This window comes from Electrona antarctica (assembly GCF_951216825.1).
Source record: "Electrona antarctica genome assembly, contig: scaffold_112, whole genome shotgun sequence".
Taxonomy (NCBI): Eukaryota; Metazoa; Chordata; class Actinopteri; order Myctophiformes; family Myctophidae; genus Electrona; species Electrona antarctica.
Window position 1 is genome coordinate 1 of NW_027637690.1, and position 65,000 is coordinate 65,000.

The 65,000-nt window shown below is 42.3% G+C and overlaps 3 protein-coding genes across 5 annotated transcripts in view; 2 read left to right on the forward strand and 1 right to left on the reverse strand.

Moving 5' to 3' along the window:
• Window positions 1-9,869: 9,869 nt before the first annotated feature.
• Window positions 9,870-31,641, forward strand: LOC306918227 (NLR family CARD domain-containing protein 3-like). Of its 3 annotated transcripts, none has more exons than XR_013789308.1 (9): window positions 9,870-10,191; window positions 14,470-14,519; window positions 19,513-21,394; window positions 23,800-23,973; window positions 24,330-24,503; window positions 25,531-25,686; window positions 27,001-27,050; window positions 29,555-30,382; window positions 30,719-31,641. XR_013789308.1 is itself a non-coding variant. In XM_079531099.1 (8 exons), exons 1-8 carry the CDS (start codon window positions 10,133-10,135, stop codon window positions 30,163-30,165), a joined length of 3,156 nt encoding a protein of 1,051 aa, XP_079387225.1. In that variant the 5' UTR covers window positions 9,870-10,132; the 3' UTR covers window positions 30,166-31,641. The 3 variants fall into 3 exon arrangements, 1 of the variants encoding a protein (XP_079387225.1); XR_013789309.1 differs by having other exon boundaries at window positions 29,555-30,338; XM_079531099.1 differs by having other exon boundaries at window positions 29,555-31,641.
• Window positions 31,642-34,223: 2,582 nt separating this feature from the next.
• Window positions 34,224-45,428, reverse strand: coa3a (cytochrome C oxidase assembly factor 3a). Its single transcript, XM_079531105.1, has 2 exons — window positions 44,967-45,428; window positions 34,224-36,179 (listed from the first exon to the last, which is right to left on the reverse strand). The coding sequence occupies exons 1-2, from the start codon at window positions 45,199-45,201 to the stop codon at window positions 36,076-36,078; spliced, it is 339 nt and encodes a 112-aa protein (XP_079387231.1). The 5' UTR covers window positions 45,202-45,428; the 3' UTR covers window positions 34,224-36,075.
• Window positions 45,429-58,468: 13,040 nt separating this feature from the next.
• LOC306918228 (GTPase IMAP family member 8-like) overlaps window positions 58,469-65,000 on the forward strand; it is a gene marked incomplete at both ends in the record, with an annotated part of 34,399 nt that continues 27,867 nt past the window's right edge. The window contains 6 exons of the mRNA XM_079531100.1: window positions 58,469-58,559; window positions 58,925-58,981; window positions 59,204-59,632; window positions 61,978-62,661; window positions 63,330-63,448; window positions 64,157-64,643. Coding sequence (XP_079387226.1) covers window positions 58,469-58,559; window positions 58,925-58,981; window positions 59,204-59,632; window positions 61,978-62,661; window positions 63,330-63,448; window positions 64,157-64,643 — 1,867 coding nt within the window. The remainder of the gene's footprint in view (window positions 58,560-58,924; window positions 58,982-59,203; window positions 59,633-61,977; window positions 62,662-63,329; window positions 63,449-64,156; window positions 64,644-65,000) is intronic.

Below are 65,000 nucleotides of genomic sequence, written 5' to 3' on the forward strand. Positions count from 1 at the left end.
GGTTGGGTTATTTGTATGTTGTTTCTTATGTCTTTGTCTCCTGCCCCCCTTCCCCAAAAGGAACAGGGTCAGGGCAAAATACAAGTGGTATTTTGTTTTTGTCTGTTGTGTTACTCTCCATGTTTGTCCCCTTTCCCCAAAAGGAACAGGGTCTGTTGTGTTACTCCCCATGTTGTGTTACTCCCCATGCTGTGTTACTCCCCATGTTTGTTTTGTTACTCTCCATGTTTGTCTGTTGTGTTACTCTCCATGTTGTGTTACTCCCCATGTTGTGTTACTCCCCATGTTTGTTGTGTTACTCCCCATGTCCCCATGTCCTCCATGTTTGTCCCCTTTCTGTCTGTGTTGTTACTCCCCATGTCCCCATGTTCTCCATGTTTGTCCCCTTTCCCCAAAAGGAACAGGGTCTGTTGTGTTACTCCCCATGTTGTGTTACTCTCCATGTTTGTCCCCTTTCTGTCTGTTGTGTTACTCCCCATGTTTGTCCCCTTTCTGTCTGTGTTGTTACTCCCCATGTCCCCATGTCCTCCATGTTTGTCCCCTTTCTGTCTGTGTTGTTACTCCCCATGTCCCCATGTCCTCCATGTTTGTCCCCTTTCTGTCTGTGTTGTTACTCCCCATGTCCCCATGTCCTCCATGTTTGTCCCCTTTCTGTCTGTGTTGTTACTCCCCATGTCCCCATGTCCTCCATGTTTGTCCCCTTTCTGTCTGTTGTGTTACTCCCCATGTCCCCATGTTCTCCATGTTTGTCCCCTTTCTGTCTGTGTTGTTACTCCCCATGTCCCCATGTCCTCCATGTTTGTCGCCTTTCCCCAAAAGGACCACAACGGAAACAAGCCTGACGGCTTTCTTGTGTCTGTATCCTTTTGAATTAATTTTCAATAAAGTTTCCAATCAATCAATCAAAGGTTCACTAACGACTGGAACAACAATCTCTTTGTTGTTTTGCTAGAGGGTTTGACTGGATTGCTGAATTCCTACAATGACCATAATGCTTTGCTGCACTGACTACATCACCTAATCAACATGAGTTATTAGCGCCCTTCACTTCACACGGGTGTGATTTTTAAAACAAACATGAACTAAAAAGGGGCTGGGTGGTGGTTCTGATAGGCTGGGTGGTGTCTGGTTCTGATAGGCTGGGTGGTGAGTGGTTCTGATAGGCTGGGTGGTGAGTGGTTCTGATAGGCTGGGTGGTGAGTGGTTCTGATAGGCTGGGTGGTGTCTGGTTCTGATAGGCTGGGTGGTGAGTGGTTCTGATAGGCTGGGTGGTGTCTGGTTCTGATAGGCTGGGTGGTGAGTGGTTCTGATAGGCTGGGTGGTGTCTGGTTCTGATAGGATGGGTGGTGAGTGGTTCTGATAGGCTGGGTGGTGGTTCTGATAGGCTGGGTGGTGGTTCTGATAGGCTGGGTGGTGAGTGGTTCTGATAGGCTGGGTGGTGTCTGGTTCTGATAGGCTGGGTGGTGAGTGGTTCTGATAGGCTGGGTGGTGTCTGGTTCTGATAGGATGGGTGGTGAGTGGTTCTGATAGGCTGGGTGGTGGTTCTGATAGGCTGGGTGGTGGTTCTGATAGGCTGGGTGGTGAGTGGTTCTGATAGGCTGGGTGGTGAGTGGTTCTGATAGGCTGGGTGGTGAGTGGTTCTGATAGGCTGGGTGGTGAGTGGTTCTGATAGGCTGGGTGGTGAGTGGTTCTGATAGGCTGGGTGGTGAGTGGTTCTGATAGGCTGGGTGGTGGTTCTGATAGGCTGGGTGGTGAGTGGTTCTGATAGGCTGGGTGGTGAGTGGTTCTGATAGGCTGGGTGGTGAGTGGTTCTGATAGGCTGGGTGGTGAGTGGTTCTGATAGGCTGGGTGGTGAGTGGTTCTGATAGGCTGGGTGGTGAGTGGTTCTGATAGGCTGGGTGGTGGTTCTGATAGGCTGGGTGGTGTGTGGTTCTGATAGGCTGGGTGGTGGTTCTGATAGGCTGGGTGGTGAGTGGTTCTGATAGGCTGGGTGGTGAGTGGTTCTGATAGGCTGGGTGGTGAGTGGTTCTGATAGGCTGGGTGGTGAGTGGTTCTGATAGGCTGGGTGGTGTGTGGTTCTGACAGACTGGTAGTGGTAGTGTGGTTCTGGGTGGTGTCTGGTTCTGACAGACTGGTAGTGGTAGTGTGGTTCTGGGTGGTGTCTGGTTCTGACAGACTGGTAGTGGTAGTGTGGTTCTGGGTGGTGTCTGGTTCTGACAGACTGGTAGTGGTAGTGTGGTTCTGGGTGGTGTGTGGTTCTGACAGACTGGTAGTGGTAGTGTGGTTCTGGGTGGTGTCTGGTTCTGACAGACTGGTAGTGGTAGTGTGGTTCTGGGTGGTGTGTGGTTCTGACAGACTGGTAGTGGTAGTGTGGTTCTGGGTGGTGTCTGGTTCTGACAGACTGGTAGTGGTAGTGTGGTTCTGGGTGGTGTGTGGTTCTGACAGACTGGTAGTGGTAGTGTGGTTCTGGGTGGTGTGTGGTTCTGACAGACTGGTAGTGGTAGTGTGGTTCTGGGTGGTGTGTGGTTCTGACAGACTGGTAGTGGTAGTGTGGTTCTGGGTGGTGTGTGGTTCTGACAGACTGGTAGTGGTAGTGTGGTTCTGGGTGGTGTCTGGTTCTGACAGACTGGTAGTGGTAGTGTGGTTCTGGGTGGTGTCTGGTTCTGACAGACTGGTAGTGGTAGTGTGGTTCTGGGTGGTGTCTGGTTCTGACAGACTGGTAGTGGTAGTGTGGTTCTGGGTGGTGTGTGGTTCTGACAGACTGGTAGTGGTAGTGTGGTTCTGGGTGGTGTGTGGTTCTGACAGACTGGTAGTGGTAGTGTGGTTCTGGGTGGTGTCTGATAATCCAGTTGAAGTATTCCTTCGGTACGGCGACTGCGGCGGCGGGCCCGGGAGAACAATAACGCCACACGAGACAGTATCACGCTAAAGGTTTTATTACACAAACAGGAACATATTATAGTGCTGGATCATAATGACGTGACAACAAGATATGAGACGTTGAAACGTGACATGATACTGACTAATGCAGCAAGGCTGACCTTACGCTGAGATGTCCCTCGTAGCCTATCCATAAAGTATGCTACAGTACAGGCAGTACACAAACACAATACAGTACACTGTATCTCAAGTTCCAGTACACAGACACAGACTTAGATGTACTGTACATGGGCAACTTATAACATAACAGGTAACAAGAACAGCACATATCAAGACGCTTTATAAGGTTAACAAGAATCATACAAACTTGAATTCATTTTAACCATGAATCAGATTAGAGCTATATCAACATTGAATTCTAGTTCACTTTATCAATATTTAATTTTAGATTAGCCTACCTAGAGCCATGCACGGGCGAATTAAATACCTAGAGCCATGCACGGGCGAATTAAATACCTAGAGCCATGCACGGGTGAATTCCAGTTCAATGTTCAGTTTACACCTTTGAGCAATAGGAAAGCAGTACAGTATATTGACATTAATTTAGCTTTAATCAGCATATTTCCCCAAGTATTTGAGCTGCCTATGCATGACTTGAGATCAAAATATTAAAATAAAAATCACACCTGTGTGAAGTGAGGGGTGAGGGGTGAGGGGTGAGGGGTATCATCGGGAATTCGGTATAGCTTGGAGCAGCTATAAATGTTGCTATGATCAGGTGATGTAATGATGATGTAAAACAAACATTAAATTATCTTTATTACTTGCGCAAGCAGAGCGCGCAAGTCTGTCCGGTGCTCCGATGCGTATGTCCGTGGCTGCGTATGACGTAATGATTAATTTGTGCTTGATATGGTATATTGGTTTCAGATTACATACATGTATACATAGGGGCATTACCTTTAATCCACCCGACACTGAAACATATCATTATTACGTCACCATCGAGTGCCAGTTATACCCTGGCATTGGTACATATCTTCATACGCAGCTACGGACATACGCATCAAACGACCCAAGTAACCACAGTATACTGCTAATCAACTTACAAATTACATATACATACATACAATTTACATATACATACATGTATATATGTAATCTGAAACCTATCTTTATAACGTCACCATTGCGAGCCAGAGATTTTAAAGTTCGTAGCGGTCGACAGTACCTGCGCGCTCTGCTTGCGCACTAGTAGGTCATTTATGGCCTACTATAGTGTGCACTGGACAGACTGCAGGTCTAGTTGTTAATGGGATTTCATGTTTGTGTTTAGGGACAAAACAAACATTAATTTCTCTTGTCAATGGCGTTTTTTAAAACAAACATTAAACCTGGTGCAGTTTCTGTCAGGCTAGTTATACATCCATATAAGGCCAGCTTGGTGAGCTTACATCTTTGGTTGACAGCAGTATAGCCTATTTCAATGTTTTGCATTCACTTAATTGGCATAACAAAAAAAAAACCTTTATACCACTTTAAAATGTAATTGACTTAAAGTTAGTTTCTCTGTTTATATGAACAGTATTTATATGTACCGAGGTCATTTGAACAGTATTTATTTGTACCAAGGTCATATGAACAGTATTTATATGTACCGAGGTCATTTGAACAGTATTTATATGTACCGAGGTCATTTGAACAGTATTTATATGTACCGAGGTCATATGAACAGTATTTATATGTACCGAGGTCATTTGAACAGTATTTATATGTACCGAGGTCATTTGAACAGTATTTATATGTACTGAGGTCATTTGAACAGTATTTATATGTACCGAGGTCATTTGAACAGTATTTATATGTACCGAGGTCATTTGAACAGTATTTATATGTACCGAGGTCATTTGAACAGTATTTATATGTACCGAGGTCATTTGCTGTAACAAAAAAAACTAAAAAGAGCAGGGATACACACAATGATTTGTAGTCCTTAAGGTGGTTTGCACCATTCGGCTTGTTTTGTTTCCATTGGGGTCCTCATGTAGGCCTACTCAATTCATCAAAGAATTGAGTAAGAATCGAGGTTGTATTATTACTGTTGTACTTCACCCAACAGATAGGGGGAGTTTTTTGTCATTATAATCATGTTTTCAAACTCTCCTTGAGTGACTCTCTCTCTCCCTCCCCCTCCCTCCCTCTCTCTCTCCCTCTCCCTCCCTCCCCCTCCCCTCTCCCTCCCCCTCCCTCTCTCTCTCCCTCTCCCTCCCTCCCCCCTCCCTCTCTCTCCCCTCTCCCTCCCCTCCCTCTCTCTCGATCCCTCCCCCTCCCTCCCTCCCTCCCTCCCTCCCTCTCTCTCTCTCTCCCCTCCCCCTCCCTCCCTCCCTCCCTCTCTCTCTCCCCTCCCCCTCTCTCTCTCTCTCTCTCTCCCCTCCCCCTCCCTCCCTCCATCCCTCTCTCTCTCGCTCTCTCTCTCCCCTCCCCCTCCCTCTCTCTCTCTCCCTCCCTCCCTCCCTCACTCTCTCTCCCCTCCCCCTCCCTCCCTCTCTCCCTCTCTCTCTCCCCTCCCCCTCCCTCTCTCTCTCCCCCCTCCCTCCCCCTCCCTCTCTCTCTCCCCCCCTCTCTCTCGATCCCCCTCTCTCTCTCTACCCCCTTTTTGATGAATTGAACAAGGTGGACCCTCTTGTAAACAAGTGTAATGCTTTATGGTGTCGTCCACTCACAGTTAACAGTCGTTGTATTGAGTTGTGCTGTACTGTAATTCTGCAAACTGTTAATAAATCAATCAATCAATCAAAAAAAAAAAAAAAAAAAACTCTCTCTCTAGAGAGACCTTGCCCTGGGAGTGTTTTAACCGTCGCACGCACGGCAGCCAGCCAGCCAGGCAGCAGATCTACAAGCTCACAGCGCGGCGCGATGCGACGCGCTGTGAGCTTGTAGATCTGCTCTTCTAGTGTGGGAGGAATGAGGAAGTGTCTCGTTCCCTTCCCCCTCCTCTCCCCAAACAGTCAGAAGATCATTTGGGCGATCTGTTTTTCCTCTCCTCTGCTCTGCTCAACACGGTACGGTAGGCTGTAGAAAAGATACTTTTATTGCCGTTAGTATGTTGTGTTTACACTTACCCTGTGCTTAACAATAGGCCTACTGTGTACATGTATCTCTGAATATTCAATACTTGACTTTCTCTAATACTAAACTAAGCTACATTATAGCCTATCCTTAAATATGTTTTTTCATAGGCTTACAAACGTAACAGACCACATGAAAATGTTATATGAAAGTACGTCCGAACAATTAAAGGCCTTAATTCGTCCAGTTGTCACCAACGTGTCCGTAACGTAGGCTATACAAGGACACAATGTGGAAAATACTTCTTGTCCGTTATTGTCTCCACCAGGCCGAAGGCATGGGGAGAGAGTATGTTTAGTTGTCTCCACCAGGCCGAAGGCATGGAGACTCGGGAGAGAGTATGTTTAGTTGTCTCCACCAGGCCGAAGGCATGGGGACTCGGGAGAGAGTATGTTTAGTTGTCTCCACCAGGCCGAAGGCATGGGAAGAGAGTATGTTTAGTTGTCTCCACCAGGCCGAAGGCATGGGAAGAGAGTATGTTTAGTTGTCTCCACCAGGCCGAAGGCATGGGAAGAGAGTATGTTTAGTTGTCTCCACCAGGCCGAAGGCATGGGGACTCGGGAGAGAGTATGTTTAGTTGTCTCCACCAGGCCGAAGGCATGGGGACTCGGGAGAGAGTATGTTTAGTTGTCTCCACCAGGCCGAAGGCATGGGGACTCGGGAGAGAGTATGTTTAGTTGTCTCCACCAGGCCGAAGGCATGGGAAGAGAGTATGTTTAGTTGTCTCCACCAGGCCGAAGGCATGGGAAGAGAGTATGTTTAGTTGTCTCCACCAGGCCGAAGGCATGGGGAGAGAGTATGTTTTATTGGGTGACTCTCTCTCTTTTTTTTCCCTCAAATCGTTACACACTCTCTCTATAGTCATGTGTTCAAGACGGATTTGTCCGATATTTCATATTCCATCCTAATTGGCTAACATTGGCTTTGCAGGATTGGCCCGTTTTGAACAAAAAGCCTCAAATCAGGAACGCAGCGTGCAATTCACGTGAAATCTTTCACAGACATTCCTACTAAGCTGAGGAATATATCCCACCCTTTTCACATTGGCCTGTTATAGCGCCACCAACAGGTGGATTTTGCAAAACCCATACCCAACCCCAAATTATAAAAAAAAAAAAACGAAACTATTTTTTTTGCAACTGACTGGAAAATGGAAAATAAGAGTTTACATAGTTTATTTATTGAAATTTATTGAAATGTATTGAAAAGATTTCCAGCACAGGATAAAATCCTCTACGCCAGACTCATGACAGACATAAATACATATTATTTATGTCATATACATATACATATTATTCACAAGTACATACATACATACATTCGTATTTCTTTTTCTTTTTTTCTTACACTTTAAAATAAACAAAGTTTATGTGGACCCGCCCTCTTCTTCTATCTATACATAATACAGTTTCAAAGTCCTGTATTTACCTTGTATGACCTTAAGCAATAACAAAAAGCATGGCATACATCACATATATAAAAAGTAGTTATCATGAATCATGCGTAAACTAAGAACGTAACAGTGGAGTATCTATGTAAACTATACATACTATACTATATAATATATTATACAGGTGTACTATAAAGTGCTATGACTACATAAAGTGCAATTCTAGAGCTGTCTACGTAACAAGCTATAAGTCTGTTTAAAACATAATGTCTACATAATGTGCTATCTAAGGGGATAGGCTAGGGCAAGTGGATACCTTAACTATTATTCAAATACAAATTCTAAAGTCTAGGATACCTTAACTATTATTAAAATACAAATTATGAAGTCTAGGATTAACTATTATTAAAATACAAATTCTAAAGTCTAGGATACCTTAACTATTATTAAAAGTTAAAGATGGAACTATCGTGAGCTAAGCTGTGTGATGTTAAATATCAACGACCAACCTGACAATGCTCCAAGTGCAGGAGAAAAAAAGAGAGCAATATTGTGCTTCCCCCACTGAGGACGGCCACGTCTAGTCAGTCAGATTTCTCATACACCTCCATTTCCAACTGTCTTTAAGTGCCTTCCTGACTTTGTGCCCCCAACAACCTGGCCTAGCAGAGACCTGTCTACTTTAATGTGTTTTAAATTCAGAGTGCTATAATATAAGAGATGTGTGACCAGTGGCTGTAGATTCAACATGGATTATAATGATTCACTAAATAATGTTCATCCTCTCTTTTCTACCAGGAGTCATCAGGAGATGAGCAACACCGCATGGAGCCAGAAGAGAATGTCCCATTCATTTAGCTTCATAGATAGATAGACAGACAGACAGACAGACAGACAGACAGACAGACAGACAGACAGATTCATAGATAGATAGACAGACAGACAGATAGATTCATAGAATCATAGATAGATAGATAGTACTTTATTGGCAATTTAAAACAAATCACAACAAGTTGTGATCCATTAGGAAAACACCAACATGGACTATACACTAAAAAGCCGTAGTTTGTTTCCATTGTGGTCCACCTTTGAGACATAGAACAACACGCAACATACTGCACAAACATTTAAAAAAAAATCCTTATATTAAGAGTTTGAAGGCTGGAATCAAGCCAACCAGCGACAAATTAACTCCCAACACCTTTGATTCCACTCACAAGAATCGGAAAACACAAAAAAAGCTACAAGACGGTTTAAATGACCATAATATTGAAGGAACTACACAACACAGCCAATACTTTAAAACCTTTACTCAATAAAAGGTTGAATACGGTGTTTTACTTTACTTTTACTAACGGAGGACTTTGTCCACCACTGATTTCCTGCATACAGACAGTGTGGGTTCTACAGAAGCATCAAGCATAGCTTTACAAGACAGTCAAAAGTGCTAAGTCTACTCAGTCCTAAGTCTACTCAGTCCTAAGTCTACTCAGTGCTAAGTCTACTCAGTCCTAAGTCTACTCAGTCCTAAGTCTACTCAGTCCTAAGTCTACTCCTAAGTCTACTCAGTCCTAAGTCTACTCAGTCCTAAGTCTACTCAGTGCTAAGTCTACTCAGTCCTAAGTCTACTCAGTCCTAAGTCTACTCAGTCCTAAGTCTACTCAGTCCTAAGTCTACTCAGTCCTAAGTCTACTCAGTCCTAAGTCTACTCAGTGCTAAGTCTACTCAGTCCTAAGTCTACTCCTAAGTCTACTCAGTGCTAAGTCTACTCAGTCCTAAGTCTACTCAGTCCTAAGTCTACTCAGTCCTAAGTCTACTCAGTCCTAAGTCTACTCAGTCCTAAGTCTACTCAGTGCTAAGTCTACTCAGTCCTAAGTCTACTCAGTCCTAAGTCTACTCAGTCCTAAGTCTACTCAGTCCTAAGTCTACTCAGTCCTAAGTCTACTCAGTGCTAAGTCTACTCAGTCCTAAGTCTACTCAGTCCTAAGTCTACTCAGTCCTAAGTCTACTCAGTCCTAAGTCTACTCCTAAGTCTACTCAGTCCTAAGTCTACTCAGTCCTAAGTCTACTCAGTCCTAAGTCTACTCAGTGCTAAGTCTACTCAGTCCTAAGTCTACTCCTAAGTCTACTCAGTGCTAAGTCTACTCCTAAGTCTACTCAGTCCTAAGTCTACTCAGTCCTAAGTCTACTCAGTCCTAAGTCTACTCCTAAGTCTACTCAGTCCTAAGTCTACTCAGTCCTAAGTCTACTCAGTCCTAAGTCTACTCAGTCCTAAGTCTACTCAGTCCTAAGTCTACTCAGTCCTAAGTCTACTCCTAAGTCTACTCAGTCCTAAGTCTACTCAGTCCTAAGTCTACTCAGTCCTAAGTCTACTCAGTCCTAAGTCTACTCCTAAGTCTACTCAGTCCTAAGTCTACTCAGTCCTAAGTCTACTCAGTGCTAAGTCTACTCAGTCCTAAGTCTACTCAGTCCTAAGTCTACTCAGTCCTAAGTCTACTCAGTCCTAAGTCTACTCAGTCCTAAGTCTACTGACTACTAAGTCTACTGACTACTAAGTCTACTGACTACTAAGTCTACTGTATATAGATTGAGGAGCTGTTCAATGGAGTCCAATTGACAGGAGGCACGTCATCTTGACAGGCTTTGTAATTACTGTCAATGGGGTCTCTTTCTAAATACTGGATTGTTATGACATTTTACTGTAACTGATGATACAATATCTCTCTGAAGAAAATGGGGATTTCTGCTTCTGGCATGAGCTCTAGTGACGGAGACGACCCTACTGATCAAAGGTTTGAATTTACTCATTTCTCGTGCGCGTTTACAGATGCGTGCGTGTCGTTACCGATCTAGCGCGACGCTGCTTTCAACCACCTTATCGCAGACGCACCGCTCTGTTCCTGCATTACACACAGTGTCCTGAAGCATAATGAATCTACCGCTCTGTTCTGTCACATGTTCTCCCCGTGTCCCCTAGGGTGGGTACCCTCACATGTTCTCCCTGTGTCCCCTAGGGTGGGTACCCTCACATGTTCTCCCCGTGTCCCCTAGGGTGGGTACCCTCACATGTTCTCCCTGTGTCCCCTAGGGTAGGTACCCTCACATGTTCTCTCCGTGTCCCCTAGGGTAGGTACCCTCACATGTTCTCTCCGTGTCCCCTAGTGTAGGTACCCTCACATGTTCTCCTCGTGTCCCCTAGGGTGGGTACCCTCACATGTTCTCCCCGTGTCCCCTAGGGTGGGTACCCTCACATGTTCTCCCCGTGTCCCCTAGGGTGGGTACCCTCACATGTTCTCCCCGTGTCCCCTAGGGTGGGTACCCTCACATGTTCTCCCCGTGTCCCCTAGGGTGGGTACCCTCACATGTTCTCCCCATGTCCCCTAGGGTGGGTACCCTCACATGTTCTCCCCGTGTCCCCTAGGGTGGGTACTCTCACATGTTCTCCCCGTGTCCCCTAGGGTGGGTACTCTCACATGTTCTCCCCGTGTCCCCTAGGGTAGGTACCCTCACATGTTCTCCCCGTAGGTACCCTCACATGTTCTCCCCGTGTCCCCTAGGGTAGGTACCCTCACATGTTCTCCCCGTGTCCCCTAGGGTAGGTACCCTCACATGTTCTCCCAGTGTCCCCTAGGGTGGGTACCCTCACATGTTCTCCCCGTGTCCCCTAGGGTGGGTACCCTCACATGTTCTCCCCGTGTCCCCTAGGGTGGGTACCCTCACATGTTCTCCCCGTGTCCCCTAGGGTGGGTACCCTCACATGTTCTCCCTGTGTCCCCTAGGGTGGGTACCCTCACATGTTCTCCCCGTGTCCCCTAGGGTGGGTACCCTCACATGTTCTCCCCGTGTCCCCTAGGGTAGGTACCCTCACATGTTCTCTCCGTGTCCCCTAGGGTAGGTACCCTCACATGTTCTCTCCGTGTCCTCTAGGGTAGGTACCCTCACATGTTCTCCCCGTGTACACTATGCCACCAAAATGTGGAACGCCCTACCAACAGCCATTAAAACATGCGAATCCCTTGACTCCTTCCAAACCGCTCTCAAAGGGCACCTACGGACGGCTGCAATTCGAAACTGCCCCCCGTACAGTAAAATGTGAATCCCCGCCGCCCCCTTTCCCCTCACTGTATGTTTCCTTTCCCTTTTTACCTCACATGATTTCCTTTTTTTTATATAGAAGTCTATATTTGTACCATATTTGTATCAATACCCACCAAGTACGCATTCGTACCAGCACATCCACAATACTTAAAGGACCACTTCACCACTTTTCAACCTATCTTCATATAATGGGTCCTCACTAATAATCATGATAAAATGTCACGATTTTTTTCTACTCAGTCTGTGTCTCATAGGAGGGCTGTGGGCAGTTTAGAAACCGTCTTCCAGTGACATCATCATTAGGCAGATTATTTTTTAAACAAGATTTTTTTACAAAAATGTTTAGATTTTCATTATTGTGATTATTAAATTTCGCCATTTTTTTCATGATTATTTGTGAGGACCTACTATATGAAGATAGGTTGAAAAGTGGTGAAGTGGTCCTTTAATGACATGGCAGCAGCATGCAGTAGGAAAATAGCCACATATGTAAATAAATGTATTTATGAATATAGTCGGGTAGTCATAATAATATCTCTATCTCTAATGAATATAGTCAGGTAGTCATAATAATATCTCTATCTCTAATGAATATAGTCAGGTAGTCATAATAATATCTATCTCTAATGAATATAGTCGGGTAGTCATAATAATATCTCTATCTCTAATGAATATAGTCGGGTAGTCATAATAATATCTCTCTCTAATGAATATAGTCAGGTAGTCATAATAATATCTCTCTCTAATGAATATAGTCAGGTAGTCATAATAATATCTCTCTCTAATGAATATAGTCAGGTAGTCATAATAATATCTCTATCTCTAATGAATATAGTCAGGTAGTCATAATAATATCTCTCTCTAATGAATATAGTCAGGTAGTCATAATAATATCTCTATCTCTAATGAATATAGTCAGGTAGTCATAATAATATCTCTCTCTCTAATGAATATAGTCAGGTAGTCATAATAATATCTCTATCTCTAATGAATATAGTCAGGTAGTCATAATAATATCTCTCTCTCTAATGAATATAGTCAGGTAGTCATAATAATATCTATCTCTAATGAATATAGTCAGGTAGTCATAATAATATCTCTCTCTCTAATGAATATAGTCAGGTAGTCATAATAATATCTCTATCTCTAATGAATATAGTCAGGTAGTCATAATAATATCTCTATCTCTAATGAATATAGTCAGGTAGTCATAATAATATCTCTCTCTAATGAATATAGTCAGGTAGTCATAATAATATCTCTCTCTAATGAATATAGTCAGGTAGTCATAATAATATCTCTATCTCTAATGAATATAGTCAGGTAGTCATAATAATATCTCTCTCTAATGAATATAGTCAGGTAGTCATAATAATATCTATCTCTAATGAATATAGTCGGGTAGTCATAATAATATCTCTCTCTAATGAATATAGTCAGGTAGTCATAATAATATCTATCTCTAATGAATATAGTCAGGTAGTCATAATAATATCTCTCTCTAATGAATATAGTCAGGTAGTCATAATAATATCTCTATCTCTAATGAATATAGTCAGGTAGTCATAATAATATCTCTCTCTAATGAATATAGTCAGGTAGTCATAATAATATCTATCTCTAATGAATATAGTCAGGTAGTCATAATAATATCTCTCTCTAATGAATATAGTCAGGTAGTCATAATAATATCTCTATCTCTAATGAATATAGTCAGGTAGTCATAATAATATCTCTATCTAATGAATATAGTCAGGTAGTCATAATAATATCTCTATCTCTAATGAATATAGTCAGGTAGTCATAATAATATCTCTATCTCTAATGAATATAGTCAGGTAGTCATAATAATATCTCTATCTCTAATGAATATAGTCAGGTAGTCATAATAATATCTCTCTCTAATGAATATAGTCAGGTAGTCATAATAATATCTCTATCTCTAATGAATATAGTCAGGTAGTCATAATAATATCTCTATCTCTAATGAATATAGTCAGGTAGTCATAATAATATCTCTATCTAATGAATATAGTCAGGTAGTCATAATAATATCTCTATCTCTAATGAATATAGTCAGGTAGTCATAATAATATCTCTATCTCTAATGAATATAGTCAGGTAGTCATAATAATATCTGTCTCTAATGAATATAGTCAGGTAGTCATAATAATATCTCTATCTCTAATGAATATAGTCAGGTAGTCATAATAATATCTCTATCTCTAATGAATATAGTCAGGTAGTCATAATAATATCTCTATCTCTAATGAATATAGTCAGGTAGTCATAATAATATCTCTCTCTAATGAATATAGTCAGGTAGTCATAATAATATCTATCTCTAATGAATATAGTCAGGTAGTCATAATAATATCTCTATCTAATGAATATAGTCAGGTAGTCATAATAATATCTCTATCTCTAATGAATATAGTCAGGTAGTCATAATAATATCTCTATCTCTAATGAATATAGTCAGGTAGTCATAATAATATCTCTATCTCTAATGAATATAGTCAGGTAGTCATAATAATATCTCTATCTCTAATGAATATAGTCAGGTAGTCGTAATAATATCTCTATCTCTAATGAATATAGTCAGGTAGTCATAATAATATCTATCTCTAATGAATATAGTCAGGTAGTCATAATAATATCTCTATCTCTAATGAATAGTCAGGTAGTCATAATAATATCTCTATCTCTAATGAATATAGTCAGGTAGTCATAATAATATCTTTATCTCTAATGAATAGTCAGGTAGTCATAATAATATCTCTATCTCTAATGAATAGTCAGGTAGTCATAATAATATCTCTATCTCTAATGAATATAGTCAGGTAGTCATAATAATATCTCTAATGAATATAGTCAGGTAGTCATAATAATATCTCTATCTCTAATGAATATAGTCAGGTAGTCATAATAATATCTCTATCTCTAATAATAAATTGCTTTCATCCCCACAGAGAGAAGACATGGGGACCGAAGACACCCAGTCAAACTACTAGCGGACGAAGTAAGACTGGATAAATCACCTTAGCTCCTTAGCTAAGGTGATAAATCACCTTAGCTCCTTAGCTAGGTGTTTGTCTGATTGGGCCTTTTGGCTCAAAGGCTTTCTTTCAGGAAGAAACCAAAAATCACACCCATGTGAAGTGAGGGGCGCTAATATATTAAAGTCTAACTCGTGTTGCTATAGAGCACCGAAGTCCTGACGTCACTGTCAGTAGAGGGCGTCAATCCACAGGTTCGTGTACTTTTTATTTGCATTGTAATCTCCATTTTAGATCGCCTCCTATAAGAACTGTGTTTGAAAAATAAACCGATCACCCCGGCCTTTTCACTCATATGGATATGAAGCATCGACTGAAGGTGGAAATGTACAAATATACCCAAAGAGTAACAAAATAAGCGGTATAAACGAGCCAAACAACCCAGAGACTACATTTCCGGGTAGGCGGGGTGGCTGCATCTGCCCGTCGCACAACAGAAACTGACATAATTACGTTATTTTTATTTTTATTTTATTGATATTTAATGTTTCGTGGTTAGTACGAGTCGAGTCACCACCAGCTGAGCTTACGTCAACGAGGAATCTCAGGAACGCAATATGTTGACAGCTGGGCGTGACGTATATTAGCAGCGACATTGCCTTCATATGTAGTTTCAAGGCTTTTGCGGCCACATTAATTACATTTTCTCCAGAAACTGGCTGTATCAAATGAATGGACATCATTAACGACGCACAGCCACTCCCCTGACAGAAACGCCGAGGTGGTCGGTTTATTTTTCAAACAGTTCTTATATGAAGTGATCTAAAATCACACAGGGAAGACATATTTGAATATTATAACCACACCTGGGGGTCTATTAGAGTAATGTTAACTCCATAGACACATACAAAACACCTGGGGGTCTATTAGAGTAATGTTAACTACATAGACACATACACAACACCTGGGGGTCTATTAGAGTAATGTTAACTACATAGACACATACACAACACCTGGGGGTCTATTAGAGTAATGTTAACTACATGGACACATACACAACACCTGGGGGTCTATTAGAGTAATGTTAACTCCATAGACACATACAAAACACCTGGGGGTCTATTAGAGTAATGTTAACTCCATAGACACATACAAAACACCTGGGGGTCTATTAGAGTAATGTTAACTCCATACCCACATACAAAACACCTGGGGGTCTATTAGAGTAATGTTAACTCCATACAAACATACAAAACACCTGGGGGTCTATTAGAGTAATGTTAACTCCATACAAACATACAAAACACCTGGGGGTCTATTAGAGTAATGTTAACTCCATACAAAACACCTGGGGGTCTATTAGAGTAATGTTAACTCCATACACACATACAAAACACCTGGGGGTCTATTAGAGTAATGCTAACTCCATACACAACACCTGGGGGTCTATTAAAGTAATGTTAACTCCATACACAACACCTGGGGGTCTATTAGAGTAATGTTAACTCCATACAAAACACCTGGGGGTCTATTAGAGTAATGTTAACTCCATACACAACACCTGGGGGTCTATTAGAGTAATGTTAACTCCATACACAACACCTGGGGGTCTATTAGAGTAATGTTAACTCCATACACAACACCTGGGGGTCTATTAGAGTAATGTTAACTCCATACACAACACCTGGGGGTCTATTAGAGTAATGTTAACTCCATACAAAACACCTGGGGGTCTATTAGACAATTTAGGCATTTAGCAGACGCTCTTAATCCAGAGCGACTTACATTAAGCAAAAACAAAAAGCATGGCATACATCACATGTATAAAAAGTAGTTATCATGAATCATGCGTAAACTAAGAACGTAACAGTGGAGTATCTATGTAAACTATACATACTATACTATATAATATATTATACATGTGTACTATAAAGTGCTATGACTACATAAAGTGCAATTCTAGAGCTGTCTACATAACAAGCTATAAGTCTGTTTAAAATACTATCTAAGTCTACATAATGTGCTATCTAAGGGTCTAGGCTAGGGCAAGTGCTACGGGCCATGGTGGAGTCTGAAGAGGTGGGTTTTCAGACTACGGCGGAAGATTGGGAGTGAGGCTGCAGTTCTGACTGCAATGGGAAGTGCATTCCATAGTTTTGGAGCCAGAAGGGAGAAGAGTTTGGGACGTGTGGAGCGTTGTCCCGGCGTTTTTAGTGAAGGTACCTCCAGCTTCCCTGCGTTGGCTGATCTGAGTGAGCGGGAGGGTTTGTAGGGTACGATCATACTTGTGAGATATGGGGGGGCCATGCCTTTGGTTGCTTTGAATGCCAGCATCAGAGTTTTGTATTCTGTGCGGGCAGCGACTGGGAGCCAATGGAGCGAGCGGAGAAGGGGGGAGACGTGTGAGAATTTTGGCTGGTTGAAGACCAAGCGTGCTGCGGCATTTTGGATCAGTTGGAGGGGCTTAAGTGCACATGCCGGTAGGCCAGTAAGGAGGGAGTTGCAATAGTCAAGTTTTGACAAGACTGTTGTCTGGATTAGGAGCTGGGCTGACTCCTGGGTGAGGAACGGTCTAATTCGTCGTATGTTGTAGAGTGTAAACCTACAGGATCTAGTGACAGCTGTGATGTGTGTTTTGAACGAGAGCTGACTGTCCAGGACAACACCAAGGTTCCTGGCTGTCGGGACAGACTTTACCAGGGCGTTGTCTACGGAGATAGTTAGCTCCCGCATAGGGCAGGACTTAGCTGGGAAGAACAGAAGCTCAGTCTTGTCTGGGTTCAGCTTGAGGTGGTTGGAAGACATCCACTGTGAGATGTCAGCCAGGCATGCAGTGATGCGCTCTTCTACCTGGGTGGCAGAGGGGGGGAAGGATAGAAACAGTTGTGTGTCATCGGCATAGCAGTGATAGGATATATTGTGAGCAGAGATGATGGTGCCAAGGGATTTAGTGTACAGTGAGAAGAGGAGGGGACCAAGTACAGATCCCTGTGGGACCCCAGTTTGGAGGGTGCGGGGGGGTGATAGCAAACCTTTCCAAGAAACCTGGTAAGTCCGGTCAGAGAGGTAGGAGGAGAACCACTTCAGCGCCGTCCCGCCTATGCCTAGATCAGCTAGGGTGCCTAGGAGCAGCTGGTGGTTCACTGTGTCAAATGCCGCCGATAGGTCTAGGAGAATCAGGACTGCAGAGTGGGAAGCAGCCTGGGCAGCATGTAGTGCTTCTGTGACTGCGAGGAGTGCAGTTTCCGTGGAGTGTGCCTTCTTGAATCCTGACTGGTTGGGATCCAGCAGGTTGTTCTCTGAGAGATGGAGAGAAAGCTGGTTAGAGACAACACGTTCAAGGGTTTTGGAAAGAAAGGAAAGGAGTGATACCGGTCTGTAGTTCTTGACATCTGAGGGGTCAAGAGTTGGTTTTTTGAGGAGTGGTGATACCCTGGCTGACTTGAAGGCAGATGGGACGCAGCCTGAGGTTACTGAGGTGTTGATAATGGAAGTGATGAAGGGGAGCAAGTCAGGTGCGATGGTCTGGAAGATTGGAGACGGGGCGGGGTCGAGAGGACAGGTGGTAGGTCTAGTGGATGTGACTAGTTTCAGGACCTCATCTGGGGATAGAGGAGAGAAGGAGGACATGCATGGTATGTTATGGTTAGCATTGGTTGAGTCGAGTGCTTCTTTATGGGGGAGGGGGGTAAAGGAGCTACTGATATCATCAACCTTCTTTTCGAAGTATTTGGCAAAGGCCTCCGCGGTGAGGGATGAGGGTTGAGGGTTGAGTGGGGGGAGGGGGTTTAAGGAGGGAGGAGAAAGTGGAGAAGAGTTTCCTTGGGTTAGAAGTGCAGGATTGGATTTTGGTGTGGTAGAAGGAGGTTTTAGCGGTGGTTAGTGAGAGGGAGAAGGCAGAGAGGAGTGAATGAAAGTGGGAGAGATCATCTGGTAGCTTTGTCTTGTGCCACTTCCTTTCAGCTGCCCTGAGAGGTGTTCGTTCAGATCTGAGGGTTTCATTAGAGTAATGTTAACTCCATACACAACACCTGGGGGTCTATTAGAGTAATGTTAACTCCATACACAACACCTGGGGGTCTATTAGAGTAATGTTAACTCCATACACAACACCTGGGGGTCTATTAGAGTAATGTTAACTCCATACAAAACACCTGGGGGTCTATTAGAGTAATGTTAACTCCATACAAAACACCTGGGGGTCTATTAGAGTAATGCTAACTCCATACACAACACTTGGGGGTCTATTAGAGTAATGTTAACTCCATACAAAACACCTGGGGGTCTATTAGAGTAATGTTAACTCCATACAAAACACCTGGGGGTCTATTAGAGTAATGCTAACTCCATACACAACACCTGGGGGTCTATTAGAGTAATGTTAACTCCATACACAACACCTGGGGGTCTATTAGAGTAATGTTAACTCCATACAAAACACCTGGGGGTCTATTAGAGTAATGTTGACTCCATACAAAACACCTGGGGGTAATGTTAACTCCATACACAACACCTGGGGGTCTATTAGAGTAATGTTAACTCCATACACAACACCCCCTATTAGAGTAATGTTAACTCCATACACAACACCTGGGGGTCTATTAGACTTCGAGTGATGTTAATCCATATATGAATACAAAACAGAAAAAGCAACAGAACTATGTCACTCTTTAATTATTTACTACATAGTTCAAAGACAGGCTTCACAAGTTATTGCTCTTTTATAGTATATATAGTTTTTGAGTGGTGCAACCACTCCAAGGAACAGCAATGTCCTCACCTATGTGACTATGTTTAGAGTACCAGTAGGGGCAAAAGTGGCGCTGTTGTGCCAGAAACAGAGAGAGAGAGATAGTGTTGCACTGTTGCCTGCTAATTACACAGAGAGAGAGAGATAGGCAGGGGGAGAGGGGAGTTGCACCACTCAGTTCACACAGGTGTGATTTCCTTTTTTAAATGAATCATTACATTTCCTTTACAGGTCTTTAAAATGTATTCCTTCTCTCCTCATATCAGATGTCAGTGTTCAGGAGGATCTAAAGGTCTATAAGGTCACTTTGGACGGTCTTGATGGTGTGACATACGCCACTGAAGTGCCCTCCTCCATCTCCAACATCTACACAGACCTCCACCTATCAGCGGGAGGGAGTGAAGGGGTTAATCAGCAACATGAGGTGTGGCAGCTTGAGACCGCCTCCAACATGAAGACCCTCCATGACGTCCTAATCAAGTGCCGTGCCGTCTTTAAGACCCTCCTCCCTGGCAGAGACACACCCAGCAGCAGAGTTCTGACCAATGGCATCGCTGGCATCGGAAAGACATTCTCCGTGCGTAAGTTCGCTCTGGACTGGGCAAGAGGTTTGGAGAACCAAGACATCATTCTCCTGGTTCCCTTCTCATTCCGGGAGCTGAACTTGGTCCGAGATGAGCCGCACAGTCTTCTCTCACTGATCAATGTTTTCCATCCAACGTTGGAGAGCGTCACAGCAGAGCTGCTCGCTGCCTGGAAATGGAAAGTTGGCTTCATCTTCGATGGTCTCGATGAAAGCAGGTTTCCGCTGAAATTTCAGAACATTGACGTCGATTCTGACGACTTCGACAACAATGACATCATCTCTAATGTCAAGAGGATATCATCAGTGGGCATGCTGCTGACGAACCTCATCAAGGGGAATCTGCTCCCCTCGGCTCTCCTCTGGATAACCACCAGACCTGCAGCAGCCAATCAGATCCCTCCTGCATGCGTTGACATGGTGACAGAGATACGAGGGTTCACAGACCCCCAGAAGGAGGAGTTCTTCAGGAAGATGTTCAGTGAGGACGAGGAGCTGGCCAGCACCATCATCTCACACGTGAAGACATCAAAGAGCATCCACATCATGTGTCACATCCCAGTCTTCTGTTGGATGACCGCTACCGTTGTGGAGGACCTGGTGAAGACAGACGAGACAGGACAGCTGCCCAAGAGCCTGACCGGGATGTTCAGCCACTTCGTGTGGCTCCAGTTAAGGAGGATGAAGATGAAGTATGACGAGACTCATGGCGTGAAAAGAAAAGAAAAGAAAAAGAAAAGAAACAAAAAAGAAAGAAACAGAGAAAAAAGAAAAGGGGAGACTGATGTTGATGTTGTTGATGACTGGGATTTTCTCCTGAAGCTGGGCAAGCTGGCGTTTAAACATCTGGAGAAAGGCAGCGTCATGTTCTACCAATTAGACCTGGAAGAGTGCGGTCTCGATGTGAACGACGCCGCACTGTACTCGGGAGTGTGCACAGAGATCTTCAAAGAAGAGACCGTTCAATTTCAGAGAAAGGTCTACAGCTTTGTTCATCTGAGCATCCAGGAGTTCCTGGCTGCAGTCTACCTGATGCACTGTTTCACACAGGAGAACATGGAGGCAGTGAAGACATTCCTGGGAGTTGATGTCAGTTCCTTGGAGGACTTCCTGCAGAGAGCCTCCGAAAAGGCCCTGAAGAGTAAGAACGGCCACCTGGACCTCTTTGTCCGCTTCCTTCATGGCCTCTCACTGGAGTCCAACCAGAGTCTGTTAGGAGGCCTGCTGGGTCACACAGAGAACAGTCCAGAGGATATCCAGAGAGTCATCGACAACCTGAAGGAGATGAAAAATGAGGATGGGCGTCTCTCTCCTGACAGATTCATCAACATCTTCCACTGTCTGATGGAGATGAACGACCACTCATTACATCAGGAGATCCAACAGTACCTGAAGTCAGCGAACAGATCAAAGACAGAACTGTCTCCATCCCAGTGTTCAGCTCTGGCCTTCATGCTGCTGACGTCAGAGGAGGTTCTGGAGGAGTTGGACCTGCACCAATACTACACAACAGCATGGGGGAAAAACTGTCTGGTCCCAGCTGTGAGGAACTGCAGAAAGGCTCGGTTAGTAGTCATGTGAATAGAAAACCTATTAGAATAGAATCAATCTACCATGTGTATGTGTCATTTTACATTACGGTACGGATGGTATATGTATATATATTTTTTACATAATTAAAATACAGCATTTTTGCCTAATGAAACTGACTGACTTTCATAGTTCTGACTAGTTCTGACTTTCAAAATTCATTGATCATAGAAGTTACACTGTAGTATTAATACAGATTATCTGTCTTTCACTTGTTTTCTGGTTCCCTGTTCTTATATGACCTGTCAATAGCTGACCAACTAGACTGTTCTTATCTGACCTGTCAATAGCTGACCAACTAGACTGTTCTTATCTGACCTGTCAATAGCTGACCAACTAGACTGTTCTTATATGACCTGTCAATATCTGACCAACTAGACTGTTCTTATATGACCTGTCAATACCTGACCAACTAGACTGTTCTTATCTGACCTGTCAATAGCTGACCAACTAGACTGTTCTTATATGACCTGTCAATAGCTGACCAACTAGACTGTTCTTATATGACCTGTCAATATCTGACCAACTAGACTGTTCTTATATGACCTGTCAATATCTGACCAACTAGACTGTTCTTATCTGACCTGTCAATAGCTGACCAACTAGACTGTTCTTATATGACCTGTCAATATCTGACCAACTAGACTGTTCTTATATGACCTGTCAATATCTGACCAACTAGACTGTTCTTATCTGACCTGTCAATAGCTGACCAACTAGACTGTTCTTATATGACCTGTCAATATCTGACCAACTAGACTGTTCTTATATGACCTGTCAATATCTGACCAACTAGACTGTTCTTATATGACCTGTCAATATCTGACCAACTAGACTGTTCTTATATGACCTGTCAATATCTGACCAACTAGACTGTTCTTATATGACCTGTCAATATCTGACCAACTAGACTGTTCTTATATGACCTGTCAATATCTGACCAACTAGACTGTTCTTATATGACCTGTCAATATCTGACCAACTAGACTGTTCTTTTATGACCTGTCAATATCTGACCAACTAGACTGTTCTTATCTGACCTGTCAATAGCTGACCAACTAGACTGTTCTTATCTGACCTGTCAATAGCTGACCAACTAGACTGTTCTTATATGACCTGTCAATATCTGACCAACTAGACTGTTCTTATATGACCTGTCAATATCTGACCAACTAGACTGTTCTTATATGACCTGTCAATATCTGACCAACTAGACTGTTCTTATCTGACCTGTCAATATCTGACCAACTAGACTGTTCTTATATGACCTGTCAATAGCTGACCAACTAGACTGTTCTTATCTGACCTGTCAATAGCTGACCAACTAGACTGTTCTTATCTGACCTGTCAATATCTGACCAACTAGACTGTTCTTATCTGACCTGTCAATATCTGACCAACTAGACTGTTCTTATCTGACCTGTCAATATCTGACCAACTAGACTGTTCTTATATGACCTGTCAATATCTGACCAACTAGACTGTTCTTATCTGACCTGTCAATAGCTGACCAACTAGACTGTTCTTATATGACCTGTCAATATCTGACCAACTAGACTGTTCTTATATGACCTGTCAATATCTGACCAACTAGACTGTTCTTATCTGACCTGTCAATAGCTGACCAACTAGACTGTTCTTATCTGACCTGTCAATATCTGACCAACTAGACTGTTCTTATATGACCTGTCAATATCTGACCAACTAGACTGTTCTTATATGACCTGTCAATATCTGACCAACTAGACTGTTCTTATATGACCTGTCAATATCTGACCAACTAGACTGTTCTTATATGACCTGTCAATATCTGACCAACTAGACTGTTCTTATCTGACCTGTCAATAGCTGACCAACTAGACTGTTCTTATATGACCTGTCAATATCTGACCAACTAGACTGTTCTTATATGACCTGTCAATAGCTGACCAACTAGACTGTTCTTATCTGACCTGTCAATAGCTGACCAACTAGACTGTTCTTATCTGACCTGTCAATAGCTGACCAACTAGACTGTTCTTATATGACCTGTCAATATCTGACCAACTAGACTGTTCTTATCTGACCTGTCAATAGCTGACCAACTAGACTGTTCTTATATGACCTGTCAATATCTGACCAACTAGACTGTTCTTATATGACCTGTCAATATCTGACCAACTAGACTGTTCTTATCTGACCTGTCAATATCTGACCAACTAGACTGTTCTTATCTGACCTGTCAATATCTGACCAACTAGACTGTTCTTATCTGACCTGTCAATATCTGACCAACTAGACTGTACACTAGACTGACCAACTAACTGTACATTTACATTACAGTGAATTTCCTTGAACATGAACTTGATCTAATCTGTGTTGATAATCACTGATTTTACAGACTTGTTGGCTGTGACCTCCAAAAGGTAGAATATGAGATCGTGTGTTCAGCTCTCAGCTCTAATCCTTCACATCTGAGAGAATTGGACATCGGTTATAATGACATAACGGATCCATCCATGGACCTGCTCTCTGCTGGGTTGAAGAGTCCAAACTGTCAACTGGAGATACTGAGGTCAGATTATTAGTTTGATTAGTTTATTTATTATGTATTGTTTGATAATAATAACAATAAGAGAGTGAATAAAGTTGACATCATGGTATCCCACACTGATTAGAATACTCACTCTCGCATCACAATGCTACGGTACAGTAACTACAATATGTGATCCATCATGGCTGCTAGGGAATTATCATTATCAATGCTACGGTACAGTAACTACAATATGTGAACTAATGAGGTACAGTGATTACAGTATGTAGAGCCTTGTTGACATGCACATTATTCCTGCCTGCCTTCTCTTTCCATCTCTTGGGGTCTTTACTCCAAAGCTCTGATATTCAGTCCAGATATTTCATGTGTAATTACAGACTTGCTGGCTGCACCTTCACACAGACAGGATTTGAAGTTCTGCTCTCAGCTCTCAGCTCTAATCTTCTCCATCTGAGAGAATTGGACCTCAGTTTCATCTGCCTGCAGGAATCACAACTGCTCCAGCTCTCTGCGTTACTGAAGAGTCCACAGTGTAGACTGCAGATCCTGGGGTAAAGAATGTGTTCTCTCTGTGTGGATCTTTATTTTAACATCAACAGACTCAGTCATTGTCAGCCTTCTCGACAATGACGAGGTCGGGCATGGCCAGGTCACAGAGGACTTCTTGTCCTGTTGCAACGATGCGTTCCTTGAATTAAACATCTCAAAAACAAAAGAGCTCTGTATTGACTTCAGACGTGGTCCCCATCCCACCCAGAACACTGATATCTGTGGCCAGCCAGTGGAAATCGTACCCAGCTATAAATACCTGGGCACGATTATTGACAGCAAACTGAAATTTGATGTAAACACTGACATGCTGTGTAAGAAGGGCCAGCAACGCCTTTTCTGCCTAAGGAAATTAGCCAGATTTAATGTCGACAGAGACCTGATGAAACAGTTTTACAGTGCCTATGTACATTCTGTTATCTCCTTCTCTATCATCTGTTGGTATGGCAACCTCGCCATTAAAGAGAAAAGATATTGTGAAAACTGCCTCCAAAATTACTGGCATTCAGTTGGAGAGCCTCGATCCTTTTTACAATAGACAGCTGCTCATGAAGGCCAGGCCATTCGGCAGGATGATGCCCACCCACTGGAGTCAGAGTACAGGCTGTTGCCATCGGGCCGTCGTCTGCGTGCCCCCGTTATCAAAAACAACAGATATAAGCACTCCTTTGTCCCTGCCTCGATTCGTTCAGTCAACGCTGCCAGTAACGTAATGTAAATGATGATAATATGTTGCTGATGATGACGATGTTGAAGCAATGCCGGCACTTTATATCCTAGCACTTTTTTCTGAATGTAGCCTTTTTTATTTTTTTATCTTTGATTCTATACCTGCACTAGATCTGTTTATGCTATGGTGTCTGTTGTTGTCCTGTATTGTTTGTATGTTTTAAACCACTACTCTTGCTGTAAACCTAATCTCCCTTCTGGGACTCTAATATTTGATTTGATTTGATTTATTTAGAAAAGCATCCACACACGTGTGTGAATGGAGACCTTGAACCTTGTTAAATGTGTATTTCTCTGCAGGTTGTCAGGCTGTGGAGTCACAGAGGAAGGCTGTTCTGCTCTGGCTTCAGCTGTGACCTCCAACCCCTCCTCCAAGCTGAAACAGCTGGACTTGAACTTCAGCCACTTAGGAGGCTCTGGTCTGAAGAAGCTGACTGCTGCTCTGGAGACTGTCAAGTGAGTCGACTATAGGACTGTGTCCATGTTGGTCAGTAGACTATAGGACTGTGTCCATGTTGGTCAGTAGACTATAGGACTGTGTCCATGTTGGTCAGTAGACTATAGGACTGTGTCCATGTTGGTCAGTAGACTATAGGACTGTGTCCATGTTGGTCAGTAGACTATAGGACTGTGTCCATGTTGGTCAGTAGACTATAGGACTGTGTCCATGTTGGTCAGTAGACTATAGGACTGTGTCCATGTTGGTCAGTAGACTATAGGACTGTGTCCATGTTGGTCAGTAGACTATAGGACTGTGTCCATGTTGGTCAGTCGACTATAGGACTGTCCATGTTGGTCAGTAGACTATAGGACTGTGTCCATGTTGGTCAGTAGACTATAGGACTGTGTCCATGTTGGTCAGTAGACTATAGGACTGTGTCCATGTTGGTCAGTAGACTATAGGACTGTGTCCATGTTGGTCAGTCGACTATAGGACTGTGTCCATGTTGGTCAGTAGACTATATGACTGTGTCCATGTTGGTCAGTAGACTATAGGACTGTGTCCATGTTGGAATGTGTGAGTGAATGGGTGAATGTGTGTGTGAATGGGTGATTGTGTGAATGGGTGAATGTGTGTGTGAATGGGTGAATGTGTGTGTGAATGGGTGATTGTGTGAATGGGTGAATGTGTGTGTGAATGGGTGAATGTGTGTGTGAATAGGGGAATGGGTGAATGTGTGTGTGAATAGGGGAATGGGTGAATGTAATGCACAATCTATGTAAAGTGCTTTGGATAAAAGTGCTATATAAATGCACCATTTGTTTATTTATTTCAACTAGAAACATGTGTTCCTCAGAGCACAGGTCTCCGCCAGGACGGGTATTATTGTGGGCCAGCAATTTTTCTCAGACAATCGTTCATGAGTTGAAGCATTTTGTTCAAAACACACCACTCCTCAATCTTATCCAAATCTGAGAGCTACGTCTTAATCACATGACCATAGAGATATGGTACCAATGTGTGTGATGTTTGGACAGAGTCTTAATCACATGACCATAGAGATATGGTACCAATGTGTGTGATGTTTGGACAGAGTCTTAATCACATGACCATAGAGATATGGTACCAATGTGTGTGATGTTTGGACAGAGTCTTAATCACATGACCATAGAGATATGGTACCAATGTGTGTGATGTTTGGACAGAGTCTGTGGGAGAATGATGACAAAATGTGTTTAGTAAATATTTGTTGGGACTAAAACAGGCCGATGTGAGACATTAAGCAGCAGTGGTTTTGACTTGATTCATTGTTGTTCTACTTCCTACAGTGTGACTCATGGAGGAGAACACTGGACTAAACCTCAACTCCTTACAACACGTGAGTCTGTCTGTCTGTGTCTGTCTGTCTGTCTGTCTGTCTGTCTGTCTGTCTGTCTAACCCAATTAAGACCTGGAACACACCTGTGTCACCAATTAGTTTTTAACCACTTTAACCATTATTTTAAACTTTAGCTGTTGAAAAATAGCAGATCTACAAGCTCATAGCACGGAACCGAGTGCCGCGCTACAAGCTTGCTATTTGTTTTAAACATGAAAATGTGGGGCAAATCTTTGAATATATATTCTTTCACATTGAATGTTTTTACCTCATATCTTTGCTGCTGAGGGGTCCCTGGAACAACATATTTTCAGATGGGGGTCGGTGGCCAAATACAGATAATTTTGGGGGTCCTTGACATGAAATAGTTTGAGAACCACTGACATAGAAACATGGGGTTTAACCCTGTGAGAACCACTGATATAGAAACATGAGGTTTAACCCTGTGAGAACCACTGACATAGAAACATGGGGTTTAACCCTGTGAGAACCACTGACATAGAAACATGGGGTTTAACCCTGTGAGAACCACTGACATAGAAACATGGGGTTTAACCCTGTGAGAACCACTGACATAGAAACATGGGGTTTAACCCTGTGAGAACCACTGACATAGAAACATGGTTTTAACCCTGTGAGAACCACTGACATAGAAACATGAGGGTTTAACCCTGTGAGAACCACTGACATAGAAACATGAGGTTTAACCCTGTGAGAACCACTGACATAGAAACATGGTTTTAACCCTGTGAGAACCAGTAGAAACATGGGGTTTAACCCTGTGAGAACCAGTAGAAACATGGGGTTTAACCCTGTGAGAACCACTGATATAGAAACATGAGGTTTAACCCTGTGATAACCACTGATATAGAAACATAGGGTTTTAACCCTGTGAGAACCACTGACATAGAAACATGAGGTTTAACCCTGTGAGAACCACTGATATAGAAACATGAGGTTTAACCCTGTGAGCACCACTGATATAGAAACATGGGGTTTTAACCCTGTGAGAACCACTGATATAGAAACATGGGGTTTTAACCCTGTGAGAACCACTGATATAGAAACATGGGGTTTTAACCCTGTGAGAACCACTGATATAGAAACATACATTTTAGAAAAATGTCCATGATTGTGATGATTTGTAGAATCTAGCCTCAGTTAACATCTTACTTGCCCGGTACGGGGTTATTTCATCCAATCTAACACATAACCTTTTTTTATAATTAGTCGGGATGATTTAGATCGCGAGTTATTAATCGTTTGCCCGCCAGGAACATAGGAATATTAACACGTAGAATCTTGTAGCCTGCCACAAACGGAAAAGCCGTTTTAACAGCGATGTATTCATTAATGCATGTTTTAATACGATCGTATCGAAATCTACCGTCCGTTAGCTTTGTTATGCTTCTGACCCAATGGGCGCGGCCATTTTGAAAATGCGCGCGCATCCACTTACATTGCTGGCTCTGTTTTCAGACGGCTTTATCTCACAGAAGCGACATTGCAGGGGTCGCTTTGTCCCAGACAAGCGTTTTCAACGGCCTGTAGCAGGCGCTGTGATACTCGCGGTCCACTTTTTCCACCACCGACCGAGAGAACAAGCACCAGCTTCGTCAACACACACGGAATGGTTTCATAGTAAAATGCGATTACGGATATTTGGCTCTTCAAAGTAAGTGTCACGCGCGATAAAACCCTGGCAGGACGCGGCGGAGGGATTAAATAATGGTAGCGGGAGCCCAAGACGTCCACAGACGTCCAGGGAAATCCCGCTATGTAGTGCCCAAGACGTCTGTGGACGTCCTAGCAAATAAAAAAACAATATGTCAAAAAAATGAATGTAAAAAGTGGGCACCCTGGGTTACTATTTTGAAAGTGTTGTGTGGCACACAATGTGTTAACGTTTTAAGATTTTCGTTGTCGTCGGCTAAACAGGGGGGGCCATTTCCGATGTCGAGGATTGCGCAACACGCGCTCCTAGGCTGTGGAGCGATGCTCCTAGGCTGTGGAGCGATGCTCCTAGGCTGTGGAGCGATGCTCCTAGGCTGTGGAGCGATGCTGTGGAGCGATGCTCCTAGGCTGTGGAGCGATGCTGTGGAGCGATGCTCCTAGGCTGTGGAGCGATGCTGTGGAGCGATGCTCCTAGGCTGTGGAGCGATGCTGTGGAGCGATGCTCCTAGGCTGTGGAGCGATGCTCCTAGGCTGTGGAGCGATGCTCCTAGGCTGTGGAGCGATGCGACCGCTTTTGATATCATTAATCTCCGTCGTTTTAATCAATCTCCGTTTCGGGCATCCGACCGTACTAAGTAACGGGACAGAGAACTCCGTCTGGGACCCTTAAACTGTGTGTGTGTGTGTGTGTGTGTGTGTGTGTGTGTGTGTGTGTGTGTGTGTGTGTGTGTCTGTGTGTCTGTGTGTCTGTGTGTCTGTGCGTGCGTGTGTGTGTGTGCATCATTCAGTGCATGCTGTATTTAATGTGTACTGTGTTGTTTTCTCATCAGATTTCCAGCGTCTCACACTGGACACAAACACAGCACACATAACCCTCTCTCTGTCTGAGAACAACAGGAAGGTGACACGGGATGATCGGGTTAATTCATATCCTGATCATCCTGACAGGTTCGATGTCTCTCCTCAGGTTCTGAGTTCAGAGAGTCTAGATGATGAGCGCTGCTACAGTGAGATGGAGTTCAGTGGAACGGTTCAGATAGGACTGACTGACAGAGACATCAGTAGGATAGGACCCGGTCTGGACTGTGTGCTTGGAGACACTGAACAGTCCTGGAGTCTGCTCTGTAGTCATTACTATTACTCTGTTCAACACAATTGTAAGGAGAGTGCCCTTCCTATCCTTCCCTCTGGCTCCAACAGAGTAGCCGTGTATCTGGACCGTCCCGCTGGGACTCTGTCCTTCTACAGAGTGTTAGAGGACACTCTGACTCACCTGTACACCTTCCAGGCCACGTTCACTGAACCTCTCTATGCTGGCTTTAGGCTTTACCACGGCTCCTCTGTGTCCCTGTGTGAGGACAGACAGGCTGTGAGGAGAGACAGACAGGCTGTGGGGACAGACAGACAGGCTGTGGGAACAGACGAGTGTGTTGTATCATAATGTAATAATCAGGAACAGGTGTGGGGTGGGGTGGGGTGTTTACATAATCAATATGTTTTGGTTTCCATGGGGGTCACTGTTAGGGTCATCTGGGGTCACCGTTAGGGTTCATCTGGTGTCACCGTTAGGGTCATCCGGGGTCACCGTTAGGGTCATCCGGGGTCACCGTTAGGGTCATCAGGGGTCACGGTTAGGGTCATCTGGGGTCACTGTTAGGGTCATCTGGGGTAAATGGTAAATGGTGCATTTATATAGCGCCTTTATCCAAGGCGCTTTACATAGATTGTGCATTACATTCACCCATTCACACACACATTCATACACCGATTGCGGCGGAAGCCATGCAAGGTACCAACCAGCACATCGGGAGCAATTTGGGGTTCAGTGTCTTGCCCAAGGACACTTCGACATGTAGCCAGGAGGAGCCGGGATTCGAACCGCCGACCCATGGATCATTGGACGACCTGCTCTACCTCTTGAGCCACAGTCGCCCCGGGGGTCACCGTTAGGGTCATCTGGTGTCCCTGTTAGGGTCATCCGGGGTCACCGTTAGGTCATCTGGGGTCACGGTTAGGGTCATCTGGGGTCACTGTTAGGGTCATCCGGGGTCACCGTTAGGGTCATCTGGGGTCACTGTTAGGGTCATCTGGGGTCACAAAAGAAAGATGCAAACGGATATTGTGAAAAATGCCCATCTAATCAGTGGCGTGCACAGATGGACACATATATATTTGTTGTTGTACAGTGTACAGTATGTGGACCATGGTGGCATTGATCAATTCTTGATAAAAAGCTTCTAATATATTATTTAGGCCCCAAAATCTATAAATCTCACACTATTAAGGAAACCGGCCGGTTCCACCCGCTGCACAAGGTGCCCTTTTTCACTTGAGCACCTGCCCCTCTAAATGTCTGTGTGCACGCCACTGTCCTGCCCCTCTAAATGTCTGTGTGCACGCCACTGTCCTGCCCCTCTAAATGTCTGTGTGCACGCCACTGTCCTGCAGCCCCTGCTGCGTTTCCAATAGCTGCGGATGACAGTGTGAAGGCAAACCGCAGCAAATTAAATATGCAAGAAGTCCCAATTCTCCTCCCATTCTCATCGAGTCTACCGAAGTATTAGGTGGGAATGTGACCTAAATGTCTGTGCACGCCACTGTCTACAAGCTCACAGTGCCATAACCGAGTCCAAGTAAATGTAACGCCTCGACTCAATTCCAAGTGCCTGTTGGGATGGATAGAACATTTAAAAATGCATATTGTATCGTTGTATTGATCATTTATTTACATTTACTCCAATGAAGGGTTTTGAACATCATTGTATTTTATCTAAAATGTAATTTCAATTTCATTTTTTATGTTGAACCATTTCATGTCTATCATATATTCAAGAAAGTGAAATGAATGCTGTTGTATTTACATTGTACCGAAATTACATGAATTAATACAGCATTGTTAATAAAATAACTAAAATAATTTTGGATGTGACCTTTTGTGGTGAGGGTCATTCACCTTTCTGTATACACGCACGCACACACACACACACGCACGCACGCACACACACACAGAGTCTCTATGTGGTTACGCAACATGTTAAGTGAGTCCCAATAGCAAAAATAGCCGATCCACAAGCTCAAAGCGGGTCACAGTGTGACGTGTTTTGCATGTCTTAATGACTGTTGGTAGGGCGTTCCACATTTTGGTGGCATAGGAGCGGAAATTATTTAGTCCCTTGTTTGTGCCGAATCTGGGTTGCACATGGTTTGTTGAACTCCATCTGGTGTTGTGGGTGTGGACTTTGTTGACATTAAGGAAGTATTTAGACAGGTACATGGGTATCTTAGTGAAGTATTTAGACAGGTACATGGGTATCTTAGTGAAGTATTTAGACAGGTACATGGGTATCTTAGTGAAGTATTTAGACAGGTACATGGGTATCTTAGTGAAGTATTTAGACGGGTACATGGGTATCTTAGTGAAGTATTTAGACAGGTACATGGGTATCTTAGTGAAGTATTTAGACAGGTACAGGGGTATCTTAGTGAAGTATTTAGACGGGTACATGGGTATCTTAGTGAAGTATTTAGACGGGTACATGGGTATCTTAGTGAAGTATTTAGACAGGTACATGGGTATCTTAGTGAAGTATTTAGACAGGTACATGGGTATCTTAGTGAAGTATCTAGACAGGTACATGGGTATCTTGGTGGTGTAGTGAATCTTGTGGACCAGACCCATTGCAAGATGCTGTACTCTGTCGTCAACCATAAGCCAACATGCTACATTTATACTATAGTATTATGAGTATGAGAAGTTATTCAGTCCATTCTGGGATGAAATGGTGCTCTTTTTGACGATTTCCACCCTCTCCAGAGAGCCGCAATGCATGTCCTAGCAAAAATAGCTGATCTACAAGCTCATATACCTCTAAATTATTTTAGTTTTAGTCAGTCTTTTCGATAATTTTCATTTAGTTTTACTCACATTTTAGTCACCTGGAATGTTTTAGTGTTTAGTCTAGTTTTATTCGACTAAATATAAGATTTTAGTCGACTAAATCTACAGTTGATTTAGTCGACTAAAATGTATCTTGGCGGGTCTTGATGCCGTCGTCATGGCTGACGACACTTGCTGAAAATAGCCGATCTACAAGCTCACAATGCGTCTCAGTGTGATGCGCTATGAGCTTGTAGATCTGCTATTTTCAGCATGCAACCAAGTGTAAAATGACTTGTACTGGATCTCCACTCGTCCCCTTCTAACATTTTAGTCTAGTTTTTTAACCTATGACCCTTGACCTTCAACCCTGATAAAAGTAAGTAAAATGCATGTAATATATATATTTTTTGTGATCATTAGAATGTCTGGAACATTTCATTTATTATTGTGAAATATATCCCCCAAATGTAAATTATTAACGTTTTATTATATTTTAATAATTCGATTTGCATAACTTTTTTTTTAATTTTTTTTTTTTACATAATTTCCTAGTAGTACAAAGTAGTAGTAAGGTTGAAATCTCTTTTTTGCAAGTAGAAATATATCCGGGTCTTAAATGATATTTCACTTGCATCTACTATAAAAAGAAAACTGGTCAAACATCAGCAAAATATAATATAAGGAGGCAGACGTTGCGGAAATAACCGATCTACAAGCTCGCAAAAGCGAGGTGTTGTAACTTGTATGTGAGCTTGTAGATCGGCCATTTTCACAATATTTATTATGTTCAAAATGTGTGATTTTCTAACTCCTGTGAAAGCCCATGTTGTTTTCACTTCCGTCAGTAGATGGAGCCAGAGGACCGGTTTTTATTATTACACCACCAAGTGACTGCATGGCTGGCTGTGAGCCTTGTGTAATCTGACAACCACTGAGTTTTTGGAAAGAAACTACATCCACAGTGACATCTCACAGTGGATGTGTTCCACTCTTCTTCCCTGGAAACTATCACCTCAATGACATCTCTGTTCCACTTCTGTCCATCCATGCATGTTTAGACAGATGCGTGGTATTACATTTGTATGTAAATTACAACCACATAATTCTACATTAAAACTGTGACTGAGGAAAATATTTAAAAGGAATCCAACAAAATGTTGGAATTCATGATGTGGCGTCATTCAATTATTGACATGGCACAGTGACCATCTAGAAATTTAAAACATGGCACTTAATTTAATTTAAAACAAAAGGTTGCAGATACCCAATACTTAGCTTAACGCATTTCCCAAGGGCTCTCTACACTAAATATCTATGCTGAAAATAGCCGATCTACAACTCACACCAACAGGTCGATCTAGAGCTAGGTAGAGCTTGTAGATCGGCCATTTTCTGCTACTGTAATGTTCGCCCTCCTTGAATTGTCTTCCATTTCTGACGCCACTGGTGACTGATTGTCGTACAAATATAGTCATTTATTTCTGACGCCACCGGTGTGATTGTCGTACAAATATAGTCATTTATTTCTGACGCCACCGGTGTGATTGTCGTACAAATAGTCATTTATTTCTGACGCCACCGGTGTGATTGTCGTACAACCATACAATTAACACAACCTGCATTTGGGTATCATTTATTACTCTGTAACAAAACAAATACATTTATAGGTTTCTTTTTTTACAAATCATTACTTTATATCAACATAAATATCTCTGGTGGGGATGTGATACGAGTGATTTCAGCAGGAACCAACCTGCATCCCCAGGTGTTAAATATCTCTGGTGGGGATGTGATACCAGTGAACACACCCCAGGTGTTAACTATCTCTGGTGGGGATGTGATACCAGTGAACACACCCCAGGTGTTACCTATCTCTGGTGGGGATGTGATACCAGTGAACACACCCCAGGTGTTACCTATCTCTGGTGGGGATGTGATACCAGTGAACACCCCCCAGGTGTTATATATCTCTGGTGGGGATGCGATACGAGCATCCCCAGGTGGTCACAAGGCCACAACATGAGTAACTGACTGGCTCACATTAATGAGCAGATGGTGATCACAATGAACTGTTAACGATTATTATTATTATTATTAATTGTAGTGTGCACGCCAGCCTCTGAACTTCATTTTACAATGACAGAAAAAATATAGTCTTGTTGAAAAGTGGCAAAGAATAAAATTCTGCACACCAAAATATGCATTTGCTTGGCAACGAATTGAACCACCGGCTTGTTGAAAAAACAACGAATTGAACCACCTCCCGGCTCGTTGAAAAAACAACGAATTGAACCACCTCCCGGCTCGTTGAAAAAACAACGAATTGAACCACCGGCTTGTTGAAAAAACAACGAATTGAACCACCTCCCGGCTCGTTGAAAAAACAACGAATTGAACCACCTCCCGGCTCGTTGAAAAAACAACGAATTGAACCACCTCCCGGCTCGTTGAAAAAGGTTGAGGTCGACATACATTCTCCAAGTGCAAGCATCATTTTGGCGTGTGCAGATTTGATTATTTTTCACATGCTGAACTTTAAGCCCAAAACACACGACCAAAGGGTGGAGACGGTTTCAGCGTTGGTCCCAGCGGTGTGTCATGTCCTGGTTCAATTCAGCGGCCCCAAACCACAGCAAAGGGTCTCCATGGAACTCCTTACAACCGTTTGGTTGCGAGGAGTTGCATGGAGACCCTTCGCTGTGGTCAGGGCTTTATAGTAGACCCAGCACCCAGCCTCGTAACTGCAGGTGGTTTCGGGACGTAATCACATTGTCGCTTTAGAGTTGGAAGTGGAGCCATGCTTTCTAATTCACTGACGGGCCTGTTTTAATTACAACCACAAGTTAGAGAGACACGTATAGTTCTCAACACACAAATCATACTTCATAAAACGCTGTACATTTCCAGACCAGACACTGTCCAGACCAGACCAGACACTGTCCAGCAGCAACTCAATCAGCAGCAGGTTTGGAAGAGAGTTCAGTGCCTTCTCTCTGTTGCAACTTGCAAGTGCTAGAGATGTATAGGCCATTGTTTTTCAACGGCGGGTTGCAGAAGCATAAGGGTCTGTAACTCAAGAGAGCGTACAAAATGGAACCAAATGCACCCTTACGGGTCTATTTGGTTCCATTTGTACACTCTCAGAGTGAAATAAAGACTGATGATTTTAGAGTGCAGATTGGGGTCCCAGAGATTAAAAAAAAGCTAAACTTGGGGTCCGTGGTTAAGTGCATATGAAACTGAGGGTCCTTCAAATGAAAAATGGCTTGATGTAAAAGGGCGCCCGCACACACAGTCCAGAACCTGGCTTAACATAAGGGCACCCCACACACAGTCCAGAACCTGGCTTAACGTAAGGGCACCCCACACACAGCCACACACAGTCCTCAAGGCTTGACGTAAGGGCACCCGCACACAGTCCAGAAGGCTAGCCATCAGGGCACCCCGCACACACACACGCACACACACAGTTCAGTTGGCATCCTTCTTGGGCGCGCCCATCCTCGCACGCTTGGCCTCCTCGTCCATCTCGTCCATGATGCGTTCCCGGCCGACTGAATAGAAGGTGTAGCCGTCTGGGGGGAGCGCGTCGTTAAGGCCAATAGCGTATAGGAGCTGTGAAAAGCCACGTGCCATTTATGATGAATTCCTGTACTGTTCTTTGTCTATATAGAAGTGTCTATTTGTACGTCTCTAAATGTTTTGATGAATTGAACATGGTGGACCCTGTTGTAAACAAGTGTAATGCTTAATTGGGTCGTCCACTCACAGTTAACAGCCTTTGTATTGAGTTTGTGCTTGAAATGTACTGTAATTCTGCAAACTGTTAATACAATTTTCAATCAATCAATCAAAAACGTGTGGTAGGACAGCATTTAGAGCCTTCATTGGTATCATTAACGCTGACTCTGTTTGACCAGAATGGAACAGAGCCTTCATTATTATCATTAACACTGACTCTGTTTGACCAGAATGGAACAGAGCCTTCATTAGTATCATTAACACTGACTGTTTGACCAGAATGGAACAGAGCCTTCATTAGTATCATTAACACTGACTCTGTTTGACCAGAATGGAACAGAGCCTTCATTAGTATCATTAACACTGACTCTGTTTGACCAGAATGGAACAGAGCCTTCATTAGTATCATTAACACTGACTCTGTTTGACCAGGATGGAACAGAGCCTCCATTAGCATCATTAACACTGACTCTGTTTGACCAGAATGGAACAGAGCCTTCATTAGTATCATTAACACTGACTCTGTTTGACCAGAATGGAACAGAGCCTTCATTAGTATCATTAACACTGACTCCGTTTGACCAGGATGGAACAGAGCCTTCATTAGTATCATTAACACTGACTCTGTTTGACCAGGATGGAACAGAGCCTTCATTAGTATCATTAACACTGACTCTGTTTGACCAGGATGGAACAGAGCCTTCATTAGTATCATTAACACTGACTCTGTTTGACCAGAATGGAACAGAGCCTTCATTAGTATCATTAACGCTGACTCTGTTTGACCAGAATGGAACAGAGCCTTCATTAGTATCATTAACGCTGACTCTGTTTGACCAGGATGGAACAGAGCCTTCATTAGTATCATTAACGCTGACTCTGTTTGACCAGAATGGAACAGAGCCTTCATTAGTATCATTAACACTGACTCTGTTTGACCAGAATGGAACAGAGCCTTCATTAGTATCATTAACGCTGACTCTGTTTGACCAGAATGGAACAGAGCCTTCATTAGTATCATTAACACTGACTCTGTTTGACCAGAATGGAACAGAGCCTTCATCAGCATCATTAACACTGACTCTGTTTGACCAGAATGGAACAGAGCCTTCATTAGTATCATTAACACTGACTCTGTTTGACCAGAATGGAACAGAGCCTTCATTAGTATCATTAACACTGACTCTGTTTGACCAGAATGGAACAGAGCCTTCATTAGTATCATTAACACTGACTCTGTTTGACCAGGATGGAACAGAGCCTTCATTATTATCATTAACACTGACTCTGTTTGACCAGGATGGAACAGAGCCTCCATTAGCATCATTAAGGCGGGAACCCCTTTTGGTGTTAGCATTACGTTATGCTTTAGCTATTGAAAAATAGCAGATCTACAAGCTCGTAGCGCGCCACTCGGTGGCGCGCTACGAGCTTGTAGGTCTGCTATTTTTAAAAAATCGAAGAATGACTGACATAGAAACACTTTTTCAGAAAACTGTTAGGATGTAGAAGACATTTTTTAGAATCTGATCTCAGGTCAAAATGGGTTAACATAGTATTGTACTGTAGGTAGTTGGGGCAGCGGTGGCCGAACGGTTTGCGGAGCGGTCTTGTTATCGGAAGGTCGCCAGTTCGAATCCCCGGACCGGCACGTTAAAATTACCACCGTTGAAGTGCCCTTGAGCAAGGCATTGAACCCCTACCATGAAATGTTCTATGAGCAGGGCCTGGCTGTAAACAAGCATCTCGAGCTTAGTCCACTCACCCTGGGTAAACAAAGAACTTTGCTTTAGGTACCACTCACTGTACTGTTATTAACATAGTATTGTACTGTAGGCACCACTCACTGTACTATTATTATCATAGTATTGTACTGTAGGTACCACTCACTGTACTATTATTAACATAGTATTGTACTGTAGGTACCACTCACTGTACTATTATTAACATAGTATTGTACTGTAGGTACCACTCACTGTACTATTATTAACATAGTATTGTACTGTAGGTACCACTCACTGTACTATTATTATCATAGTATTGTACTGTAGGTACCACTCACTGTACTATTATTAACATAGTATTGTACTGTAGGTACCACTCACTGTACTATTATTAACATAGTATTGTACTGTAGGTACCACTCACTGTACTATTATTATCATAGTATTGTACTGTAGGTACCACTCACTGTACTATTATTAACATAGTATTGTACTGTAGGTACCACTCACTGTACTATTATTAACATAGTATTGTACTGTAGGTACCACTCACTGTACTATTATTAACATAGTATTGTACTGTAGGTACCACTCACTGTACTATTATTAACATAGTATTGTACTGTAGGTACCACTCACTGTACTATTATTAACATAGTATTGTACTGTAGGTACCACTCACTGTACTATTATTATCATAGTATTGTACTGTAGGTACCACTCACTGTACTATTATTAACATAGTATTGTACTGTAGGTACCACTCACTGTACTATTATTAACATAGTATTGTACTGTAGGTACCACTCACTGTACTATTATTAACATAGTATTGTACTGTAGGTACCACTCACTGTACTATTATTAACATAGTATTGTACTGTAGGTACCACTCACTGTACTATTATTAACATAGTATTGTACTGTAGGTACCACTCACTGTACTAGTATTAACATAGTATTGTACTGTAGGTAACACTCACTGTACTATTATTAACATAGTATTGTACTGTAGGTACCACTCACTGTACTATTATTAACATAGTATTGTACTGTAGGTAACACTCACTGTACTATTATTATCATAGTATTGTACTGTAGGTACCACTCACTGTACTATTATTAACATAGTATTGTACTGTAGGTACCACTCACTGTACTATTATTAACATAGTATTGTACTGTAGGTACCACTGTACTATTATTAACATAGTATTGTACTGTAGGTACCACTCACTGTACTATTATTAACATAGTATTGTACTGTAGGTACCACTCACTGTACTATTATTATCATAGTATTGTACTGTAGGTACCACTCACTGTACTATTATTAACATAGTGTTGTACTGTAGGTACCACTCACTGTACTATTATTAACATAGTATTGTACTGTAGGTACCACTGTACTATTATTAACATAGTATTGTACTGTAGGTACCACTGTACTATTATTAACATAGTATTGTACTGTAGGTACCACTGTACTATTATTAACATAGTATTGTACTGTAGGTACCACTCACTGTACTATTATTAACATAGTATTGTACTGTAGGTACCACTCACTGTACTATTATTAACATAGTATTGTACTGTAGGTACCACTCACTGTACTATTATTAACATAGTATTGTACTGTAGGTACCACTCACTGTACTATTATTATCATAGTATTGTACTGTAGGTACCACTCACTGTACTATTATTAACATAGTATTGTACTGTAGGTACCACTCACTGTACTATTATTAACATAGTATTGTACTGTAGGTACCACTGTACTATTATTAACATAGTATTGTACTGTAGGTACCACTCACTGTACTATTATTAACATAGTATTGTACTGTAGGTACCACTCACTGTACTATTATTATCATAGTATTGTACTGTAGGTACCACTCACTGTACTATTATTAACATAGTATTGTACTGTAGGTACCACTCACTGTACTATTATTAACATAGTGTTGTACTGTAGGTACCACTCACTGTACTATTATTAACATAGTATTGTACTGTAGGTACCACTGTACTATTATTAACATAGTATTGTACTGTAGGTACCACTGTACTATTATTAACATAGTATTGTACTGTAGGTACCACTGTACTATTATTAACATAGTATTGTACTGTAGGTACCACTCACTGTACTATTATTAACATAGTATTGTACTGTAGGTACCACTCACTGTACTATTATTAACATAGTATTGTACTGTAGGTACCACTCACTGTACTATTATTAACATAGTATTGTACTGTAGGTACCACTCACTGTACTATTATTATCATAGTATTGTACTGTAGGTACCACTCACTGTACTATTATTAACATAGTATTGTACTGTAGGTACCACTCACTGTACTATTATTAACATAGTATTGTACTGTAGGTACCACTGTACTATTATTAACATAGTATTGTACTGTAGGTACCACTCACTGTACTATTATTAACATAGTATTGTACTGTAGGTACCACTCACTGTACTATTATTATCATAGTATTGTACTGTAGGTACCACTCACTGTACTATTATTAACATAGTGTTGTACTGTAGGTACCACTCACTGTACTATTATTAACATAGTATTGTACTGTAGGTACCACTGTACTATTATTAACATAGTATTGTACTGTAGGTACCACTGTACTATTATTAACATAGTATTGTACTGTAGGTACCACTGTACTATTATTAACATAGTATTGTACTGTAGGTACCACTCACTGTACTATTATTAACATAGTATTGTACTGTAGGTACCACTCACTGTACTATTATTAACATAGTATTGTACTGTAGGTACCACTCACTGTACTATTATTAACATAGTATTGTACTGTAGGTACCACTCACTGTACTATTATTAACATAGTATTGTACTGTAGGTACCACTCACTGTACTATTATTAACATAGTATTGTACTGTAGGTACCACTCACTGTACTATTATTAACATAGTATTGTACTGTAGGTACCACTCACTGTACTATTATTAACATAGTATTGTACTGTAGGTACCACTCACTGTACTATTATTAACATAGTATTGTACTGTAGGTACCACTCACTGTACTATTATTAACATAGTATTGTACTGTAGGTACCACTCACTGTACTAGTATTAACATAGTATTGTACTGTAGGTACCACTCACTGTACTATTATTAACATAGTATTGTACTGTAGGTACCACTCACTGTACTATTATTAACATAGTATTGTACTGTAGTACCACTCACTGTACTATTATTAACATAGTATTGTACTGTAGGTACCACTCACTGTACTATTATTAACATAGTATTGTACTGTAGGTACCACTCACTGTACTATTATTAACATAGTATTGTACTGTAGGTACCACTCACTGTACTATTATTAACATAGTATTGTACTGTAGTACCACTCACTGTACTATTATTAACATAGTATTGTACTGTAGGTACCACTCACTGTACTATTATTAACATAGTATTGTACTGTAGTACCACTCACTGTACTATTATTAACATAGTATTGTACTGTAGGTACCACTCACTGTACTATTATTAACATAGTATTGTACTGTAGGTACCACTCACTGTACTATTATTAACATAGTATTGTACTGTAGGTACCACTCACTGTACTGTTATTAACATAGTATTGTACTGTAGGTACCCCTCACTGTACTATTATTAACATAGTATTGTACTGTAGGTACCACTCACTGTACTATTATTAACATAGTATTGTACTGTAGGTACCACTCACTGTACTATTATTAACATAGTATTGTACTGTAGGTACCACTCACTGTACTATTATTAACATAGTATTGTACTGTAGGTACCACTCACTGTACTATTATTAACATAGTATTGTACTGTAGGTAACACTCACTGTACTATTATTAACATAGTATTGTACTGTAGGTACCACTCACTGTACTATTATTAACATAGTATTGTACTGTAGTACCACTCACTGTACTATTATTAACATAGTATTGTACTGTAGTACCCCTCACTGTACTAGTATTAACATAGTATTGTACTGTAGTACCACTCACTGTACTATTATTAACATAGTATTGTACTGTAGGTACCACTCACTGTACTAGTATTAACATAGTATTGTACTGTAGTACCACTCACTGTACTAGTATTAACATAGTATTGTACTGTAGTACCACTCACTGTACTATTATTAACATAGTATTGTACTGTAGGTACCACTCACTGTACTATTATTAACATAGTATTGTACTGTAGTACCACTCACTGTACTATTATTAACATAGTATTGTACTGTAGTACCACTCACTGTACTATTATTAACATAGTATTGTACTGTAGGTACCACTCACTGTACTAGTATTAACATAGTATTGTACTGTAGTACCCCTCACTGTACTATTATTAACATAGTATTGTACTGTAGGTACCACTCACTGTACTATTATTAACATACTATTGTACTGTAGGTACCACTCACTGTACTATTATTAACATAGTATTGTACTGTAGGGACCACTCACTGTACTGTTATTAACATAGTGTTGTACTGTAGGTACCACTCACTGTACTATTATTAACATAGTATTGTACTGTAGGGACCACTCACTGTACTGTTATTAACATAGTGTTGTACTGTAGGTACCACTCACTGTACTATTATTATCATAGTATTGTACTGTAGGTACCACTCACTGTACTATTATTAACATAGTATTGTACTGTAGGTACCACTCACTGTACTATTATTAACATAGTATTGTACTGTAGGTAACACTCACTGTACTATTATTAACATAGTATTGTACTGTAGGTACCACTCACTGTACTATTATTAACATAGTATTGTACTGTAGGTACCACTCACTGTACTATTATTATCATAGTATTGTACTGTAGGTACCACTCACTGTACTATTATTAACATAGTATTGTACTGTAGGTACCACTCACTGTACTATTATTAACATAGTATTGTACTGTAGGTACCACTCACTGTACTATTATTAACATAGTATTGTACTGTAGGTACCACTCACTGTACTATTATTAACATAGTATTGTACTGTAGGTACCACTCACTGTACTAGTATTAACATAGTATTGTACTGTAGGTACCACTCACTGTACTATTATTAACATAGTATTGTACTGTAGGTACCACTCACTGTACTATTATTAACATAGTATTGTACTGTAGGTACCACTCACTGTACTATTATTAACATAGTATTGTACTGTAGGTACCACTCACTGTACTATTATTAACATAGTATTGTACTGTAGGTACCACTCACTGTACTATTAACATAGTATTGTACTGTAGGTACCACTCACTGTACTATTTGCAAACTGTTTAATAAAGTACTCAATCGATCTGCCACTCCATTAGTGGAGTCACTCAGAAAGGTACAATATTTTATAACTTCCTCTAAGATGTGGTGAAAAAGAGGAGTCCATAAAAAGGTACAATAAAAAGGTTCCTCTGAGTCTAGCCGCAATTTGCAACTCTATATTTTTTTTACAATGGGATGAATCTAGAGTTGCAATACCCTCCATTGACTCCCCACTCATCATATTGCGTTTGCGATCTGCTGGTCTTAAACAACGTTAAACTCACCAACATTGCAGCTGTAGTCCCAGCTTGAATTATCCTCTTTCAATCTGCCGAGCTTGTTTTTCATAAAAATCCCCCGTAGACATGTTATGAGCTACTTTCTGTCCAAAATATTCCACAAGTGATATTCCTGCCGTAATATTCAACCTGCCGTAAAACAAGACGTGTGGGAGAGCGCTTGTTTAATAGAATCTTACCTGCGCAGGTAAGACACCCAAAGAAGAGGCCGACGCAGCGCGACGCCTCGTCACGCACGGCCTTCTATTAAACAAGCGCTCTCCCACACGTCTTGTTTTACGGCAGGTTGAATATTACGGCAGGAATATCACTTGTGGAATATTTCGGACAGAAAGTAGCTCATAACATGTCTACGGGGGATTTTTATGAAAAACAAGCTCGGCAGATTGAAAGAGGATAATTCAAGCTGGGACTACAGCTGCAATGTTGGTGAGTTTAACGTCGTTTAAGACCAGCAGATCGCAAACGCAATATGATGAGTGGGGAGTCAATGGAGGGTATTGCAACTCTATATTCATCCCATTGTAAAAAAATATAGAGTTGCAAATTGCGGCTACTCTGAGTCCACAGTAAAGTACACAACGCACCGCGTCGCCTTACACAACCTTTCAAAGGGAGTGTTTAAATATAAACCATGTGACTGACGTTTCAAAATGCACCCTTTAGACACAACTACATTTATAACAAGGTTTAAATGTTTTAAATATTGCAAGCAAGACGCATACAGCCAGATAATCAACCGCAGCGAGCCAGGCCAAGTGTGCACCTTGATGTAAAATTGGATATTTTGTCCAAAAATGTTAATACAATAAAACATTAGAAAAATGGGTCAGTAGGCCTAGTATGTAGGCTATACAGTAAGTACATGATCGCACGGTACATCAACATTATCAGGCTTAATTACATCTTTCTAGTTTATGATTTTAATATTTAATGACTGAATGTACAGCTTTTGTAGCAATACCGTATCAATATTAGCCCTCGTTGTGCAGTGGTGGAACCATTGTTATTATTATAGTGGAAGTTGGAACACAATTCAATTTCAAACATTTTCACCTTGCCTGTGTCGCAAAAAAAACCCGACGCCCGCCCGTGAAAGGAGCAGATCTACAAGCCGACAGCGCGTCGCGGGAGCGACGCGCTGTCGGCTTGTAGATCTGCGCCTTTTACGGCAGACGTCGTAAAAGCTGTAGTTCTCTCTAGTTGTAGTTCTCTCTCTCTCCCCCTTCCAGACAGGTCTCAAGGATACATATGGCCACCACCACGGCTCCGATGGCCAGCCCCGTCAGCACGTTCCTTCCCCGCAGCGCCTGGCTCTTCCTCCCCCACTGCTGAAGCTCCGTGTGCCGGATGAAGCGGACCTGCTCGGCCGACAGACCCTCCTGGTTGGAGGACGACGTGTCCACGATCCTCCGGGCGAAGGGGGCTTCTCCTCCGGCGGGGCCTGGTGGGGCAGCAGGCGGCTGCTGCTTGGTGTCCGCCATGTTTGATGCTCAGTGCAGTCAGACCTTAGACTAAGAGCGTCGCAGTCCCGCCCCCTACCATGGCCCAGGAAATGATTCTCCGTTCATTTTCCTCATAGACATTTCAGTAAGTATTTATTTAAAGACGTTTACGCCGCGGACAAAGACAACTCGAGTCGTGACAAATCATGACAACAAACACAATTTTTTGGGCCGAACAAATAATTAGAAAGAAGAAAAAAACGGCAGGTTACAACACTTTTTTTTTTGTTTTTCTTCTTTGTAATTATTTGTTTGGTCCAAAATATTGTTTGTGTTGTCATGAGTTGTCACGACTCGAGTTGGCTTTGTCCGCGGCGTAACGTAACCGTCTTTAAATAACTGCGACGAGTGCATAGGGTGCTCATTTTGCCCTGTATATGTTGTAGACACACTAAGACTTTAAGCCATAGGGTAGTCATTTTGCCTTATGTTGTTTACACACTTTTAGGCATAGGGAGGGCACTCAGGGAAGTCATAGGGGCCCTTTCTGAAACCAGTCCCTTGACTTGAAGTGCTCTCAGGAGGTTCCCTCGTCAGGAAGTTCCCCTCCAGCTGAATCAAGTTTCCTTGATTAGGGTGCTGGGTATAAAAAACTGTTTGGAAATACACTCGCCCTCCTTGTGCAGAAACAGGAAACAGACACCATTCGTTGCCATGGTTACCATCACGCAATTGTGTTACCTGTTATTTTGTTTGTACAGTTATGTTTGTGACGTGGATTTAATTAATATGGAAAAAGGAAATACAGCGTGACTGTCAAAAATGACATGTCATATACATCCATGGTGTTTATAAATCATTGTGTTAAAAGGTGTTTTGTTTGTGTGGTTTCATTTATAGTTTTTTCACTGTGGGGTAAATAAAGAGCCCTTGTGAACATCAGTTGGAGCATTGTCTATTCTGCATCAGATGAAGATTGTTTAGGAGGAGTTTATTTATCATTTATTTGTGGTGGTTCTTACATTTGTAGGTCGCGGTTTCCATGCGGACACAGAGCAGGGCTGCACAAGGCAATTGAGTCTAGATCGGCACAGACTCGGGCTGCGTTCGAATTCATTCCCTATGCCCCATATAGTGCACTACTTTGGGGTTCCGCCATTTTGTTATAGTGTCCGAATATGTAGTGAGCATTTTTGCACCCTAATGTAGTGGACTGAAGTATCCCACAATGCACCGGGAATTGTAGGGACCATCCGATGGTCACTACAAAAACACAGCGAAGCAAATCTGCCCCATAATGCATTGCGCAAGCTCGCTCTTGAGCGCACGCGTTTGCGCGCACGTGTGCTGCTTCTGCATGCATGCGCTTATTGCGCTCCAACTCAGAAGAGGCAGAAGTTGAACCAGCGAAAGAAATCAACACAAATGTACTTTTTAAACTTTCCTTTCCCCTCTCTTTTCTTCCCTGGCGGATCTCGAAGCTACAGATCTCGAGACAAATGATCTGTGCATTTATTTGCAATTGTTTTGTTTTATTTATTTATAATAAAACAATTAATTTGCAATAGTATTACTAATCTGATTCATTGTATCACCCAGGCCCAGCGCATGACGTTAGGAGAGGAATGAGTTGCTTGCTGTAGAAGGCCTTATATTTTAATAGTTTTTGGATTAAGGTTGGTGAGGTTGTAAAGCTATGTGCTAAAGTCCAATATATATGTTGTACATGCATGTGAGACACATTCATTGTGTCTCCGAACATATGTTTTATTAATATTAATTAATTCCTGCCATTAACAAATATATGTTATCTAACATTATTTCATTGAATTGCGCTAAATACATTAAAACTTCATTATGTAGGCAGTAATTTATTGGACTGCTGTTTCTGTTAACGTCCGTATTGTGAGCAGAGCTTGTAGATCGGCTACTTTTGGTAATTCTTTACCAAAAGTACCCGATCTACAAGCTCACAACACGGACGTCGCGTTGCTTATAGATCGGCTATTTTTGTCGTATCCCCCCCCCCCCCAGGATTAGCGGGGGTTCATAATCATGCTGCTGATATTTTCATATTGTCAAGGTGGTGCACTGTTTTCATATTGCTGGATAATGGATATAATATTAATTTATTGATAATAATCATAGGCCTATGTTATTTTAAAAGAATAACCTTTTTATCATCATTTCAGCAGCAGCGTTTTGACTGTTTTTTTGTAGTCAGTTGATTCTTCATATCCAAATGAGTGAAACGGCCGGGATGATTTGTTTATTTTTCATAAAGTTCTTTATGAGGCGATCTGAAAAAACCCTATGGGGATTACAATGCAAATAAAAAGTACATGAACCCGCGGACCTATAGCGCCCTCTACCGATATTGACGTCAGAGTCGGTGCTCCCCATACAGGGAGTATTGTCCGAATTAATCACTATTTGAGTCCACTGAGTCTGGGTCCCCGTATGGGGAGTAGGGAGTAGGGAACAACCCTAGCAATTCGAACGCAGCCTCGCTCTTGAGGGCTTCATAAGCCACTTCCACTCAAGGCTGCTTGGTTTCGGACGACACTTAATATGGCGCAGCCTCGCGTGAACGCGCATATCGAGGGCAAGTGTGTAGCGCGAGTGGCGAGGAGCTGGTTTCAGAAAGGGGGATAGGGTGCCCTGCACATGTTGGCCCAATCCCAATCCGCTCCCTTGCTGACTCAATGAGCCCTCACTGACTTAGCTGCGTGTTCATGTGAAGTCTGCGAGGGCTTGAGGGATGTCCCATTTGAAATCGGTAAGTCAATGAGGGCTCAGCTCCGCCCCTTTATGTGCCCTTTGCTAAAGTCAGCATCGATGCTGACTTTAGCTGACTTTGGCAAATAAATTACCCACAGTTCATAGCGTTACCAGGGGAATGAGGGGGATCCTCCGAACGTCAATCATTTAAGTATGCAAATTAGTTATTTACCGCGGTTAGAATGTCAACAAACACAATAGTGCTTTCGCACTGTTCTCAAAGGGAGACGGAATGGAAGGATAGGCTATATATTTAATAACAATAATAATAATAAGGGAAACATGATGAGAAATGACTGACAAGAATATGGAAATGCAATTTATAATGAATATTATTATATATTAATATTACAACCCCTATCACACAGGAAAGTGTATTTATGAAACTAATAATAAAACGATCAGCTTAAATACTAAAATAGATGTGATAGACATGTATAAATAGGCGAAGCATAAAGTGATGCAAAGTGTCATGAATGGCGGACTCATCTTCAAAGTGCTGTCCCATTTCTTTCACAACAATGTGGAGCCCTTGCAGCCTCTCACCCTCAAGCACTTACAGCTGACGTCATTAAAGTCAATGAGGGTTCAGGGCTCAGGGCTTGAGGGAGGCAATTGGGATTGGGCCGTTGTATGTAGACACGCTTTAAGGAAGCCATAGGGTACTCCTTTTGCCTTATGCTCGCTATGTAGTCTGTGTAGACCCAAGGCCTTGTGCTGTAGTGTACACTGTAATAATAATAATAATAATTAGGGATGTGCCGACATTTTGGCCGATATCGATATCCGATATAATTAATTGCTGTTATGGCCAATAACCGATATTATATGATCTCATTCTGTATTGAATAATCCATGTAACAGGGTGTCTACACTGCAGGCTTAGGCAAGTCAGATTTAATTTAACCCATTTAGGCCTGACGTCGAAAATTAAAAAAAACAATAGGTAGGTCTCAGTACAGTACAGAGTACAGTACTACAGGTAGGTCTCAGTACAGTATAGAGTACAGTACAGAGTACAGTACTACAGGTAGGTCTCAGTACAGTACAGAGTACAGTACAGAGTACAGTACTAAAGGTAGGTCTCAGTACAGTACAGAGTACAGTACTACAGGTAGGTCTCAGTACAGTACAGAGTACAGTACTACAGGTAGGTCTCAGTACAGTACAGAGTACAGTACAGAGTACAGTACTACAGGTAGGTCTCAGTACAGTACAGAGTACAGTACTAAAGGTAGGTCTCAGTACAGTACAGAGTACAGTACTACAGGTAGGTCTCAGTACAGTACAGAGTACAGTACAGAGTACAGTACTAAAGGTAGGTCTCAGTACAGTACAGAGTACAGTACTACAGGTAGGTCTCAGTACAGTACAGAGTACAGTACTACAGGTAGGTCTCAGTACAGTACAGAGTACAGTACTACAGGTAGGTCTCAGTACAGTACAGAGTACAGTACAGAGTACAGTACTACAGGTAGGTCTCAGTACAGTACAGAGTACAGTACTACAGGTAGGTCTCAGTACAGTACAGAGTACAGTACTACAGGTAGGTCTCAGTACAGTACAGAGTACAGTACTACAGGTAGGTCTCAGTACAGTACAGAGTACAGTACAGAGTACAGTACTACAGGTAGGTCTCAGTACAGTACAGAGTACAGTACTACAGGTAGGTCTCAGTACAGTACAGAGTACAGTACTACAGGCAGGTCTCAGTACAGTACAGAGTACAGTACAGAGTACAGTACTACAGGTAGGTCTCAGTACAGTACAGAGTACAGTACTACAGGTAGGTCTCAGTACAGTACAGAGTACAGTACTACAGGTAGGTCTCAGTACAGTACAGAGTACAGTACTACAGTTAGGTCTCAGTACAGTACAGAGTACAGTACAGAGTACAGTACTACAGGTAGGTCTCAGTACAGTACAGAGTACAGTACAGAGTACAGTACTACAGGTAGGTCTCAGTACAGTACAGAGTACAGTACAGAGTACAGTACTACAGGTAGGTCTCAGTACAGTACAGAGTACAGTACTACAGGTAGGTCTCAGTGCAGTACAGAGTACAGTACTACAGGTAGGTCTCAGTACAGTACAGAGTACAGTACTACAGGTAGGTCTCAGTACAGTACAGAGTACAGTACTACAGGTAGGTCTCAGTACAGTACAGAGTACAGTACTACAGGTAGGTCTCAGTACAGTACAGAGTACAGTACTACAGGTAGGTCTCAGTACAGTACAGAGTACAGTACAGAGTACAGTACTACAGGTAGGTCTCAGTACAGTACAGAGTACAGTACTACAGGTAGGTCTCAGTACAGTACAGAGTACAGTACTACAGGTAGGTCTCAGTACAGTACAGAGTACAGTACTACAGGTAGGTCTCAGTACAGTACAGAGTACAGTACAGAGTACAGTACTACAGGTAGGTCTCAGTACAGTACAGAGTACAGTACTACAGGTAGGTCTCAGTACAGTACAGAGTACAGTACAGAGTACAGTACTACAGGTAGGTCTCAGTACAGTACAGAGTACAGTACAGAGTACAGTACTACAGGTAGGTCTCAGTACAGTACAGAGTACAGTACAGAGTACAGTACTACAGGTAGGTCTCAGTACAGTACAGAGTACAGTACAGAGTACAGTACTACAGGTAGGTCTCAGTACAGTACAGAGTACAGTACTACAGGTAGGTCTCAGTACAGTACAGAGTACAGTACTACAGGTAGGTCTCAGTACAGTACAGAGTACAGTACAGAGTACAGTACTACAGGTAGGTCTCAGTACAGTACAGAGTACAGTACAGAGTACAGTACAGAGTACAGTACTACAGGTAGGTCTCAGTACAGTACAGAGTACAGTACAGAGTACAGTACTACAGGTAGGTCTCAGTACAGTACAGAGTACAGTACTACAGGTAGGTCTCAGTACAGTACAGAGTACAGTACTACAGGTAGGTCTCAGTACAGTACAGAGTACAGTACTACAGGTAGGTCTCAGTACAGTACAGAGTACAGTACAGAGTACAGTACAGAGTACAGTACTACAGGTAGGTCTCAGTACAGTACAGAGTACAGTACAGAGTACAGTACTACAGGTAGGTCTCAGTACAGTACAGAGTACAGTACAGAGTACAGTACTACAGGTAGGTCTCAGTACAGTACAGAGTACAGTACAGAGTACAGTACTACAGGTAGGTCTCAGTACAGTACAGAGTACAGTACAGAGTACAGTACTACAGGTAGGTCTCAGTACAGTACAGAGTACAGTACAGAGTACAGTACTATAGGTAGGTCTCAGTACAGTACAGAGTACAGTACTACAGGTAGGTCTCAGTACAGTACAGAGTACAGTACTACAGGTAGGTCTCAGTACAGTACAGAGTACAGGTAGGTCTCAGTACAGTACAGAGTACAGTACTACAGGTAGGTCTCAGTACAGTACAGAGTACAGTACTACAGGTAGGTCTCAGTACAGTACAGAGTACAGTACTACAGGTAGGTCTCAGTACAGTACAGAGTACAGTACTATAGGTAGGTCTCAGTACAGTACAGAGTACAGTACAGAGTACAGTACTACAGGTAGGTCTCAGTACAGTACAGAGTACAGTACTACAGGTAGGTCTCAGTGCAGTACAGAGTACAGTACTACAGGTAGGTCTCAGTACAGTACAGAGTGCAGTACAGAGTACAGTACTACAGGTAGGTCTCAGTACAGTACAGAGTACAGTACTACAGGTAGGTCTCAGTGCAGTACAGAGTACAGTACTACAGGTAGGTCTCAGTACAGTACAGAGTACAGTACTACAGGTAGGTTTCAGTACAGTACAGAGTACAGTACTACAGGTAGGTCTCAGTACAGTACAGAGTACAGTACTACAGGTAGGTCTCAGTACAGTACAGAGTACAGTACAGAGTACAGTACAGAGTACAGTACTACAGGTAGGTCTCAGTACAGTACAGAGTACAGTACAGAGTACAGTACAGCGTACAGTACTACAGGTAGGTCTCAGTACAGTACAGAGTACAGTACAGAGTACAGTACAGAGTACAGTACTACAGGTAGGTCTCAGTACAGTACAGAGTACAGTACAGAGTACAGTACTACAGGTAGGTCTCAGTACAGTACAGAGTACAGTACAGAGTACAGTACTACAGGTAGGTCTCAGTACAGTACAGAGTACAGTACAGAGTACAGTACTACAGGTAGGTCTCAGTACAGTACAGAGTACAGTACTACAGGTAGGTCTCAGTACAGTACAGAGTACAGTACAGAGTACAGTACTACAGATAGGTCTCAGTACAGTACAGAGTACAGTACAGAGTACAGTACTACAGGTAGGTCTCAGTACAGTACAGAGTACAGTACTACAGGTAGGTCTCAGTACAGTACAGAGTACAGTACTACAGGTAGGTATCAGTACAGTACAGAGTACAGTACAGAGTACAGTACTACAGGTAGGTCTCAGTACAGTACAGAGTACAGTACAGAGTACAGTACTACAGGTAGGTCTCAGTACAGTACAGAGTACAGTACTACAGGTAGATCTCAGTACAGTACAGAGTACAGTACTACAGGTAGGTCTCAGTACAGTACAGAGTACAGTACAGAGTACAGTACTACAGGTAGGTCTCAGTACAGTACAGAGTACAGTACTACAGGTAGGTCTCAGTACAGTACAGAGTACAGTACAGAGTACAGTACAGAGTACAGTACTACAGGTAGGTCTCAGTACAGTACAGAGTACAGTACAGAGTACAGTACTACAGGTAGGTCTCAGTACAGTACAGAGTACAGTACAGAGTACAGTACTACAGGTAGGTCTCAGTACAGTACAGAGTACAGTACAGAGTACAGTACTACAGGTAGGTCTCAGTACAGTACAGAGTACAGTACTACAGGTAGGTCTCAGTACAGTACAGAGTACAGTACTACAGGTAGGTCTCAGTACAGTACAGAGTACAGTACAGAGTACAGTACTACAGGTAGGTCTCAGTACAGTACAGAGTACAGTACAGAGTACAGTACTACAGGTAGGTCTCAGTACAGTACAGAGTACAGTACAGAGTACAGTACTACAGGTAGGTCTCAGTACAGAGTACAGTACTACAGGTAGGTCTCAGTACAGTACAGAGTACAGTACTACAGGTAGGTCTCAGTACAGAGTACAGTACTACAGGTAGGTCTCAGTACAGTACAGAGTACAGTACAGAGTACAGTACAGAGTACAGTACTACAGGTAGGTCTCAGTACAGTACAGAGTACAGTACAGAGTACAGTACTACAGGTAGGTCTCAGTACAGTACAGAGTACAGTACAGAGTACAGTACAGAGTACAGTACTACAGGTAGGTCTCAGTACAGTACAGAGTACAGTACTACAGGTAGGTCTCAGTACAGTACAGAGTACAGTACTACAGGTAGGTCTCAGTACAGTACAGAGTACAGTACAGAGTACAGTACTATAGGTAGGTCTCAGTACAGTACAGAGTACAGTACTACAGGTAGGTCTCAGTACAGTACAGAGTACAGTACTACAGGTAGGTCTCAGTACAGTACAGAGTACAGGTAGGTCTCAGTACAGTACAGAGTACAGTACTACAGGTAGGTCTCAGTACAGTACAGAGTACAGTACTACAGGTAGGTCTCAGTACAGTACAGAGTACAGTACAGAGTACAGTACTACAGGTAGGTCTCAGTACAGTACAGAGTACAGTACTACAGGTAGGTCTCAGTACAGTACAGAGTACAGTACAGAGTACAGTACTACAGGTAGGTCTCAGTACAGTACAGAGTACAGTACTACAGGTAGGTCTCAGTGCAGTACAGAGTACAGTACTACAGGTAGGTCTCAGTACAGTACAGAGTACAGTACAGAGTACAGTACTACAGGTAGGTCTCAGTACAGTACAGAGTACAGTACTACAGGTAGGTCTCAGTGCAGTACAGAGTACAGTACTACAGGTAGGTCTCAGTACAGTACAGAGTACAGTACTACAGGTAGGTTTCAGTACAGTACAGAGTACAGTACTACAGGTAGGTCTCAGTACAGTACAGAGTACAGTACTACAGGTAGGTCTCAGTACAGTACAGAGTACAGTACAGAGTACAGTACAGAGTACAGTACTACAGGTAGGTCTCAGTACAGTACAGAGTACAGTACAGAGTACAGTACAGCGTACAGTACTACAGGTAGGTCTCAGTACAGTACAGAGTACAGTACAGAGTACAGTACTACAGGTAGGTCTCAGTACAGTACAGAGTACAGTACAGAGTACAGTACAGAGTACAGTACTACAGGTAGGTCTCAGTACAGTACAGAGTACAGTACAGAGTACAGTACTACAGGTAGGTCTCAGTACAGTACAGAGTACAGTACAGAGTACAGTACTACAGGTAGGTCTCAGTACAGTACAGAGTACAGTACTACAGGTAGGTCTCAGTACAGTACAGAGTACAGTACAGAGTACAGTACTACAGATAGGTCTCAGTACAGTACAGAGTACAGTACAGAGTACAGTACTACAGGTAGGTCTCAGTACAGTACAGAGTACAGTACTACAGGTAGGTCTCAGTACAGTACAGAGTACAGTACTACAGGTAGGTATCAGTACAGTACAGAGTACAGTACAGAGTACAGTACTACAGGTAGGTCTCAGTACAGTACAGAGTACAGTACAGAGTACAGTACTACAGGTAGGTCTCAGTACAGTACAGAATACAGTACTACAGGTAGGTCTCAGTACAGTACAGAGTACAGTACTACAGGTAGGTCTCAGTACAGTACAGAGTACAGTACTACAGGTAAAACTGATGAAACGGATGAAGGGCTCTCATTTTCATGAACATTATTTTATATGTGTAGACGAGTCATGATTCGTTTGTTTATGTGTGAGTATAATAGAGGAAGGAAATCCGTTTCACTTCTCTCTCTCTCTCTCTCTCTCTGTCTCTCTCTCTGTCTCTGCCCAGCGCCTCAGAGCTCACTACTTCATCTAACCAGGAAGAGAGAAACCATTTTATAATCACCAGGAATCAGCTTGTATCTGACGGTGTGTGTTTGACTTCAAGGCGTTAAATAAACTCATAGTTCAGTGTCTACAGTCAGTCCAGGACCGTTGCTCTGCACTTTGGAACATCTGCACCCCAGACAGACAGACAGACAGACAGACAGACCGGATTAATGACAGGTAAAGATTCAATGGTGTTACATTGTACAATAGAACTGTATTGAATGACTGGACATTATGCTGAATTAGTATAGGATATATTGTAATAATGATTGTATTCATTAACCACATGGACCCTGTGGCAGCTGTTCTGGGGCTGAACATTGTGCTAAAATATCAAATCTAGTAAACTGAGTTCCCACTAGCAGATGCACTTTACTGGAAGCACATGTAGCCCCATTTGACGTTCCAAACGGGGCTAGGAAGCACTGAGTGATTTGGTGACATTGTGTGCAACACTAAAGACAATAACTGTGTGTTGCCTTACTTTTATTATTTTAAGCATTTGATGAAGTTTTTCATCTATGTCAAAGTAAGTGTATTTACATACAACATTGGAAGGAGGGGTGTGTGTGTGTGTGGGGGGGGGGGGGGGGGGGGGGGGGTTGAGTGCCGTGAGTCTGACGCTGTCATAAACCACTTGAAGAATTGGCTTGATTGGCTTGATTGGCTGGTTTACAGGCCAATGACAGCTTGTCTTACTTTGTTATATATATGTATATGCATGCATGTATTGGTGGTTATTGTAGAATTAGTTATATTCATATTTATTGGTGGTTATTGTAGAATTAGTTATATTCATATGTATTGGTGGTTATTGTAGAATTAGTTATATTCATATGTATTGGTGGTTATTGTAGAATTAGTTATATTCATATGTATTGGTGGTTATTGTAGAATTAGTTATATTCATATGTATTGGTGGTTATTGTAGAATTAGTTATATTCATATTTATTGGTGGTTACTGTACAATGAGCCTCCAGTGGAACAATAGAGACTAGAGTTCATAAGATGAAGCAGTGAATTAATATTCATAACTGGATGTCTAACAACCTGTCAATATACATCTATCTATACATTTGACTTTACTTTATTTGTTTATTTAGACAGGACAATGCATATTAATGGACGTCACATGGACGTAAATACACCGGATATAGCACAGTTGCTAATTTTCATCCGCAGTCCTCACAAAGAAACACAAAACGGAAAACAGACAAACAGGCAAACAGTGGAATACATTTACATAACATTACATAGGGAACACAGCATAAAAAAGAAATACACCTAAAATAAGATCATAAATTGTTGCAGCTTTGGTTTTCAAGCAACCATTTTTCCAGATTGAATTTAAAAGAGGGAAATGTAGCACAATCCCTTATACGCAGAGGAAGGCCATTCCATGCTACACAACCCTGTACTGAGAGGAAGACCATTCCATGCTACACAACCCTGTACTGAGAGGACATTTTGGCCGAATGTTGTTTGCCGGTACGGCACTTCGCAGTCTCCTCGAGTGGTTGCTCTGGTACTGATTCCCCTATCGGGCTTTCGTTTAATGAATTCACTTAGGGGGGGGCGGGCACAGACCATGTAGGGTCTTCCAACCTGCTTGAAAATGTTAAAGTTATCAAAGCTAAAATGATGATATGAGTGGGGCTTCCTGTCAAACACCTTGAGCGCACTCTTGTAGAGCTGTTCTATGGGTTTGAGAGTAGTCACACCTTTGCAAGACCAGTTTGTGAAACAGTATTCAATGTGTGATAGATGCACCAAGTCTCTGTACGTCTGTAATCCACATAACTCTATACCGTTCGCTCCACCGACTTCAAATTCCACACACTCGTTCCACACCCCCACAGGGAGTGCAGAGCCCGGTGTCGGTCGGACCCACGGTGGTCCACAACCGCCCCCAAAAAGGCCTCTGCCCAGGCTCTGTACAAGGCCCCTGCCCAGGCTCCATATATGGAGCTGGCCTGTTCTGACATCACAACACTCCATTTAACTCGAAAGACTGACTCAGATGTAACTTCTCCTGGTTATTGACCCTCTGGGCTAAAGACTGGCTCAGATGGTTATTGACCCTCTGGGCTAAAGACTGGCTCAGATGGTTATTGACCCTCTGGGCTAAAGACTGGCTCAGATGGTTATTGACCCTCTGGGCTAAATACTGACTCAGATGGTTATTGACCCTCTGGGCTAAATACTGACTCAGATGGTTATTGACCCTCTGGGCTAAAGACTGACTCAGATGGTTATTGACCCTCTGGGCTAAAGACTGACTCAGATGGTTATTGACCCTCTGGGCTAAAGACTGGCTCAGATGGTTATTGACCCTCTGGGCTAAATACTGACTCAGATGGTTATTGACCCTCTGGGCTAAATACTGACTCAGATGGTTATTGACCCTCTGGGCTAAAGACTGACTCAGATGGTTATTGACCCTCTGGGCTAAAGACTGGCTCAGATGGTTATTGACCCTCTGCCTGGGCTAAAGACTGACTCAGATGGTTATTGACCCTCTGGGCTAAAGACTGACTCAGATGGTTATTGACCCTCTGGGCTAAAGACTGACTCAGATGGTTATTGACCCTCTGGGCTAAAGACTGACTCAGATGGTTATTGACCCTCTGCCTGGGCTAAAGACTGACTCAGATGGTTATTGACCCTCTGGGCTAAAGACTGACTCAGATGGTTATTGACCCTCTGCCTGGGCTAAAGACTGACTCAGATGGTTATTGACCCTCTGGGCTAAAGACTGACTCAGATGGTTATTGACCCTCTGGGCTAAAGACTGGCTCAGATGGTTATTGACCCTCTGGGCTAAAGACTGGCTCAGATGGTTATTGACCCTCTGCCTGGGCTAAAGACTGACTCAGATGGTTATTGACCCTCTGGGCTAAAGACTGACTCAGATGTAACTTCTCCTGGTTATTTACCAACGCTGACACGTTTCGGCAGAGCAGACCTTTTAGTCTGTAAATTCAAATGAATGAATGAAGGAACCATTGTAAAGCGCTCTGAATGCTTAGAACAGCGCTCTAACAATGCAACCCATTAATTGGTTTACATTAATGTCATGTTCATGTACGTTAGGTGTGTCCAGTTGGCTACAATGTGGAAACCTTCTTTAACCAAATTCAAATGGAGGAAACAACAGAGAGGGATTCAGAGCAGCAGCTCTTCAGCAGGTGAAACATTATATCATAGGAATTACAACTGTGTGTGTGTGTGTGTGTGTGTGTGTGTGTGTGTGTGTGTGTGTGTGTGTGTGTGTGTGTGTGTGTGTGTGTGTGTGTGCGCGTGTGCGTGCGTGCGTGCGTGCGTGCGTGTGCGTGTGAGTGTGCGCGTGTGCGTGCGTGCGTGCGTGCGTGCGTGTGCGTGTGAGAGAGAGCGAGCATAATAATTGCAAATAAATACATATATATAAATAAATACTAATAGTATCATTTGTCTGTTTTCCAGTTTCTACACCAGCTGTAGACAGGATGTCCAGTGGAAGCTCAGCTGTAGACAGGATGTCCAGTGGAAGCTCAGCTGTAGACAGGATGTCCAGTGGAAGCTCAGCTGTAGACAGGATGTCCAGTGGAAGCTCAGCTTCCATCAGAGGTGAGTTAACCATTTAGGCCTGACGTCGAAATAAAAAAAACGTTTGCTCTGAAAGAATACATATTCAAAGATTTGTGCTGCATTTTTACGATTTTCCAAAAAATAGCAGACCTACAAGCTCGTAGCGCGCCACTCGGTGGCGCGCTATGAGCTTGTAGATCTGCTATTTTTCAATAGCTAAAGTATAACATAATGCTTAGTTAAAACACCAAAAGGGGTTCCCGTCCAGAATGGGTTAAAACACAAATACTGGTTTAGTCTCCTCTGTGATCTGTATCAATATTATATTTAATAAACCAATAAACTGATACTGGTTTAACCTCATCTGTGATCTGTATCAATATTATATTTATTTTTCCAACCAGGGAAGAACAGCGTCCCGTCAGAACTGAACATTGTTCTGATCGGGGGAAGAATGCCTGGTGAACTCAGTGGAAAGAGTTCAGTAGGAAACATCATCCTGGGCAGAGAGGCTTTTAGAACAAACACATTCACATCTCAGAGTGTCATGAGACAAGAGTTAGTGTCAGGGAGACAGGTCAGTGTAGTCGACACTCCAGGATGGTTGTCTAATCAACCCCTAGATCTGACCCCAAAACTGACCCAGTTAGAAATCCAACGGAGTGTGAGTCTGTGTCCTCCAGGACCACATGCCTTTGTCCTAGTGGTCAGATTGGACCTCCAATATTCAGGAACAGGGATGTCAGCAGAGGAACATGTGAGATTCCTCCTCAGTGACACAGTGTGGAAACACGCTATTGTGGTGTTCACTGTAGCTGATAAAAACAACATGAGACCTGGTCTCATTAGATCTAACCCTCAGTTAAGATATCTCACAGAGAAATGTGAAGGTCGCTTCCATGTCCTTGACATCAGTGACAGAGGAGATGGTGGTCAGGTCACAGAGCTGCTGCAGAAGGTAGATCAGATTGTCCAGAGTAATGGTGGTCACTATGAGACAGAAGAACACGTCTCAGAGGAACTGAAGGAGAAGGAGAGAACTATCAGAAGAAGAGCAGAACAAAGGAGGACACACGCCCAGAAACAACCAACTGGACCTCCAAAGCACATTGGTATGTTCTGTTTACTTTGTTTCTGATGTAAGGAGACTATAATGTTTTATTGGTATGTTCTGTTTACTTTGTTTCTGATGTAAGGAGACTATAATGTTTTATTGGTATGTTCTGTTTACTTTGTTTCTGATGTAAGGAGACTATAATGTTTTATTGGTATGTTCTGTTTACTTTGTTTCTGATGTAAGGAGACTATAATGTTTTATTGGTATGTTCTGTTTACTTTGTTTCTGATGTAAGGAGACTATAATGTTTTATTGTATCTGCTGGTTAAATGTTATTGTTTAAGCCAGTGGTTCCCAAACAAACCCTTTTAGCTCAAAACCCTCAACAAGAGAAATTACACATTTGCCTTCCATGCCATGTGACCTGCCATGTGACCTCCATGCCATGTGACCTGCCATGTGACCTCCATGCCATGTGACCTGCCATGTGACCTCCATGCCATGTGACCTGCCATGTGACCTCCATGCCATGTGACCTGCCATGTGACCTGCATGCCATGTGACCTGCCATGTGACCTCCATGTGACCCAAACTAGTGAAAATAGCAGATCTACAAGCTCACAGTGCGTTGCTTCATGCCGTGTTGTGAGCTTGTAGATCGGCTATTTTCACTACTTATTAATTATATGTTTTTTATTTGTGGAATTTCTTAAAAACATTGAGACCCAAAGAAATGTGTCTGTGACCCACAAATGGGTCCCGACCCACTGTTTGGAAACAGTGGTTTAACCCATTAAAACCCGGAGAGCATTTTATATTTTCTGCCGCGCTGTGAGCTTGTAGATCTGTGAGCTTGTAGATCTGTGAGCTTGTAGATCTGTGAGCTTGTAGATCTGTGAGCTTGTAGATCTGTGAGCTTGTAGATCTGTGAGCTTGTAGATCTGTGAGCTTGTAGATCTGTGAGCTTGTAGATCTGTGAGCTTGTAGATCTGTGAGCTTGTAGATCTGTGAGCTTGTAGATCTGCTATTCTCGAATGATCTTATAAATGGATTGTTTTTTAACACAAATCCTCCCTGTCACAAAACGTCCGCGGCTCTATGTATATATATATTATTTTGGGGGGTCCCCAGTTCAATATGATTATTTTGGGGGGTCCCCAGTTCAAATATGATTATTTTGGGGGGTCCCCAGTTGAAATATGATTATTTTGGGGGGTCCCCAGTTGAAATATGATTATTTTGGGGGGTCCCCAGTTGAAATATGATTATTTTGGGGGGTCCCCAGTTCAAATATGATTATTTTGGGTGGGTCCCCAGTTCAATATGATTATTTTGGGGGGTCCCCAGTTCAAATATGATTATTTCGGGGGGTCCCCAGTTCAATATGATTATTTTGGGGGGTCCCCAGTTCAAATATGATTATTTCGGGGGGTCCCCAGTTCAATATGATTATTTTGGGGGGTCCCCAGTTCAAATATGATTATTTTGGGGGGTCCCCAGTTCAAATATGATTATTTTGGGGGGTCCCCAGTTCAAATATGATTATTTTGGGGGGTCCCCAGTTCAATATGATTATTTTGGGGGGTCCCCAGTTCAAATATGATTATTTTGGGGGGTCCCCAGTGCAATGTGATTATTTTGGGGGGTCCCCAGTTCAAATATGATTATTTTGGGGGGTCCCCAGTTCAATATGATTATTTTGGGGGGTCCCCAGTTCAAATATGATTATTTTGGGGGGTCCCCAGTTCAAATATGATTATTTTGGGGGGTCCCCAGTTGAAATATGATTATTTTGGGGGGTCCCCAGTTCAAATATGATTATTTTGGGGGGTCTGAATCACTGGTTTAGTTGAGGAACAAATTATTATAAAAACATATAAAGGTGAATAGCCGATCTACAAGCTCACAACACGGTGCAACGCAACACCTTGTGAGCTTGTAGATCAGCTATTTCCACAGAATAGGGTTAATGTGGTTAAGCACTTAGTTATACTTCATCATTATGACAAATAGCCGATCTACAAGTTCACAACACGTTGCAATGGGACGCATTGTGAGCTTGTAGATCAGCTATTTTCATTATTTTTGGGAACATTATTTTAACAGGGACACCTGGGTTGTTTAACAATAACATTTCACCAGCAAATACAATTGTAGATCTGCTATTTTCACTACTCTAGTGTGACACTCCTGTATGGTGCAGCAGGTTGTTAATTTACAGCAACAATGTAGTTTGTTATGTCACAAATAGTGAAAACTGCAGTTCTACAAGCTCACAATGTGTCACATTGGGACGCAATATGAGCTTGTAGATCGGTTATTTTAGCTTTTTAAAACAAAAACAAAATCGTTGAAGATGTTGTTAAACAAAGTGAAAGTAAACAATGTTTTCTCTGACAGGACGGACCGACCTCAGGATTGTGGTGTTGGGAAGGGAGGACTCTGGGAAGAGTTCAGCAGGAAACACCATTCTGACAGGAGGTGGTTTTAAAGCAGGTCGGAGGTCAGCGCAGTGTGAGGTGAGACAGGGCAGCGTAGCAGGGAGACGTGTGACAGTGGTGGACTCACCAGGCTGGTACTACAACCGTCCACTACAGGACACCTCAGAGATGGACAGACTGGAGATCCAGGACAGTGTGTCTCTCTGTCCTCCTGGACCACATGCTGTCCTTCTGGCCGTTCCTCTTCGTGAAGCATTCACCAAAGCACAGAGAGTAGCATTAGAGGAACACATGAGCCTTCTGCCACAGAGCCTCTGTAGTCACTCTATAGTTCTGTTCACCCATGGAGACCTTCTGGGAGAACGAAGCATTGAGCAGCACATTGAGGCTGAAGGAGAAGACCTCCGCTGGCTTGTTGAACGATGTGGGAACAGGTACCATGTCTTCAACAACCAGAAGAGAGATGTCAGTCAGGTCACACAGCTTCTAGAGAAGATAGATGAGATGTTGTCAGGAAACACAGGTGGACACTGTGAAGTTGATGGAGACGTTTGTGAGAAGAGGTCAGCGAGGAAGAGGAACATGGAGGAACGTGTCCAGACACTGACCAGGAAACTGACCGCTCTGAACACTCTGCCTGAAGGTAGTCTGTCTGTCTGTCTGTCTGTCTGTCTGTCTGTCTGTCTGTCTGTCTGTCCTCTTACAAGGTTTCCTCTCAACTGCAACAATATGCACCAGTACAGTACAGTACAGTACAGTACAGTACAGTACAGTACAGTACAGTACAGTACAGTACAGTACAGTACAGTACAGTACAGTACAGTACAGTACAAAATGGGCAGTAAATATAAAGTAAAGTGTGCTCATAATTATATACGTAAACAGTTTGTCAATTATATTGATTTCCAGTTGTATTCCATGTATTCTCAATGTTAATTCATTCGTATGAATAATTCATATTAATAATCAATAATTCAATCTCTGAATCCAATCCTAAATGTACATCAGATCAGTGTTAAAAAAGGTGTCACATTGCGACGCTTTGAGAGCTTGTAGATCGGCTATTCTTAAACAAAGTAACTAGTAATTGCATTGACTGCCCCCTGGTGGATGGAAGTGATGGCTTCACTTCACTGCGACGATCTGCTTAGTGTGATGCGTTGGTTAAATATTCAAGAATAATAAGTAGCAGATCCCCGTATACACGCTCACAGTGCATCACTTCACTGTGTGTGTGTGTGTGTGTGTGTGTGTGTGTGTGTGTGTGTGTGTGTGTGTGTGTGTGTGTGTGTGTGTGTGTGTGTGTGTCAGGAGAACGTCAGCGTCTATCAGATGTCAGGTTGGTGTTGGCTGGAGGGAAGCAGCATGACAGGAACAGAGCTGGAAACAAGATTCTGCAGCAGTCTGTGTTTACAGAAACTCCATACAAGGTGAGTAATAATTATAATCTGAATGAGATGTTATAATGAATGATCTCACAGTAAACACTAAAGACATTTAATATAAATGTTTTATGATGATAATGTGAAAGTATCTGCTGCCATGAATGTTGAACCACTTCCACCCTGGTGTCCTAATCATTTTACATAACCTCCCCCTTGTATTCTTGAATTGTTAAAATAGCAGATCTACAAGCTCACAACCTGTCACATAGCAACATGTTTTGAACTTGCAGATCTAAAAGCTCACGTGTGTCGCATGTCAACATGCAGCTATATGCTTCCATACACATGTTTTGAGCTTGTAGATCTGCTAAAGCTGTAGCCAAAGTATAAAATAGGGCTTAAGGCCATAAGAAAAGTATTGGAATAATAATATTAATATAGTCACAATATCAAACATAAAAGTACTCATTATGCAGAAATGTCCATTTCACAATCATATTACTTGATTGTAATTAGTATTATTATAATGTATTCATCACTTTAATGTTATAATATTAATAACACATTAATGTGTTCATCATTTTTAGGTTACAGATCATGGTATGCAGGGGTGGATAGATTAACCTATAAAAGTACATCATAATTGATCAGTTATTATTATTATTATTATTATTATTATTATTATTATTATTATTATTATTATTATTATTATTATTATTATTATTATGACATACAGTAAACCTCATATTCCAGGAGTTTAAAACCCAGCCTAAACTGACAGAATGTGTCAGACAACAGAGACGAGTTGCTCACAGAACAGTGAGTGTGGTGATCTGTCCAGACTGGTCGACTACACCTCCATCCCAGAAGACCAAAGACGTCCTTCTACACGGTGTGACTCTGTGTTCTCCTGGACCCCACGCTGTCCTGGTGATGGTCAATGTCATGTCCAGTTTCTGTGAAGCTGACAGGAGATCAGTGGAGGAACACATGGAGCTGCTGGGGCACACAGTCTGGAGACACGCTCTGGTTCTGTTCATGTGGGGAGTCTGGCTGGGAGGGAGACGTGTTGAGGAGTACATCGAGTCTGAAGGAGAACCTCTGAGGTGGATCCTGGAGAAATGTGGCTACAGGTACCATGTTCTAGATGGTAACAACTGGGACATTTCAGAGGTAACACAGCTGATGGAGAAAACAGAACACATGGTGACGAGGAATCAAAGACTCACTGGACCTCAAGGTGAGATTAAGTATAATAAGAATAACGGCATCCAGAGAACTCACCAGTTCAACCGACTCGCCGCGGTTTAGTGCATTTTAGTTTGACTTCACCTTCATTTAAATTGCATTGAATAGAGAGAGAGAGAGAGAGAGAGAGAGAGAGAGAGAGAGAGAGAGAGAGAGAGAGAGAGAGAGAGAGAGAGAGAGAGAGAGAGAGAAGAGAGAGAGAGACGAGAGAGAGAGAGAGAGAGAGAGAGAGAGAGAGAGGGAGAGGGGAGAGGGAGAGGGAGAGGGAGGGAGAGAGAGAGAGAGAGATACAGAGAGAGAGAGAGAGAGAGAGAGAGAGAGAGAGAGAGAGAGAGAGAGAGAGAGAGAG

Coding starts and splice junctions, on each gene's coding strand:
- LOC306918227 (XM_079531099.1), top strand. CDS start 10,133: ATGGGGATTTCTGCTTCTGGCATGAGCTCTAGTGACGGAGACGACCCT. Junction 23,974..24,329: donor TGTCAACTGGAGATACTGAG/GTCAGATTATTA, acceptor GTGTAATTACAG/ACTTGCTGGCTGCACCTTCA. Junction 25,687..27,000: donor GCTGCTCTGGAGACTGTCAA/GTGAGTCGACTA, acceptor TACTTCCTACAG/TGTGACTCATGGAGGAGAAC.
- coa3a (XM_079531105.1), bottom strand. CDS start 45,201: ATGGCGGACACCAAGCAGCAGCCGCCTGCTGCCCCACCAGGCCCCGCC. Junction 36,180..44,966: donor AGCCGTGGTGGTGGCCATAT/GTATCCTTGAGA, acceptor CGCTCCCCCCAG/ACGGCTACACCTTCTATTCA.